Genomic DNA, 56,455 nt, shown 5'->3' on the forward strand with positions numbered 1-56,455 from the left:
TCCCCACTTAAACAGCTTTGTTAGAAAGCCAGAGTTAAATTCTACATCGAACACCAATGGAATATTTAGTCAGTGCAAGCAGAGCAGTCTCAGCAGTGCGGCAGTGTTTCTGATATCTATCAAAGTGATTTCCCAAAGGGTCAGGGTAAAAAAAAAAAAAAAAAAAACGCTCACTGCTCTCAGTTCTAAAAGAAGTAGAAATGTGTTGCTGGCAGTGATTTTCTGCTAGTTCATAAAGCCCCTGGCACAGTTGGAGGGCCTCTGGCCTCAGGTAATTTGGTGAAGAGTCTCAGATTGTCACCACACTCTCAGTGGGAGCCACTTAAAGGATCAGCGCCTGCGGCTCAATCTGAACCACTGTAAGCTCGGATGGTTTGTAGTGGGAAAGCAAGCACAGGGCATTTATGCTGTATGTAAGACTGACTAAACAGCTGATGGTAAAGCACTGAAAAACCCTGCTACCCTGACAAAGAAGCATTATAATTTTTAAGATTGTTTTGTTTTCTCCCAGCTCCCAGTTCTTGTTAAAAGAACTGGAAGGTTCATGAAGGACACTGAGTCAGACACACTCATAAACTCTCATAAACAACATATTATTCTAACCATAACGCATTGTATTGACGAACAGTTAAATGACTATTTTAAATCTTTGGTGGGAATAAGAAAAATCCTCCAAACAGCGTAAAGATGAAAGACTATATTTTCATAGTTAAATACTTGTAGAACACTTTAATAAACACACCAATGCTCCTCTGTATATCAGAGACAGATTTTTACTCTCTACTGCGTTAGTTTACCTGGAGGTTTAATTATCTTGGGATGGTTTGGTTCTCAAATATGAACATGTACACACTGGTCACATTGTTAGGGACAACTGTTCAACTGCTTGTGAACCCAAATTTCTAATCGACCCGCTGAAGTTCAAACTAAGCATCAGAATGAGAAAAAACACGATTAAAGTGACTTTGAACGAGATATAGTTGTTTCAAAAATTGCCGATCTACCATCTCCAGTGAGCAGTTGGAGATCAAGGGAGGATGGGCATTCTCCCTTGATCATATCTGAATGCACAACATGTTCAACCTCGAAGCAGACTGGCTACAGCTGCAGAAGGCACCACTCTTGTAAGGTAAGAACAGGAAGCTGATGGGATAATTTGCATAAACGCAATAATATTGGAAAACAGAAGATTGGAAAAGCACCAACTGAGCATTATTTAAACACCACAGCTATCTGAGTATTGTTTTCCGTCCACATCCAACCCTTTATCACCCCAGTGTACCCATCTTCTGATGTCTGCTTCAAGCAGGATAACACAAAATGTCACCAATCATTTTAAACTGGTTTCTTGAAGATGATGGTGAGTTTATTGAACTCAAATGGCCTCCACAGCCACCAGCTCCAACTCAGTACTAGCAAAGTATTTAACAAAGTGGTTGGTGAGTGCATGTGAGATACTTGTCGGATGCTTGATACATCCGCTTGAAGACGCTTGAACTCCTTGGTTGAGTATTTAATAAGCAGTTAATGTCATTGTATGTTGATATTAATAAGTGCTTGTCTTCAATGCTGAGATATTTATATCATAACACCTGTTTTTTGCGTTGAAAATTGGTACGTGTCTTTTGATATACCAACCTCAACATCTCGGGAGAAGTCACTTACAACAGAACAAGCTGCTGTTAACCAAAACGTTGATACACATTTATATGTGTTTACAACTACATTAGAGAGCACAATAAAGTGCTCACTAAATGTTTACACACTGCTAAATGGCGAGGGGTGGAAAACAAAGTGTTCCTGGCTCTAATCTAATCTCATCTAATCTAATTTAGAGAAAATGTGGGACAGCTAAGTCACAAAATTTAGTATTATTAATAACATGATGTTACACAAGTTCAGTCATTGTAGATGTTTTCTTGTATTAAATTAAAGGAATTGTACAATTTGATTTTCCACGTGATTACCACTTGTTATGTAGTTTATTTTAGTGACACTTTGAGGGTGTTACCAAAGCGTAGATGATTACAAATAAATTACAACAAATCCACCACAACCTTTTCTTTCTACACATTTTGTGACAATATTTCTGTATATTTTGTATTTGTATCATTGTATCTGAAAATGCAGGTGCATCAGTAAAAACACAACAAAGAAAAATAAAAAATAAGCAGCATATTAGCAGTAAATAATTAGTATCCCCTTCTATAAAAGCACGTCTTATTTGCACATTAGATTTGCATTTTCTGCTGCTGTATTTCAAGACATAAAATGATGAGTGCAAATGTTAAGTACACAGTTAAGTTAAGTAAACAAACATGCAGTAAGTTTGACAGCGCAAAATGAGTGGGAAGGAGCAGTCATTGAGTCTTTTCATGTCCGCTCATTGGCTGGGTGTCGTTACGTTTGTGTTTTGTTTTGCCCCCTCCGGCATCCACAGAGGAAACCCATCCCTCGTGAGCAAAGTGCACAACGGAGGGGGTGCTCACCACCGAGGCCCTGGTCTTCTGCCTTGTCATTGGTCACGGCAAAACCTACATCAGTTTAAAACCAGACACCACTTTCTTCACACAGCACAACCCCCTAAAAAGAGAGCTGAGGAGGGAGAGGCTGCACGAGAGATAAGCAGAGTTGGTCTCAGGATGCCTGCATATGCCACCAACATGAGGACAAAGTTCCCCATCATAGCCTTGATTTTGGAGATTATCACCATCATCCTATTTGCGGTATTTGTCATCTATGATGATGGGGAACATGGACACCATGACTCACACGACACCCACAATAACACTGACCATAAATTGGAGCCTATGGACCTCTACCCCAGTAAGTCTACCTGGAGCCGCATGTGTGTTGAGACTGCATCTAAAAAAAAATTTAGACTAAAAGCAGAAAATATTAGTGACACTGAAATTTTACAGAAAACAAGATGACAAACATTTTGCTTGTTTCTCATAAAAATAGCAAAGTAAACGAAATTTCCACATTTATTTTTACTTTCTTTTTCTTGAATAAAATAAATTCTATTTTAGGGGTCTAGTTAATCAATCAGTCGCTTGCAAACATAAATTGGAGGTTGTTTGCAGCGCAGGTCAACTAAATGCAATAAAAGGAGTCATGGGGTTGAATTCTCATCTGTCACAAGGTCTAATCAAACACATGCAGCTGAGAAGACAAGTGAATCCTGTTGGGAAAGGTGGAGGTCACATGTGATTTCATTACTGTGTCCAAAAAAGGCTCATAAAGGACAGTCAGGTTGAAGCTGGAGGTTTTGTGCTGCATTCAAATTGATATTTTTCAAGTTATCCTGCAGTAGCTTTAGCATTTTTTGTGAGCTCTGTGGAGCAGGGAAATTATTTTACTGCTATTGTTAAATAATTGTCATCATTACCATTGCATTAATAATATAATCTGGAGTTTATATTGCATTCAGGGGTTAAACAGTGTCTCTTTCAGAAAGACTGAGTTGCAGGCTGACAGGAAGTTGTATGCAGAAGTGAAAGCAGATAGTTATTTTGAGCCGCAGGCTAAGACGAGGCTTTAACAATGTAACAGATAGCTTTAAGAAGGCCTTAAGCAGCTATGACTATTTTATACACAATGCATATCTGTGCTTATTAAAGAGTTGGAGCTCGGTCAATTAATTGGGGGTCGGAAGCTTTGTTCGGCGCGATGTTCGGACAATCTATTGTGCAAGTGACTTGGAGCCATAGAAGGAATCGCAATACATGCTTACAAAACACTTATATCAGGTCATTTTATATTAAGGTTTAAGTAGAGGTTCTTGATTAAAACATTTATTTAGTAGAAGACATACACATAGTCTCAGTGAGCCTCTGGTCTGGTAAAAGGTCAGAAGTGCAACAGGTGAATTGAGAAAGAGCATTTGAGGACGAGACACAGACAGTAGGTGAAGAGGTGACACAAAGAGCATGTGAGGTCGTGACACAAAAGAGGAACCGTTCCTTGTTGTCTCGGCAAGAAAGAGGAACAAGACAAGAACGGAAAGTACCAGCCATGAAAATAGAAGATGATCTTCTGGGTGAAAAGCCATTGTTGGTGTTGATCTGATCTATGTATAAAATGTATCTGTGACGCATGAAGGGGCGTCAGTAAACAAACCCTGATGCTATAAAATATCTGTTCATGCTTTGATTAAGTCGAGGACTACTGGCTGTCTGCGTACAGAGTGTCTTCCCACACGTGAGCGGTTTCTACAGTTTAGCGGCTTCTTTGCAGCTTATGCACTTATCTGCATTCAGATAGCTGCTGTTTTACTGCGTGAGTGCCTGCTCACGATTGGGTGGGGCGGTTGTGACACCCAAGAGATTAGCTCAGCATTGAAGCTGACCATATCTTCTGCTTCACATGGGATGTTTAAGTCACATACGTTGACTATCAAGAAATAAATTCTGAAGTAAAGATCACATTTAAGGCTAGACTCTGCTGTGAACTCTGCTGTGTCTTTTCTGCACAAAACTTATGTTATCTTTGTAACACTCCATTAATTCCCAGTTAGTCATAAAGGAGTAAAAAATATGCAGTGATTTATCTTCAAAAGTTCAGAAGGGATACTTGTTTTTGGAATAACAGGCCCAGAGCTAAAACTTTTGCAAAATTTAAATTATGCTTGATAATCTAAAACCATTAGCATTTAAACTGGGACTGCACAATGTTAGAAAGCATGAGGCTTGGGGTTGCATGCTGAAAGAGATCCATTATCTCACACATCCCAGACTTCTGCAATTACAAGCTCAAAGGACAACAAATAAGCAGTTAAAACATGCAATTTGCAGAAGTAAAATTGTGGTCTAGTATGAAAAAATACCTCAAAAATGTTGTAATTGTGACTTTTTGTCTTTCATTTCTTCTTAAAGAGTGATTAATATGCTAAATTAAACATTAAAGTAAAGGAAGAGTTTGACTTAATACTTTGTAAAATGAAATAATTATTCATCTTTTTTTTGCATGGCTTGAAAAAAAAAGGCTGCACAGTTGCACCTGAGGTGTCTCTCGCTTGTCTTGATTCAGCCAGTTCTTCAGAGGATTCGCGTTACCTAACATCTAGGCGTGGTGCCAGTCACTGTGGCTGCTTTCCAGTTTTATCTCATCCCCGTCCCCCATCTACTGTTCTACAAAGAGAGCAATTCTGACTCACCCAGCTGAGAAACAGAGAGGGGTAAAAGTGCAAGTTCAGGGGCAAAAAGATTTTCTTCAAAACAGCTTCATGGAGATAAGCTTAGTCAGATGTCTACACATCAGCTTGCAGGTGCAGATGTCTTCAAAATGCTGATTGTTACTGCTAATTAAGACTGAAATGGAAAGATGTGACTCTCTTGTGGTGTTTGGTTTTGATGTTGAACTGTCAGAACTTGGAGCGTTTTTATTATAATAGAGCACACAGTAATCAGATGTTGAGCTATCAGGGCTTTTAAGCACATATACAGATTCCTGACTAAAGCAGATGTGAGTGGGTTTGTATGTTTCCCAAATACCCAAGGATGTGTTAGAAATTTGCTGACATTCTATATGCAGAAACAGTTTATGGAAATAGATGTGGATGAATTTAATCTCCCCCATTATCGCCATTTGAAAGCTGCTGCTTACAAAATAATGTACTCTGATGTAAATGGCGCATGGGAGCCTGACGCTTTAAACAGCTTTAACGCACCTACGTCTGAGTTTGGGCTTTTTAGTCTAGGGGATAAAATCAAAATGTTGAGATTGAGTTCACATTCAACCTCTATTTTTACTTTTCAAAATGCTAAATCATGATAAATAATACTTCAAACTTTTAACATAAATGTCTATCTACAAAATATGAAGCAGATGATACTTTTATAGTATAATACAAGGCCACAGCTAGGAAAGGCTGATCTTGCCTTAGCACAAAGACTGGAAACAACTAATCTGACTCTTTTACAAGTCAACAAAAATCTCCAAAGTTTAATGTTTAACACATTTTATGTAAGTGTAAAAACAACATGTTGTCAGACTGTTTCTTGGCAGCGTATAGTAACATCCTCCAGTCTTTGCCATTTGTCTGATAAACTACTGACAACTTTGTGGTAATAACACTTCAGCCATTAAACAGATGAGATGTAAAATAAAGAATTTTAGAGGCTTAAACTGGCAGATCTTTTTTGCTTTTCTTTAGAGAGTTCAAAGTTGGTCTTCTCCATTTTCAGTCTTTGTGCTAAGCTAAGCGAAAAGGCTGCTTTATATATTACACATGAACACAGCAGAACCACAGACTGTATATAAAAGATGGGCACACTCACATTGTTTCTGCTCTCATTATGTTGAAGCTGTAATTTTAGCATTTTGGCTAAATGCTAATAGAGACAACAACTAGAGAAAACTGTCTGTAGCTCTTTTTCTAGAGACAGACTAGACTATAGTTGGATGCAAAAATAGAGTCCTAAACTATCAGCTAAACTTCATAACCTTGGTTAGCAAGTTGCATTCATAATGTATACAGAAGCATAGTGCAGACATAGTAGACAGGTAGCTGCTAACTGGTGTTGAGAGACGAATGTGCAATACCACATAACAGGCTTTTCAAAGCTACCAACACCAAAAACATGGTCAAGAGGTCTAGTCCAGTGATGCTAATTAGCCTAGTGAAGCTTAGCAGACAGCCATTCACTGTCCAGCTGTTTATATCAGCACATCAGGCAGTTAGAATAGCCACACCCCTAAATAAACTCACCCACTCTCTTCTATCCATACACCAAAACCTTATTTGTACCATGCTGTAAGCATGTTTACTTTCACTGTGAAGTTCAACATTTTAAAACTAGCTTTCAGATTCTGCCACCAGTGGCCAGCAGAGGAACTGCAGGTGTTTTTTGCACTTGTTTTAAGTCATTTAAGTACTCATAACTAACTAAGAACAAACAAACTGAGAAACAGCTGTAAAAGTATTCTTTAAGGCTGCAACACAGTGTGTCCTGTCTAGATAATAACAGACACAATGTGTGCTCATTATGAACTAAGGAAATTAGTCTATTGTTTCCCAGCCTACACATACATACAGCTTGATATATTTTCCACATGTAAAGCTCATCATAGCACGCTTAAAACCTTAAGGGAAAAAGAAGTCTCCCTTCCTGCCATGATGATGACTCAAATCCCCCTAAAATGTATTTGGCCTTAATCCAGACTCATCTATCCTCACTTATCAAAAAATTATATATATATATATATATATATATATATATATGTGTGTGTGTGTGTGTGTGTGTGTGTGTGTGTGTGTGTGTGTGTGTGTAATCAAACAGGGGATATAAGATGAGCAAACTCCAAACCTTGCTGCCTTTTTCAGTCTAACGGCTGACAAAAAGAGATAAGAGTGCACAAAGCATCCCCTCCCTTTGAGACATCTTAAGTTTAGACTTATTAACATCATATGCACTTAATAGAAAAGCACAAGCCCATAACCCCAACAGGGACAGTGGGGGTATTTTCTCAGCATGCCATTCATAGTGTGATTGAATTGCTTTTCCACCTGACGACCTGTCAGGTGGAAAAGCAATTCAATCACACTATGAATGGCATGTGACCTACAGCTGACAATGAGGCCACTGTGGACAGAAATGAATCCTGAGAAGTCCAGCTACTTCTCAATAAGTCATTTAAACCACAAAGTTAAAAAAAAAAAAAAAAACATACCACTGTGAGCAGCAGGGTCGCAGCAAATACTTTACTTTGAACTGAATAAGTGTTTCATTCAATTCAATTATAAGACCACATTCAACTGAGGTTAAAGTGGGACTAGCTAACACAGCATTAACTGACCTCCCTTCTCATGTCCCCAGTGTTTCAGGACGTCCACGTGATGATCTTCATCGGCTTCGGGTTCCTGATGACATTTCTCAAGAGATACGGGTTCAGCAGCGTGGGCATCAACTTGCTCCTGGCTGCCTTCGGCCTGCAGTGGGGCCTCCTCATGCAGGGCATCTGGCACCTGGAAGGGGGCAAGATTAAAGTCAGCATTTTGAAGTATGGCTTTCTTCGCTGCACATATCGCTTTTCAAAAACAACTGCTATAAGAAAAATGCACATGGCTGGCTGTAGGTTTGGGGTTGCTGTCATGATGCAAGTCCCTAAGACTTGCACAGCCTTCTACATCATTACCAAGTACATGCTAAATAAAGCCAATTCCTGCACATGACAAGCTCTAATAGATCACAGATGATGTCTGTTGATGTTTTTTCTAATAACTTTTGTTCTCACTCCTGCAGAATAATCAATGCAGATTTCAGCACAGCTACGGTCCTGATTTCATTTGGCGCCGTTCTGGGTAAAACCAGCCCTGTGCAGCTCCTCATCATGACCATACTGGAGATCACCATCTTTTCCGTCAATGAGCATCTGGTGGTTGCTATCATGGAAGTGAGTTCATAGTAGCAAGTGCATGTGTGTCCATGAACTGAGCAAAAAAACATAAATCCCCACATAACAACCATGAATATTCACTGTTTTATCAAACACTACTGTGGGTCTATCATGCCTTTCTCTTCAACAGGCTAGTGATGTTGGAGCATCTATGATCATCCATGCTTACGGAGCCTACTTTGGCTTGGCAGTGGCTCGAGTACTTTACAGACCAGGTTTAAGAAATGGACATGAGAACGATGGATCTGTTTATCACTCTGATATGTTTGCTATGATCGGTAAGAGAGCACAGAAAATAATTCTGTGATCATATATTAAAATGTGTTTACAGAGATAGTTTTCCCTTCTTTCCCGTGACTTTCCCTCCCTGGTGCATCACTGGCCTCCAATGGAAGTCAGACTTATGCCATCTAGTGGACACAGACAGCTGTGCAGCATGGACCTTGACATTTCCGTTTTTAACATCCTCTTCTACAGGAACCATCTTCTTGTGGATGTTCTGGCCCAGCTTTAACTCAGCCATCGCTGAACCACCGTTGAGCTACACTCAGCTCACTGCAGTGATCAACACCTACCTCTCCCTGGCCGCCTGCGTGCTCTCTGCCTATGCCATCTCCAGCCTGGTGGAGCACAAAGGAAAACTGGACATGGTCCAGCAACTTTACTCTAATAGTTATGACAGTGACAGTTCACAGAGTTAAAAGCAGAAATTCAGTCATACACTTGTCTTTATGTCTTTCTACTGCACAGGTGCACATTCAGAACGCCACCTTGGCTGGTGGTGTTGCAGTGGGAACATGTGCTGACATGAGCATCGGGCCATTTGGAGCCATGCTGATTGGGCTCGTAGCTGGCATTATCTCCACCCTGGGATTCAAATACCTAAATGTGAGTCAAAGGAAAGACAACTGGTACAACCTGGTACAGGCTGAATCTGAATTAGCAATGTGTACTTTTGTTGGTGACTAAAAATCCCCTGTCATTCCTTCTCTGCAGCCTATACTGGCATCCAACCTGGGTATCCAGGATACCTGCGGTGTCCACAATCTGCATGGCTTGCCTGGCATCCTGGGTGGGCTGGCTGGAATTGTGGCTGCAGCTTTGGGGAAAAAAGACGGGTAATAGTCACCTCACGCACTAAAAATCTCACCACAGTATTATAATAACCCATATATACGCACACATAAAAGCAATATGGCTTTGACACGATTTACTTCATTTAAAAGTCACTTCTTCTCATCCTGTCTCCTTAGTGCTAGCGCTACCATGCAAGCTGCTGCCTTGGGTTCATCCCTCGGGTTCGCTTTGGTTGGGGGTACTATTACAGGTGGGAAGAGGAGATTAATAAAACTATAAATGTTACACCCAACGGCCAAATTGCTCAATGGAAAGACATTGAGGTTTAGAAAAGGGTGATCAAACATTCATTTTCTTCTTTAAGGTCTAATAATGAAGTTGCCTTTCTGGGGACAACCTCCAGACCAGAACTGCTTCGATGACTCTATTTACTGGGAGGTAAGAAATCCCATTCCTCATAAATATTATCTTCAGGTCTCTGACTGTCTGGTGCGAGTGGCAGAAGGCAGATTTGTTTATTCAAGTTATTAACTCAGATAGACTTGGTTCATATATCAGTATAAGTAGAGAAAAAGTGAGCACATCCAGGCACAAAAACTACACATACCTGACAAACACCGTGTTTTAATAATTAAAGTATTAAATTAGAGCCAAATAATAACCAGTCAATCAGTATATCATTAGATACAGATTTTAATTCACAGAAACACATTGTGCATATCATGCATGTCCATAAATGCATTGTGCATTTGTTTGAACTGTATTTTGCTTGCCTGGTGACCATTTATGCCACAGACAAATAATTTGCATTGCTCGTTTTCCAGGTTCCTAATGAGGAGGAAGAGAACGAGGAGAGCCTGGCTCACGGAGATCAATCAAAGCACAAAGCAGATGTTTAAACAATTGCCCACGATTTTGCCTTAGCTATAAATGAAGACGTTTTTTAAAAAGTCACAGTTCAGCTCCACCACAAGACCAAATATCAGTTTGTTGATGCAGGATTTGCTTAAACGTGGTGCTTATTCCATTTCTGAACAGCGAACCACGCACAGAGTTATTTTCATCATAGTAAAGTTTGAATTTGTATCGGAAAGAGCACTTAAACATTTCCGCATAAAAGCTAAAAAAAATATATATATATATATATATGCATGATAAAAAATTTAAATTTGGTTAAAACTTCAGGGATTTTTTTTTTTTTTTTACACTTTGATTTATATTCACGAACCGCTCCACATCTTCACTGCTGACACGCTTGTATAAGCTCTTTTTTTTTTTTTTCATTTTATATGATTAAAAAAACATAAAAGCATGTTTACTATATGATTACAGTGTGTATTTTTCTTATACATTATATTTTTCTGTAGAAGCTCGAGCAGAAAAACTGCGCTTTGACCTCACTGGAGCCCAGTCCTCATGTGAGAGGTTAAGTCAGGCATTGTAAAAACCAGCAGTGTGGCTCTGAAGTGTGCAGGGACAGCCGTATGATATTACTGCAACTAATAAACCTTCCTAGCATTTTCTATCTTTCTGAGCGCAGCTGTAGAAAAGTTGATTGGCTGTCACTGGGTGAGCTGGGGTTTGTTTTTCACTCTGTTTTCTGTTCAGAGCAAATGTATTCCTACATGTACATACAGTTTAGATCTTAGACATGGACATGGTCAGTTTTATCAAAGCTTTAAACATAGCAACTGGTACTGAATATTTTTCAGATATTATTCAAACAGTATAAAAGGAAGCTACCTACTGATATCCAGTGCCACGATGGCAACAAACAAACTGTCATACCATAGATAGTATCATAATATCCACCATTTTTCTTTCCTCTATTGCTGTGAAATTTGTGCACTGTGCACTCCCTCAATCTAGATTTTGAACAGCATGACGGCAAAGCACTGCAGGACAGGTTAAAACATGGGACTGAGCGCTAGATAAAACTGACTTAATGATTTTCTTGTTTTTTCTCAAATGATCTATGATGCTCACACTAAAATGCATCATGATTTTGTATTTTTATACAGCTAACATGAGCTCTTATTTGTATGGTATACTATTACTGTCATAATAAACATGTTTTTGTACAGTTTTTGTGGTTATTTTAAAGCATGTTTCAATTATTTCAAGTTCTCAGTTTAACTAAAGAAATGTTATGGGAGGATTTTTTTGTTTTGTTTTGTTTTTTGTCTTGGATTTTTGCCCTCCTCTGTATAAGCAATGAGAGACAGAGCATAATTTTAATTCTACACAATATGACCGAGTTAAATGATTACCAGAATGACATCAGTGCATAATCTGACTCTTCGATGGGTGCATGGCTCAATTATAACTGCAATTTCTCCGTTTCTTATTGATTTCTTTGATGGATCGCCATGAAATTTTGTTCAGACATCCATCACTCATCACTGGACCTGCAATACACACAATATACATGAGCTCTGCAGAGCCCACTACATGAGCTGAATTATTCGTATTAGAGACAACTAAACAAACAAACATCTGAAAATAAATGCATGGAAATTTTTATTAGGGGTCACCAAAGAAGATCATCTTCTTCAATCTCACCTTATCCATAGTACCTTCCTCTGTCACACAAAACCCTCTACGTGTGTTTTTGTTAGCGCCACCACCTCCAAACCAACTATCATAGCAGGTCTCACTTTTTATGAAACTTCCCCTTCACTCCTGCCACTATCCTTCTTTTGCAAATCACTACTAATACTCATCTCCACCTACTCCACAATGTCTGCGTGCTCTTCTTGCTTGGGATGGTTGACCCCAGGTATTTAAATTCATCCACCTTCGCTCTTACTCCTCCTTTCTTCTTCACCTTCCCATTCACGCACGCATTCTATCTCACTTCTTCTGACTTTCATTGCTCTTCTCTACAGAGCATAAGTCCACCTCTCCAGGCTTTCTTCCAACTACTTTGTACTCTCACTATAGATCACAGTGTCATCTCCTGCCTGACCTCATCTGTCACCCTGTCTATCACCACTGCAAACAAAAAGGGATTCAGAGCCGATTTTTGATGCAATCACACCTCCACCTTGAACCCATATGTTACTCCTACTGCACATCTCACCACTGCGTTGCTGTCCTCATGCAGTGTGGGATGAACACAGCGTTTGTGTGGGACAAAGAGAGACACGTTCACAATGCTGGGATGTTGTGAAATATATAATATAGAATGCAACTTTTTTAACATTCTTACTAAGGAAATATAATAATAATAATAATAATAATAATAATAATAATAATATGATAAAAGAAGGTCAAGTTTATTCTCATTTATCACTTGTGATAGTTGCTGTATTCGAATATAGCTGCTTTTCTCACTGGTAACAGTCTTGGTAGTTTGGCATACCTGTTTTAAACAAATTATGACTCAGACATATTATGTCAATTCACATTATATTTTCTCCTGTGCAAAATTGAAATACATGTCTAGCAGGAGAAAAAATGACCAAAGATTTTCAATGATATTCATCAAAATCTGCAAAGCTGTAGCTTGCAACCTTCTTTAGTGCACATAGCATTTTCTTGATTTTATTTTATTCATCTAATTAGAATAAAAAGCCTTCTTTTCACATACACTGCGTAAAAAGGCGAATTTTAGATGTATCTCCCACAGGACCTGTTAAAATGTGGAACACTCTCTCAAGATATGGGAGAGGAGGACAAGGAATAAAAATATACTTGTCTGCCATTCCTGTTTTCTAATGAAGCATCACAGTTCCTCTCTTGTTAACCTATCATAAGCTTTCTCTAGACCACTTATTGATTAAATTATATTCAAAACTCCTTCTCTTTATTTAAATATAATAGTATAGTAGTATGTTTTCATCGAGCAAACACAAGCAGTACGAATACTCTGCAATGAATAATATCTCTGTCGCCACTGGGGGGCGCTGTGATAGCTTTCGGTTCTTCTCGCGCCTTTGTTTTGAAAGTAGCTTGTACCGGTGCATCATGGGATACAAAATGTTTCCTAAGGTAGCTAACTAGTGCTAATTTACCGGAGATAACTGGTTATAAACTCACAGTTTACGCCTTCTTAAATTTTTTGTAGATAGAAAATATTAATATAATTTTAACTGCACCCAACTGTCGCTATGGTGAGTACAAAAGCTCAGGTTTAATAGCTTATAGCGGGGTTTTTTTTTAGCTGTAGCTCTGTAAACGTAGCACTGTGCAACGTTTTTGTATATCCATATCTCCGTATTTTTCCATTTATTTGGGGTTTTGTTATTCGTAGCTTTGCCAGCTTATCCAGGAGCTTTAAAGGGTGACCTGTTTCTTGTCACACACAAAACCCGCACATATACACACACGCAACACAAGCAATAATGATTTCTCTGCGTTTGCAGTCGGCAGAAGCGGACTGTAGAGTGTCCACCTCCTCCAGCTCCAGGAAGGATGAAAGGAAAAGATCCAGAAGCACAGGCAAGTTTCCCCCCAGTGCTTACCGGTTGCGCTTTCATTTTATTTATTTTTATTAGAGTTAACAGCCGAAGACACATGTGACGTTACGGCTGGACATAGATAAATAAATGAATAGATACTTAATTGATCTCAAGGGAAATTATAGCAGCCGACAGTGTAAAACAGTGTCTCATGTTGGTGACTGGGGATCAAAGAGTGGACTGATTGTTGCTGAGAAGAAGGAAAACTGACTGTTAAATTAGTGTTTACCTATTATGTTTACTAGTAGAATAGTAGATGCAACATATCTCTCCACATCTATTAAAAATTTGACTGAAAGTCTTCATTTTTTGTGAAGATATAGCAGCAAAAATACATAAAAAAGACTGAGTTCACATTAGCAGAAAAACAATAAAACAGGACACATTTCCTTTATGTTTCACTGCACCTAGAGCTATATAAATGCTTAAAAATAGTAAAAACCAGAGTACAAACTATGTTTGTGTATGTCATATTCAAAATTACACCTTAGTAACCAATTATACTACCTTACTGTGTCTCGCTTCCAGACACTGTCAGTCAAGGGAAATGATGAATGGCTGCATTTGTAATTTTGTAAATATGGCTTACGTTAGTTTATTGTGTAATTACATTTTTGTTTTGCCCCTTTTTTTTCAGGAAGAGAAAAAAGGAGGCGGAAACGCAGCCGTAGCAGATCTTCCTCATCATCCTCTTCCAGCTCATCATCATCGTCTTCGTCTGCATCGTCATCTTCATCGTCATCTTCGGGTTCTTCACGGTCATCCAGCCGAAGTCGCAGCAGCTCTAGCAGTAGTGGTAAGTGTGCACTAAATGTCTGAAATGTATCTAAAGAGTCTTTTTTTTCCTGAAGTTTCTCATCACAGTGCTGATATCTGTTTGGATTCAGCTTAGTGTGTTATTTCTGTTCCTGTTAGACTCTCGCAGTAAATCCAGAAAACAGTCCAAGAAAAGGAGAAAGGAGAAACATAAAAAAGTAATTTACTGTTCATTTGTTAGCTTATATTGCCAAAGAATTTTTAAGCCCCAAGAAAACTGAATTATGCTTTTTTCTTTTCTCTCCAGAAAGGGAAGAAAGAGAAACGGTCTAAACGTAAGAAAGAAAAGAAGTCAAAAGGAGAGGAGGACAGCTCAGGACCTGTGCAGATCTCCAAGGTAGGAAAACATTCAGCAAAAACCTTTACATGTTTCTGTTAGACGAGTGTGTTATATTGGTGCATTATATCATGTAAATATATTCATGCATTTGCAAACATTTCTTTCACAGGAAGAATAGAGTGATTCATTTTTAAGATTACGGACTAGCACTTTAATCATTAGGTGTTCTCACAATGGCCAAAGATGAATTATAGAATAAGTCTATTCATCTTTATTCTTAGAATAAAACATGCAACAATTTCTACTCATCCTCCTCATCTTTGAGGTGGGAATAACAAAGCACACAAGCACCTGTCCAAATGAAGCTCGCCTCACCATAAAGTCCCCTCCAAAATCCTATAGACCATAAAGGACTTCTAATATCAAAGCCATCCATAATAGGTGGTAATATTCTTCATTTTACAACTTTGTTTTTAAAGAGTTCTGACTCCAGCCTGGCTAATATGACAGGCATTTTAAAGTCAGAACACCCAAACGTTTTATTCTTTAATTGTTTTGATCCATATTTCTTCATACTGTTAATGCGGGTGTGCATCTTCGCGTTTTCCGACATTTTTATTCCATCCTTAACTTGGCTTTTATTTTGAAAATTGACCTCATTCTTTATTCTTTTCCTGTACCTGACTTCCTGCCATCCTCATACGCCATGTGCAGCTTCCATGCATAATAAACCCAGTGCTGTGTTAAGCATCACAGAACAAAGAGCTGTTTCTGGGGCATGCTGTGGTGCATTTCTTCAAATTGCAAGTGTTGTCTTGAGTACAGTCTGTGTTTGCATTGATATTGGAATGTGATAGTGCCTGTCTGGCATTTTCCTGGGATTAGTTAGAAGTTGAACTGATAAGATTCTTTAAAATTAAATGTGTTTTTCTTTCAGTATTTGAAGGACAGGAAAAAGGGCAAATACAGCATGATTTCAGGGAAGAAGATAAAGATGAAAGTAAAGAAATCAAAGAAAGACAAACAGGTAAGCAATCAGATGTGCCTTTTTGTAGTTTATAGATTGTTTGTTTGGTTTTTTTTTTCACTTGTCTTATGTGTGCTTTGTTTTCTTACAGCGAGACAAAAATCGAGCAGAGCTTCTGGAGTTCTTGAACTCTACCCTGTAATCCCGCTGTGAACACCGGTCCTGTTTGTCAGGCCCAGACACCTCAGCAGATCTCAGGAAAAAATAAAAGCAGAGTTTTCTGAGAAGGAAAAGATGACTGTAAATTGAGTTGCCACAGAGAGGCAGCAGCAACGTTGCCGGAGTGCAGGAGGAGATATTTCTGTGGGCAAAACAAGAAGCAGTCACACCGCAGGCTCATGATGTACGCGGTGTTATTATTAAGCAGTTGGGTAAGTTCATCTGTGGTCCACCAGATGGAAATAAAGTTGCTCACCTGCCTCTGACTTCTCAGATTTGCTCGCAGTTTGTCATCTCTTTCAAAAAAAGAACTCCCTAATTAGGTCGCAACATACCATTTCACAAAATACAGAATTCATTCAGTAATTGGTTCAGAAAAGATATGGGCTTAGATCTATATGTGTCTTCCATGTGTGAAGCTGGCTCCAACATTACCCACAGTGTATCTCAGCCACCGGCAGCCTGGTCGGAGTCTCACGTAGCAACAAAAAGAGGACTGATCAAGTCACACCCTCTGATTTTCTTTTTTAATAAACCTGATTTAAAGATTTGAAAACAGACTTTGCTGTTCTTCTTTCAGCTCTTAGTTACTTTCCCCATTCATAGCAGTCTTTCTACATTTAGAAAGGTTTCGTACGTTCATTTTCTGCTTGTAGCTGATGAGAATTGCGGTTGCAAAAGTGCAAGTCTGATTGTGTGTTGAAATAAGTTTTTAACATGTATATTATGTTAAAAATGCGAATCGACTCTGTATTGTTGAATTATTATAGTAAGTCTTATTCATAACCATTTATTCTCTCATGAACAATGTTTCAAAATCAGTTATTTTTATTGTATTGACATATAAAAACACAGACACTGTCAGTTCCTCTTGTATGGAGATAATGTCAAGATGTTTATGGATGATGGATGAAACCTTTTATGTATTGCTGAATAATGGTGGGTGACAAATGGAGCAGAAACAGCAATTAAAGTGTGTCAAAGCTTTTACTTTGATCTGACAGCCTTTGATGATTAATTCCTCTTCCCCCAACCCCTCCCCTCCAACATCCTCTTGCAAATAAAGAGCACAGGAAGAGAGCTTTCAGTTCACCGACCTTGGATGATGAATTATGTTCCTGGGTCCTTCTGTGCAGTTCAGGAGGGAACGTGTGACTCACCTTCTCATTGGATTAAGTCATTTGTTTTAAGACTGTTTTCCTTCTATACAAAAACTGTATGAACAAAATTTATAGCCCAGCCCTGCCTGTGTAGTCTGACCTAGCACCAAGTTTCTCCTCCCAATAAACAGCAGTTTAAATTAGATTAATTTCCCTATTAGGCTACATTAAAAAGCCCTCAGTGCTTAGATGCCAAATCTCTGCAAAATGAAAGAGGCATCACTTCAAGTAGTGATAATCTCATGAAAATTCTTTCAAGTACGGAAAAATATTTAAAATATGATAAACTAGAAAAAAGACACTTCAGATAAGAGAGTAAAGCAGGGTCAAATGCTGATTGGTACTGTACTGTAAAACCAGGCGGACAGATGGACTCATCCTCTCTCCTGGTGCAAAAGTGGACACTGCTACAAAGCATTAGTCCTACTGAAACGTCATTATCATCATCATCACCATCTCTGTCCCGTGAACTCCCGCATCAAACAATCTTACTGCTGCCGGTTCCTTTGTATCTAAAGTCAGGCATGCTCCACACTCTCTGCATCTTCTCGTCCTTGTCCATCCCTCTCTCCACGTCCTCTGACACGGTTTTGAGGTCGCTTAGACCCGCCCCTTCAGCTGCAGCAGTGGTCAGGCCCACTGTGCTTCCAAACGGGTTGATCTTGATCCGCGATCTAAAGTTCATGAGGGAAACGCTCATGGCACGTTTGTTGTTCCACTGGCGAGCAAGTCGCTCCGCCTCCTGCTCCTCCTTCAGGTGATCCAGAGCCTCCATGAGGACAGAGCGAAACAGACCAGAAACTTCATGCACTTCGGGCTCATTGGCCTGCATGGCCTCCCTGAACCTGTGCAAAGAAATGAAACAGTGATTGTGTGGTTGTCAGTGCGATGGTTTTGTAATTGGCTTTTTTCTTTTGGTTGTTTTGTGCACCCTTTCTACAAAAAGACGCCATTAAAAATGTTTTTCATTTAAAAAATATGAACATTATTAGCAATTAGCTTCTAACTAACTCATACAACAAGTTTGAATCATTTAGAGTCACATTTCCCACCTCTATATACTTGTTAGGTTCAGATGCTTGTAAACAAAAACATCAAATCAGCTAATCGCACGGAAGCAGCTCAGTGCATTTAGGAATGGAGACTTCATAGAGACGACCTGCTGAAGCTCAAACTGAACATCAAAAGGGGCAAAAGAAAGGAGATTTGCTACAAGACAGACTGGTCTAAGTATTTCAGAAACTGCTAATCTGCTGGGATTTTCCCGCACAACTATCTAACAAGCAGATTTATTAGATGAAATCTGGGCATTGTGAGATAACAAATGGTGGAACCTAGGTTCTTTGTCTTGTGTCCTTAATGAGTCCAGTGGAGTGACAGCAGATGCCTTTTAATACAAACGTGCTCACATTATAACACCTGCTTGCTCTTCTAGCTGTGAATCACTTGAGATCCTCAAAGCAGGACTGTCTATATATATGCTTTGCTTTTTTTTTCTTTTCTTTTTTAAGTAAAGTGCACGTGTGAAAGCGACTATGGTCAAATGATCTGATAAAAGGATGCTGGTCAGAACTAACGCTGGAACTGCAGTCAGTTAATGAGCATCATCATTTTCTAGCAAATTCTGTGTTTCTTTTGTCGGTACGTTCGATAAATGAAATCTTTCACACGTCCCATGACATGTAATGCTCAGAGCCATCTTAACCTGCCTGTAACAGATGAGGATCCACGTGATGGCAAATGTTCCTCCTCTGCCAACAAGTGCCTGAGGCCCTAACAAACCTTTAAATAGAAAACCTGGGAACCAGTTGCTCAGTAAGTACTTCAAACTGACTCATAATTGGCCTTTTGATCAACTCATGCTAGCTCAGATTTAGCATCTCTGATGTTGCTTTTATGATTCCAAAAATAGAATTTTAGAAATACAGTAAAATATTCCTATTAAGGATACAATTTAGTTTGGCAAGAAATTTTAAAAGAAACGGAAATCCATCCTTAGGGCTTCATATGTCATGATCCTGGGCTGACTTCTCAACCCTAGTAATCTCACTCAATTATAATAAATACTAATTAATTGTATTATCTAAGGTAAGATGTTCAAAAACGTGTTATTAATGTGTTTGGCTGGCACAAAACTTTTCTTTTCGGTTGTAAAACAGATTAAAAATTAACCAACTTTACCAATAGAGTCAATCAGTTTCATTTTATGTATGAAATTGAGTAAGTTTAATATAAATTTAAAGATGACACTTTTAACAATTCCACAGAAATCAGACTCACCAGACAGAATATCTAACCTAAAACTGCTTGTTTAAAAAAAAAAAAAAACAACACTTATTTTGGGGCGGGGGGATCTCCCAGTTGCCCTGTGGCAGCTGGAACAGGCCCCAGTCTCCCTTCTAACTTGAACTGGACAAAAATGGATGAATAAATGCAATTTTACTTTGTTAAATACACTTTATAGTAAGACAGCTGAGTACTTTGCCAACATGAGGCAAACTGAGATTGTAAAAACATGGTAATCTTGGTCCCTGCTGTGTTGGTGACTTCCACTTACCATTTAGCACCTCACCTCTTACTCACATTAACGCTGTTAAACTCTAACAAGGCACCTGGAGCCTCTGCAGCTTTCTACGAACAGACGCTAAGATGAGTTCAGGAAGTCTCTGTCGGAGATTAAATGGCTTTGAATGCACCAGAGCATTAAAGTCACGCGTCAAATGACGGAGAAGCTGGCCATCTTATCAGTTTGCCTCACAAAACCTTCCCCTGGTCTGTGCCAAAGAAGACGCTCAAGTGTGTCTCGTAAAAGTGTTAACACAAACAGAATTAGGGAGGGGTTATAGTTGGTTACAGACACAGACCAGTAGCCATTCCTGTTATAAGTTTTTGAAGACCACCAGAGTGCCTCGTGCCTAGTTGATGCAATGTAGTCTCAAACTGTCACAAAAGATTTTGTTGTCTTAAAAGGAATCAACACAGTCAGCGACAATACTCAGGTCAGTGTGGATTTTAAATGATACTCAGTTGGTACTAAAGGGTCTAAACTGTGCCAAAAAATAAGCCTCATGCATTACACCACCAGGAGTTTAAACACTGATACAAGGAAAGATGAAACTATGCTTTCTGACCCTACTATCTGAATAATGTACCAGAAATCAGGACAGGAGTGGCACTCAATGTGGTCTTCTGCTGCTGTAGCCCACCTGCTTCAAGGTTTAGCGTGATGAATAACAAGGTGTATTCAGCATGGTTGCATAACCATCAGCTTGAAGTCCAATCATTCTCCTCTGAACTGCCGTTCACTGGATATTTTGTCTATCCAGTTTAAATATCTCCACTCTGATGCTCAATTTGAACTTCAGCAGGTTGTCTTGAACATGTCTACCTTTCTAAATGCATGAAGTGTCCAGTGGGTGTGTCTATAAATACCTGAGCGGGAAAAATTAAAAAAAAGGCCAGATCCAACTTAGCCTCTAGTACTTAGGAAGCATGCTAACACAGCAGTCCCCAACCCCCCGGGCCATGTGAGTCGTTTGGTACCGGCAGAGAGTTGAGGCTCGGGTGTGAAATTTATGTTTTTTAGGGTTTTATCGGTTTTTATCGTTGCTGTTCCCCCACTGTCTGTTATGAATAAATCTTCTTTTTTTGGTACCGGTTCTGGTTTTATTTTGTTATTTATCCGCAGCACCTTACAGGCCAGTCCGTGAAAATATTGTCGGACATAAACTGGTCCGTGGTGCAAAAAAGGTTGAAGACCGCTGTGCTAACACACAAAACCAAAATAGCAGTAAACTTTGTACCACATTGGCTTGTTAGCATTGCCATGTTGGTTATGGGTATTGTTACAAAAAATAAATACAATTATATATTTAAATACATTCTTACAACATTGGTGATCTTATCTTTCAACTCGAAGCACAAATCTTTTTCTAATAAATAAAGCTAAGGTTAGCATGCTTGCTAGCTAAATAGCTTTATTTATTCATTGCACTGTGTGAATGTATGTGATTGTGCTGTCATTATTATCCAGTGTTAAATAATGTGTCAATAAATTTAATCTCTGAGTTCTTTTTTTCTTCTTCTTCTTCTTAGAGAATAGAAGCTAACTTGTAGCTATCCTCATTCATTTCATAAGTAGTCATGAGATAGTAGCTCTGAAGTCAAACTGTCTTCACATTTAACAAAATTAAAGTAGATTTTTGGCGACAAGGAAACAATATGGTATGCTGCTAAACTGCTATAGTGATTTTCATCTCACGCCTACTCACTATCACCTTACTTGAGTATGACCAGCCCACAACAGGATGGGGGCACCTTGGCACAGAGGTCCTCCAGGCCAAGCCTCTCGCCTGTACTGATGTTGTAGGTGGACCGGGGCGTGCTGGCTAGCCAGCTGTAGTCGACCCCAGTCTTTGTGCGTCGGTACTCGTTCTCCCTCTCTCGCTGCTGCTTCTCAGACTCCTTCAGCTGCCAGCTGAACTCGAGCATCAGGGTGTCGGTGACCACGTCGGCCGGGTCCCGGCGGGGAGTCCGGTAATACGGCTCGTTCCAGCTGAACCAGGAGGCCATGGCCATCCTTCACTGTTCACTGATGAGGGGAAATGACAACCAGACTTCAAGTTTATTTCTGAAAGGCTGTGTCTGTGAGAACAGAGCATTCATTCAAACAGGCAACAAAGTCAAAATCAGCCTAATCCCAGATTAGCTGAACTGAGCCCACATCAGCTGACGACTCATCTGACGCTCTTTTATGCATCCAATTGGCAATACAGGTTGCGCTATTTAATCTGCATTAACCTGCCAGTTCCTGGACATCTGCAAGCCACTTTGCAACCCACCTCTGTTGCCTGCTCTGCTCTGTGAACATTTTCGCTTCTGCTGTCCCAGAGCCACACTGCCAAACTTGAATTATAGCAGATGGAAATAACATTCTTATTCTCAATCGAGTGATAAATAAATAAATAAATAATGTGTTTAGAAAGAGACACGCTTGAAATGTTTAATTAGAATCTGTGGATGTTTGAAAATGGTACCAATAAAACATAACAGACAGCACAGAGTTGACCTGCAACGAGTTTTAATGAACATTCATTTTGTAAAACAAAGCATCCTCTGAAGTGTGTTCGATATCTGCATATTTTTCAAAAAGACAACATCCACCATGCTGCGTCGGCTCTTTGTTCTGCAGGTGTCATATCCGCTCCAAAGGATCTCTATTCAAGCCCATCAATAGTGGGCCTTTTGTTAGCTTGTATTAAAAAGCACAGCTGTGCAGGCCACTGATTCATGTGTCGTGAGTCATTATTCAGGATTTTAAAGCATTGATTTTACATGATGGGACTTTGGCACCTTTTTTTTCTAAATGAAAAACACTGTTTCCGATTCACAGCTTTAAAGCTTACAAATCTAAGTCCCATTTTTAGTGGTTTTTCTAGTATAGCTGTTGTTTTCAGCATGACCAGCCCCTTTAATGCTTGACCACAGTGTTTTTATGGTAGGTTAATCTATTTACATGCTGGAGGTATCTTCTGGGCCACATCAGTTGTACATGCGCCTCCAGGTGCTGTGGCTACAATAAAACATGCGCTGAGAAAAGGTTTCACAACAGAGCGATGGAGTGAGATTACAGCCATACCTCGACCCCAAGTGTCCAGCACTTTAACCCCTAAAAATGGAGCAAGTAAAATAGTCACTGCATCAGTATGTTTTACATCAGGAAGGATAAAGGCTGCATTTTTCAATCTATCAAGTAATCTGAACACAAAACAATCTGATAGCATCTTCTTTTTAATCAGAAGTCCAAAATATTAAACTTGCTAGGAAGTAAAGTCAGAAAAAATAAAAATAAAAATAGGTGAGTCTTTTAAAGAGAAATGACATAAATTAAAACCACAAAATAACCAAGCATTGAAAGACCTGTAATCTCAGGTTGTTTTTGTAATATTTGTTAATAAATGACCTAAAAGATCACTGGATTTCCAGCCATTGTCAATTAATTTCTCTGTCAATAGCAACCATTTAAACTGACCACTCCTTTCAGCCCTGAATTGGAGACTGGTCTGCTGCTCTCTTTCAGGACTCCAAATCTGAGTGATTTCTTATTTATAAGTGGCGTGAATACCAGAAAAAAAATACATGCTTTCTTGAAGTCAGTTTTTTCAGCCTTTATTTTGAACCAGCTTGTTGCTTCAAAGAATGCCTTACCTCTTCCTTGTTTCTGAAGTTTTCTTTGGTCTCCACAAGATATAAAATCACCGTAGAGCCGGACAGTAAAAGTCCTCAGAAAGCAGAAGAGCTGGGTGGATGTCGAAGAGACTGGCTGAATGAAACGCAGAGAGAAGAGAGAGGAGAAATGGTTTTTCTCTCGCCTCCTCTTCCATCCTCTCTCAGCATTATCGCCACCTCTCGCTCTCCCCTCCTCCTCCCAGGAGCCTCTCTGGCCTGCCTTTACTTGTTGCAGGAGGTTGGGGGCACCATCTCCAATGGGAGCCGTTGGATCATGGCCCCTGATGAAGTGCTTATGTAGCTCTTTACGATCCGCCGTTGCCATAGAGACACTTGTAAGCCTATTTGTCCACAATAAGCTCCATCAGCTGAAAAGGGAGCCTGAGAGCGATGAAGAGGCAGATAAACAGGACAGAGTGGGTTGAGCAGCGAGAAGGAAAGAGGAAGACAAATCAAAGAATGTTGTTCGGAGGACAGTGTTAGTGGCGTGGGAGCTCGGCGGTGCACGGACAACACATGCGGGAGGTCATCCTGTGTAAATGAACAAATTAACTTCCCACAGATAATGGGAGTCACTGGGTTACAGTGGATGGTCCTGAATTTTTGGAGGGGAGGAAATGTGCTAATTACAGGAGGAAATGTTTGTCAGTGTGTGTGATGCACAGGATAGAGTCCAGACTTAATGTGCAGTTGTTGTGTAGGAGGAAATCAAGGTTTGTTGGCTTATTCTGTGTGTAGGTGTGAGTAGCAGCAGCAGCAGCAGCAGCAACAGCAACAGCAGCTAACCTCTGACAGTTTCCTTCTGTGCATTCTCACTCCAACCTTAAAATCCTCATCACCCTTCCATTACAGCACAACACCATCCTCCTCTTTAGCGATACACCGCTAAATAAAATGCTGGATGAACCGCGACCTCTGTTTAGTCACTGCAGAAGAATCCATTACTGAGAATGCTCACTAAGTAAAACAAGAGAAACATTTATATTCACTGCTGCATCTTCTAATGATAACATGGTGACACCAATATAAAAAGAAATAAAATAAAAGCTCTAAATGTGTCACAATATTTATGGTTCATAAAAATATTGCAGCAAACAATTCAAGCAGGTCTGAAAAGTACTCTTTTTTCACAGTGACATGACAGTAAGTTGGCGTAAACAATACTCACTGTGAATACATGCATTACTACATCTATTATTTCTTGCTATTACAACAGAAACAGGGGATTGAATTTAGAAAGTGTTGTGTCCTAAGTGCCTGGCTAAATGTAAAAAAAAAATTGTAATCATGTTGAGGAACTATTGAGGAAGTCAAAAATCAAAAAATCCAAAGATTATGTAGTTAACATTTCCCATTTACTTACCTGTCATTGTATACACTTTATCTATCTCATATCCAGAATCATCAGTTAGCCCAGCATGGATGTCTTTGAACTATGGGAGGACACGAGAGCATCTGGAGGAAACATGCAGGCACAAGGATAACGTACAGGCTGCACACAGAAAGGGCCCTCGAGTTGGTAGTGCTAACCACTATACAGCTGCTGTAGTGATGCCAGCCATGAAAACTCAAAATGTATTCATAAGAATCCTGTGGGCAACACTTGGCAATGGTGGGGAGGAAGAACTCCCTTTGAACAGGCTTCAGGCAGAACACAGATTATAGAGAGACTGTTAACAATAAATCACAGCTTAAGCTAATATCGTATCAAGGGATAGCATTTCCCATCATGCCATGAGGCTTAAAGATAAAGATGAGATGGTTTAGCAAGCTGCACCCAAAGACCATATGGGTGCATTACACAGTCCCAGGGGCCTGCTAATGAGCAAGATCCAAATAAAATCCTAGAATTTTACACACAGTCAGTCAGTATAATTATATGGCAAACAATATGGCATAGAAAACGGTATTATTTGTAAGATAAAGGCATTATAAATACTCCAAAAGGAATCAAAAGCACAACCCAGTTACTCCAGTTAGCAGAAGTGAAGCAAAGCAGAGAGCTAGTAGCTACAGCCACTTGTATCGGCATCCACCAGTCATCCAATAATAAGACTTAGTACAATTTCACCAGGAGATTTCAGAAACTGTTTTTGTTTTTTGTAGAAAACTGAGCATTTTAACATGAGCTGAGCTCAGAAAGAAGGCTCAAAACTCACGAAACTGTTCTTTCTTATATGCATGCCACAATGTGCCCCAAAAGTATGTAACAATCTATATAATGACACAGTGTTAAATTAAGAAAGTAAATCTGTCATGTGAATAAGTATGCAGTCACTGCGTTAAGAGTATGAATATAAAACACAAAGAGCTTTTTCAGTCGCCCAGGCAGCTGAAGACATTTATCCTCCGTGCAGATAGAGTGAAAGTGTGTAGGGGGAGGGTGCATTGTCTGGATTGGAACTCAGCCACAGTCTCCTCAGCCCTGCCTGATCGGGTGTGGTGCATCTCTAACCAGGTCAGCTCCACTCACCTGTTTCCTGGAAGAGAGATAAAGACAGTGCGAACAAGGAGAACAAGAGTTCACATAATTCAAGTCTGTCTGCAGTCAGCACACACATCATATGAAAGAAGTATGACATGCTGCAGCACTTCCTTGTGTTTCTGTAGCGTTTTTACGAAGGCGCTGTAAAATGAAGAGGAAGTATTTTTCTGTAAATAAGTTACAAAGTGATTTTTTTAAACAGGACAGATTATTACACCAAGCAAAACTATGGTTAAAGTGCATAGACTCTACACTTTTAGAAAGTATACGGCTCCTTTACTGGAATGATGAACAATAATTGTCGGTAACACTTTATAATACAGCCTGTCACTTAATTCTCCTGTAATTAAATTGAATATCAGGGTATTATATTTGAAATTACAATGCAATTATATTTATCTGCAAATACTTAAAGGTAGGTGCACTAGAAATAGGGGTAATAGATCAGATTATTACAGGAAACAAAAACTATTAATCCATCCATCCATTCGCTTCCACTTATCCTTTTCAGGGTCGCAGGGGGCGCTGGAGCCTATCCCAGCTGTCATAGGGCGAAAGGCGGGGTACACCCTGGACAGGTCGCCAGTTTGTCGCAGGGTTAACACATAGACACAGACAGCCATTCGCACTCACATTCACAACTATGAGCAATTAAGAGTTTCCAATTACCTAAAAGTGTTTTTAATGTAGCTCTTAAGTCAAGTGGGCACTCTGACCATTTTCTTTTTGTACATGGTCTAATCTGTTTAATAATAGTAAACTACAACCTAAAGATCCTGTGTCACCTACAGCTCATGATTAAGTGATATTGATCAGTCAAAGTCTCTATACTGCCTAATTTCCCTTGAGTTTTTATTAAAACATGAATCTAAGGTGGGTTTTCAATCAAAAGCTGCACATGCACTGAGTTTTCGGGCACTTCTTTACAAATAGAAGATGTAATATAACACAGGATGAAGGCACTGAATACTTCCAAACATCCAACACAATTGTGTCATGGTTTCAGTCTGTCTGGCTGGATTGAGGCCTCCACTATCCAAAGGTAGTCTCTCTGCCACAGTTTGAAGGTGACAGATGGGCAGGTAAGCTCTCGCTGTAATCCAACCAGATGACAGTTTTAATCCTCTAAAGTGATTCCCTCCATCCGCCCCATGTTAAACTCAGAGTGAGCGGCGGCAGGGTTCGGACAGTGCGTCACCGGCACGGAGTTCATTTGGACGGTTTGGCAGATTTGATGTGTGATCTGACGCATCTCACTTCTGGGTAGCAAACTGGTTAGACTCACACTGTCTGCATTTGCACCTAGTCGCAAACAATTACCAGGCGGGTGAAAATTGCTTCAGTGGGACAGCGTGGTGTTTTTCTGGGAAAATAGGCTCTTGAATGGGTTTCCGTGACTGCCCGAGCATGTTTTGCACTAAATGATCAGAAAGATTCCATCAAAACCAGTCAGGATGTGCATTTAAAAAGAAACCATTCCACATTTTGCACAATTCATTCATCATGCTTATTTTAGCATGAAGACTGGTACTGTGCTGGTAGCTATGAGGTCCTAATGAGAGCTTTGCAGGCTTATTTTAATGTGTTGTTTTATCTAAACTGTGAAGCACTTTGTAACTGAGTGTTTTTTTAAAGTGCTACACAAATTATATTGTTGTTGTTTTAAATATATGCCCTAAATATGTGGGCTACTCTTGTTTACTGTGCTGCTACTGGTCACAATAATATAAGGAAGCTCTTTGGTAAAGTGAAACAGTGAAAAAACAGTGAAAAACATCAAATGCAGAGGGTTGTTTGTTAGTCTTTATTTTAGCTGTCATAGGGCCAGAAGTAGGTTATACCCTTGACAGGTTGCCAGTCCATTTCAGGGCCAAGAAACACAACCATTCACACTCATAGTCTATTTGGAATCAACAGCTAACTTAACCGACATGCTTTTGAACTGTGGGAGGAAGTCCAGTTTGAACCCGCACAGACATGGGGAAAATATGTAAACTTCACTCAGATTCAAATCCGGGGCCTAACGATGCTAACCCCTTCATCCATCCTAAAAAACAGACAAACCAAAAAGCCTTTTCTTGGTGTTTCCCGTTTTTACACAGATCATTTTTCAGGCCTAAACTGTTCCTTGTAAATTTCCTGTTCATGCTCTGTTATGTTATTATTTCAACAGGTGGCAATTCACTGCAAACAGCTCGGCATCAAGCATCAAAAATCTTTTTGCCATTCTAGTAAATTTGCTTTGATTACTAAGAGTGAACAAGGTGGTTTCATTCTACAGCTGACCGTGATAAATAAACCTCTTAAGCTCCGTGAGGTGAACAGGACACGGCAAATGTAGACAGTGAGTCAGAGTGACTCAAGCAGGGGATTGATTGCAGGAAGCCTGGAAAACAATACTGAGAAGGACATCATGCTCCAGTGAGGCAGCTGGTCGCACTCTGGTCATTTTCATGTATATACTGGGATTTGCATAAATCCACTCAAGTTCTCACTCAGTTTTATCCATGTTAAAATCTGCATTTAAATACTTTGTAATGCTTTGAACTTCCTTTGTGCTAAAGTGGCCTGCATCTAAAGTGATTTTATACTGAAGCATTTTAGCAGTCTACTTATAATCACAATGAAACCAGATGATTAAGTTCCTCTTAGAGCCTCATGCTTTTGCAATACCCAAACCCACCACAAGGGGGAAGAAGCTGACCACGTTAGCTGCCGAGAGGCTTCATATACACCCCGCATAAGCTCGTTTATTTCTTTATCTTTGCAAGAACGTCGGGTTTGCTTGTAAAATAGTCACCACAGGTTTTGGGTGGAGAAAAACGGGAGCAGATGGAGCAAGCTGTTTTGTTTTGAGAACTCATGCTTGACATTCTTGAGATGAAAAGCCTGAAAAGTTGGACCAAACAAACAACAGGCAGCCTCACCTGCTGAACAAACATTATTCCACATGCATGAAAGCATTCCTGAACTATCAACACAAATGAAAGGGGCGAGGAGGACTTGTTATCTGTTAACGGAGGGACGTGTGCAGAAATGTCACACTAACCTTCAGAGCTCGTTGCGCATTAAAGTGAAGTGTCATGGTCAGACACGGTGCTGTCAGCCTCTTTTCCACACGCGTCGGGCTTTGTGCGCTCCACACTGAAGTAAACTGAGTAAGAGTCACATGATGAGCCGAGCACAAAACACTGGCATTGACGTCAGAGGTCCGTTCCTCTGACACTGACTTTTTGTCCTTTTTTTTTCAGATATTTTCTCTGTTCCGTGATAAATATCCAGCTTGTGATTTCCCAAAACGGTTTGATCTCGCCACAGTCTTGTATTATCTCCCAAGTGACAATCTAAACTCTGGTCTCATAATCTGACCTTGAGCCCTGACTTTTATTTACTGGTGTGAAAATGCCCCCAAACTCTAACTTCAGCAAAGGTTTAGTGGATAACCTTTAGTTGTTGCTTAAGTCTACAGAGGGTCTTAAGCTTTGTGAAGCGCGAGTCTTCACAATCTATTGTGTTAAAGACTAGAGCATAGAAAGATAACTGCAATACATGCTTACAATACACATATAATCTAGAAATATGCCAGGCCTGAGGCCTTAACTCATTTAGCTTCTAACTGCATTTTAGTCTACTTGGTAACAGATGACCGGAGTCAATAACCAGCCCTCAGACACCTTGAAGGCTTGAAGTTATTACCTTGTTTGGAAGGTGTTATAGAAATGAGAAGTTCTATGTCTGTTTATAGCCATCTAAGATGTACCATTTACTGTAACTAACGTCTTTAACCTATTTTTGCCTTGGAGGGGCGGATACCTCACTGCTTTTAAAGTGTTCACAACATGTATTTTTGTCAGAAGACATATGCTGATGTTTTCTCCTGTGTGTTAATAAACTCATCGTTTGATTGCACTTTTCTGGGGCCTCCGTGGTTTGTTTCACTGCTCGGCATTGATTGATTTCGCGACACTCACTTAAAGTAAACAAGGCATCTCATTAAAGAAGACATCATCAGGATGGCAGCATCTGTTGTTCCCTTTTTTGATATTTTGAGGCATATTTTTGTTGCAAATTTTAAAAGCAGGTTCTTCACTGTGAAAAGATTTTTAAATGAATGGAGGACTTGGTAAGGGTTTCTGTAAACCAAAGGCAAGAAAAGTAATGAAGAACTGCGATGCAGAAAAATCCACTTATCAGAGGGCCTTGGTCCTGCTATCATGGCATTTCATTGTTTCTTTTATTCAATCCACCTTCTTCATTGTATGACGCAAACTTTTGATTATTTTGTAACCCTACAGCCCTGGAAGAAAGGACATGTTATCAGACTTCTGCCTGGAAGTGAAATTGGCCTGACAGCAATGTCCCAAACTGCCCTCTGCTGTGACAATGGGGAAGGAAATGCAGGGCAGATCACATGAGAGCGGAGACTTAGGGAAAAAAAAACTCCAAAATGCTGACATCCCCATTTTCATTGGCCTTTGTCCAGCGGCCCATTTTACTAGAAAAGCCTCTGTGGGGTGTGTGGATTGTGGAGTGTGTACTAAGGTCAGTGAATCTGTGCTGCGACGTGAATGCTCTCATAGATCATCGCAGTCAGAGGAGGTGGAAAAGAAGCCATAAAGAAACTTTAAAATCAAGTAAAAATAATAATAATTAAACCGTTTACAGGTACAAGATACATCACACAAGTATTTAATGAAATATTTTTTTATTCATATTCCAGTGCAAAATTACACGTTTAGGGGATTACTTGAACTGATGGTATAACACCAGTCCTTTGCATTTATGGTAACCTTCATGAAACATTTCTTAACTTTAACTGTACAGCTCTTTAACACCATTGTGCAAAAGTCTTCTGCCTAAAAAACGGTTTTAAAAAAGGCATCTAACTTAAGGGATGAACCACTGTGGTGTCTATACATGATTGATTGCTTAGCAAAAGAACGAATATTAAATATTATCGTTATGCACTTTGTTACTAAGCATCTCTGTGTCGCATCATTTGTTACCATTTCTTAGAATCTATGAAAAGTGTCAAGTTTTACAGGCATAAAACTATATTTTTGTACAACAAGGTGATTCTCAGTGAGCTTTTGGACAGATATTTGGGATCTCCACATTATGTGCAGTGTCTCAAAATAAATAAATTAAAAAAATAAGAAACCTGGACAAGGAAAAAAATGGGAATCAGTCATGGATCGGCCTCCTCAGAGCAGAGTCAGATCATCTTGACAAAAATGGAACAAAAGGCAGCCGACATCCAAAGAAGAGAATTATTCCTGAAGACTGCTGAAAAAAAGACAAGACTGATTGTGTTGAAGGAGGTAATATCAAATTTTGACTTTCATTTCAAGCTCTTTCTGTTTTGTACCTTAATTACTTGAATTTTGGGTGCATGTTTGCGTGTTTCAATAAATCGTTCCCATTTTCTTAGCAAAATATAAATAATTGAGGGATGGCTCATGATTTTGCACAGTACTGTATATAAAAGATGGAAATACCTACAATGAAATCACCTGTAGGTTTGTGAAACTTGGCTTTGAAACCTTAATTTTAGTACTACGGCCACCGCCATGCTGTTTTGTTTTGTCTTTTGTTTTGTTCATGTGTCTGTGACATTACTGTCACAGACACATGAACCTGCTAACTAGTGCCAAGTAAGAAAAAATAAAATTTCACTTACTTAAACTTGAGGACTGATGTTTTAGGTGGTCTGTTAGGACAAGTAACCACACAGGAAGCAACGCTTGTCAGGTAACTTTATTAAAAATACTACAAAGGTACAAACACAGCTTCTTGCCAGACCCACTGATACCTGTAAGTGCTAAACTACTTAAACCTGTATTGACTGACAAGACAGTACAAAGTTTAACATGGTAAAACATACACTAGACACCTATACATCACACATCACTTTTCCATCCAAATTCAATCAAAATAATCATGTTTCTTTCCTCATTTTTCTTTTCCTCATCATCTCTTTAGAGAAACATCTGGCTCCATTATCCTTTTTTTGCGCACCAGGGACTTGTAGACTGTCAAACTGCTGTTTGAATCTGTGACGTTAAAAAAAAAAAAGCTGTGCATGAAAAGCACTAAAGTGGGCTGAAAAACAAAGTGTCAAAACATTTGGTTACAGCTGAGGGGAACCGCAGAGGTGTGGGTGTGCTGAAAGCGACACCTTTAACCATCTACATCTAGCTCTCAAAACAGCTCTGTCAACAACATGTCCGAAAAAACACGAGCAAGACTAGTGATGAATTACTTTACAAAAACATGTTATGTAAAACAAATCCCAGCGTTCCCTGTTCACCGGTCTGCACTGAGATCGGCCTGCCAGCTTACAGTCGGCTAGTCAGCTTGGCATGGCCACCCTGAGGCGTGATTTGCTGGCTGTCACGGCCATATTGCAATGGCAGATGGGTAGAAATGTAATGAAACGAAAGAATAAAATCCTCCATGAAAACTGGAGTTCACCTTCTGTGCAGAATGATCTCTCTTAAGCCTGGGTGTTGGCAAATTACTGGCTAATTGATTTAGTCTATATTCAAAGTCTAGGGGAAAGCATTTGTTTTCAGAAAAGCAATAGTGCACAATAAATGTATCTACATTTGATTGACAATAACATCCATAAATTAAATTATTATTATATAGCTTTTACCCTTTGTCACTTTCCTCTGTTGTGGTTTATTTACTTTCACAACTGAGCGAACATTGTTGCACAAAATGTGGAAAATGAGAGGGAACATTTCTGTTACTATAACTACTACAATTCACTATAACTCTGATCAACGAATAATACCAGCTAATTCCAGCTTAGCACTGAAAAACACAAAGAACTTGTACCTGGTGCTTTGAATAAATACTGTTTCTAGTCTGAAAGTACTGATGGTTATTTTCTAAGCAGTCAAAGATACACTGCAGGTTTGTTGGAAATAATGTCTTTAGCATCAATGTTCAGTGAACTGACTTTGGTGTCTTTATTGTGCAGTCAAAAAGAAACAAGCTCCCTCAGGCTGGATGGAGAGCGCTGGTGAACTTCAGTTTTTAGGCCTCCTCAGGGATCTGTTGGGATCAGATTCAGACTCTGACTAGACTACTCCCAGATTTCCTGATAGAAAAACTTGTTCTAAACCTTCAGCCCAACCAAAGGTCCTCGGCACCTTTTGGCTAACTCCCCATTGGCTGTCAGGTACCTTTAGAAGTCAGACTGGTGGAGTATGTCACGTCCAATCAGTCACAGCAGACGGCTGCCCCTCCATCTGATAGAGGGTTCTTCCTGTTAAAATGGGAGATTTTCCTTCCCCCTGTCACCAAGTGCTTGCTTAAAGGAGGTCGGCTGATTGGTGGGATTTTTTTTCTAATATTGTAGGCTCTTTATCTCACAATATAAAGCACCTTGAGGTGACTGTTCTGATGTTACTCATAGAGACCACTGGGTCTGACCCCAGCCACACTGAGCTAGACTGTGGTTGGTTCTAATCTTCTTCTGTGTAACCAAATCCAATAAATTTGGTTATTACTGATTAAATGATTGAATAATTTAACAATAATTGGTTATCATTGCTCACAGCTAACCCAGCATACATGAAAATACCAACAAAGAGAACAACCCTTCAATACAAATTCGAGGGTAAAAGGGTGTACTCTGTTGTCATTGGTAGTTCAGCTTTTAATTTATCCTTACCATAAAAGTGTTCAAGTCCAGATCTGCAGTAACTTCTCCAAATGGAGGACACTGCAGTCGTTTTCCCTCCAGAATGCCTTTCATCATAAATAATTTAAAAGACTTAATGTCCTTCAAGAATAAATGAGATGTACAAGACTATAATATGCCGGAGCGCTGGTACATGGAGAGGTTTTTATCCATGTACCAGGTCTCATCTTTGATTGTTTTTCTGTGTTGCTGTCGAATATTGAGCAAAGTCAATTTTAAACTGGGTTTGAAATATAGCAAAATGTGGAATTCACTGAATCTGTGTGTGTGTGTGTGTGTGTGTGTGTGTGTGTGTGTGTGTGTGTGTGTGTGTGTGTAGGAGGGGAGCATATTAAAGCCTCTTCAGTCAGGGATAGTCCTTCCAGTCGTGAGCTTGCTGGTTCTCACACACGGTGATGATAGCTTGCGCGTGTGTCAGTCGGGGGAGGAGGGAGGTACGCAGTGTCCAACAGCAGCTCATACCTGTGTGTTTGTTTCCAAAGATAATGTTTGTGAATCATCACAAATCTGTGAGCTGGAGGCGGAGAACGTCAGGAGAAAAGGAAGCGCGGCTAAGATTGCGTAACAGCAAAAGTCTGTTTGCAGCTTCATCGTGACGTGCGACAAAATGCAGAGGAGTAAATGTTCTAGCCTGATTTAATTATCACCAAACAGTTACATGATTCAAAACAACTTTATTGATCAGTGACAGGCAAGCTGGGGAAACTAGCTGGTCATTGCTTCTGCAGTCATAGCTTGGGGCCTCCCCACTGAATAGGTCAGGTTTCTCTGACGTGACTGATTAACTCACATAAAAAGGAAGTGCCGGAGTGGAGGGGGGGTTACAAAGCAGCTTGCAGAGTCAAGCTGAAGCAATTTAAACAGCACAGCCCATATGAGATTTGCCAACAACACATGTAGAAGAGTGCTGAGCAGTCAGCTGATGTGGGCGGACACTGAGATCAGCTGATCTTGACTAGATTGCTGGCTGAGAATGACTTTCCATGTTCAGTTTATATGCCGTTTATAAATGGAAATAGCCTATTAATAACATTTTATTGTCTTTTATGTCACTGACTTTATGATATATTCAATACAATATAAAGGAGTTGACTTTCAATCAAATTAAATTAGTTTAGGTTAAAAAAAAATCCATGTAACCGTATTAAAGTTTGGATTTTGCTGTTGTTAATAGTGTGTATAGTCTATTAATTCTTTTTACAAAATCAAACTGGGACACGATTACATTTAATCTATCCATTCTTGCTCAGTTTTTGAGATTTTCTGGTCCTTGGGAACTTCACACTTAAAGCCTAGCTGAATAAAGCTGCATAATAGGTGACGGTTCATGAGGCTGACAACAGTTTAGTAAAAAGAGATGGTAATAAAACTAACACAAATATAGAAACAGAGAACCACCTTTATTAAAACACGACTGTAACTTCAATCAGGTCAACTTAGTGCAGTAGTAGGATAACAGGATTTTGCATTAAAATGATGGGATTATGATTTTAACTCAAATAAAAGTAGCTAATATTTAACTGTCCTGTGTCCTCAGATCTTATAGAGATGATAAGCTGTTGCAGTGTCCGCATGCTGAAATGCTGAGCAGCCGTTACATGAGTCTATGAGCATAAGACATTAAAAGAGGAATCTTCCCTTTATGCAGATTGCATGATAGAGGACGGGGAGAGTGAGTGTTTGCTCTCTTCTCTTCCTATCATGCTGTTTATCAGTGAGGAATTATTTAACGCTGGGTTGAACCCGATCAACTCTGCGATCAAAGTCTGAGAGGCTGGCCAGTGAGGCCGTACAGTGCGAGCGTCAGTGAAACATTAACCGAGTGTTTTCCCTACATCTTTCTTCAACAGCTGTGAGAACAATCCAAGATTCAATTTGCTACTTTCTCCACTTTCAGTTTTTCAATTGTTTCACAAGATCTGAAACTGGGTACACAATCCAAAATCGATAGAATAAAAACACAGTAAAAAAGTATAAATGCATCTGTGCTTTGATGAAACAGCATGTCTTGACCTTTTTTCTGTTGTCCACATCTCCACAACATCAGCATTTCAGCAGCGCTGATAAAACTTTTCAGAGAAATCGATTTTTGACCTTTGAATTTGCTGCTTGACCAAAAAGAAGAAAATCAAAGCACTCCTCTTGTTAGATTCTTCCTGCAGACTAATACAGTCACATGATTTTAAAACTATATCACTGCTGTTAACACACAGCTGCAACAGCTGTATTTCATATGTCCTATTTTCAGACATGAGGATACGGTTTCAATTTCGTCATTATAACTTCCTTGTCTCCTCCCTGTAGTTGTGACATTACTTTCAACCTGTGCACTGCACTGCAGGCATGCACTCCTGCTGTGGTGCAGACCTGTTTATGATGTTATATAACTGAGTGCTTTGTCCCTGTTTCTCACCTTTATATTAATGTCAGAGTCCATGCTTAACTTCTGATGTCACTGGGAAAAGACACACATAGAGGGATTCCTTCTTTTAGTAGTTAGCTGTCATTATGGTCTCATTATGTGTTTTATTCTACTTTTGCTTCAACTTTTTTAAAACGGGGAAGATTTGTTTTTAAATGCCACTAAAAATCTGCACTTTGTCTTACTTTGTTATTTGTGAAAGTGTCTTTCGTGAGGTTTAAATGAAGTGCAAGTTCCACTTTAGGTTGACAAGGAAAATGTTACCTCTTTTACACAAATGCCTCTTTTGATGAATGACTTAGCACTTCTTTAAAGAGAGGAAACAAGAAAAGAAGAAATGATTTTAAAAAGCTGAAAGCTATTTTAACTTTGATCAGTAAATATGTGTAGGTAAATATGATTACATTGTAATTTCAGATGTAATCAACAAAAATTCTGTTTAATTCAAGGGGTATTAAACCCTTCATCACCCTTGTGTATCTCCTCTTTGTAATTTTTGGCTTTGCCTCTGTGGTGTCAAGATCCAGCAGTTCTTCGGCTTATCCCTCACAGTTGTTTGTCAGCAACATATCAGCTGATTTCATTAAACTTGTGTGATCTTTGTGTGTTGAAAACTCCTTTTATGCCCTGTTTATACCCCACACTTGTTCCTGGACCACTCTGAGTGGCTTGTTGCCGACAGAAGTTGGGTTTTTTTTTTCTTTCTTCTTCATTAGAGTCATTTTCCACTCATTTGAGAGTTGCCCTGAAGGAGCAGAATATGCCTCTCGTGTCTCTTCGGTGCATGTTGACTGAGGACAGATATTTTCTAGAGCACAGATTTGCTGGCTGCAGGCGGTAACCTGACAGCACACAGCCACAGTTAGATTGTGGTGCCTTACTTTGAGGCCACAGGCGTGTAAATGGTTACATTGTAGATGTTATTTGTTGTCTTTTAACAGTATATTCCAATTTATATAATATTTATTCAATTTCTTTTTACCTTTTAATGGGAAATTGGACCATTGTGGTGGTTCCATTTTACTCACAAAGATCAGTTTGGGGTTTTCTTCGTCTCAGGATCATCATCTGAGTAACATTCCTGCACTGTTAATCTCTCTAAGATGGACAGGCCCTTTGTGGCTACAGGCCTGCCATGTGATTAAAGAGAGAAGCGTGAGAGAGGACATTCTAGTGGTGAAATCCAGGGAGATTTCTAAGTGATTCCCTTGCTTTCACTGCCTGAGCAATAGGTTTGGATCTCATGTCATGTTCATTTTCTACCTGGGAGGTCTCTGACTCACTCTGATGAATCCCCGGAAGCGTGGGCACTGATGAACTGGTTTGTTCGGTATGCACTGCATTGCTTTCCTTTCTTTGCTTTCGTTTTTTTTTTAACATTGTATAGATAGAAATGTCAAAATCAGCAATTCAAATAAGGGCATAAACTTGTGCTATGCACAAGCACAGCTGGGAAATGGTCTCGGGTTCAGTTTAGTTTACATTATCTGAACCCACTGGTAGATTTGGTCTGCAGTTCATAAGTCATATATCATGTGTGCATTTTCAAACCTAATAAGCATAGATACAATATAATGCACATATTGTATAATTTGCACATAATTCACATTCAAAGAGTGAAGTAAAATTCATCTACAACAATATGAGAGGCAGAAAAATTATTTCAAGTTATTTATGCTAAAGGTGGCTGTACAAGCTGCTGAATCATGGTATGTAGTTTTTTTTCTCACCAGGCTGCACATACTCCTGCAGAGATTTTCTTTATCACAGAACTGTAAATCAATTTCTTTTTAAGTCATCATCTCATATTTACAGCCTAGCAACACACCCAAAACCACCCTGATCTGTCACATTTACTCAAAACAGACTCCCTCAGTAATCAAAGTTCTGCTTTTTTCACCAAAAATCCAGGTTTCAGTTCATAATATCTGAAAGGAACCCATGCCACAAGTGTGCTGTTACTCTGGCAGTCTGTTGTATCAGTCTGCTGAATGACTTGAACCAAAATAATGCATTGCTGCTGTTCGGGTTTCAGTTTAAAAACACCCCAAAGAGGCTCAAAACATCAGCAGGCCCGGAGGGGAATCGTTTCTGACCTGAGCTTGGACAACAGGTGGAGTCTCTGTGGTTTTGGCCTCCTGTCGAAGTCGCTTTCCCATTCTTCTGCTTACAAAGCATCAACTGCAGGACCTGACTGATGACTTGCTGGCTAATAGACATCCAGCCTTGAACAGGTGCTGCTGTAACCTGATGTTATTCAACTCACCTGTCACTGGTTTTACTGATACGGCTGACTGAGCAGGGTCATTTATCAGCTCAGCTGTATGTGCAGCAATAGTTTTAAAGTTAAAAATGTTTCCTAACATGAATTTATTTGCCCGATTTATTTGCCCACTGGCTTCTAATCACTACATTGTTTTGTTTTGTAGTGAACCACGGCTAACGGACCTAGAATAGTAAGATTTACTAGTGAAGAAGCCTCGAGGTTAACATTTAAACCTTTAACACTTTAGTCACCAAAATAATTTGGTAGCTGCAGGCCTAAGCTATACTTAAGTTATACTTAAGCCTCAAGCCTTAAATAATAGCTCCTTTCATTTTGATTAAAAAAAAAAAGGACAGGACATTTATGTAGCAATAACCAGTCACTGGATAGAGCCAGGCTGCTTGTTTTCTTCCCTAGTTTCCTGCCGTTATGCTAAGCTAAATTAACCAACTGCTATGTGGGTTAATAACAACCAGCCTTCATTATTGAAATAAGTGCATTTAAAAATGCAGAAATGCTTCTTTTGCATCTTTAGATCCTGAGATTTTGTTTTTCATTTCTGACCCTTATAATTACTGTTTTTGAGAAACTATGACTGTATTGTTTTTTGTTGTAAACTTATTGTCCTTATATGGTGTCACAATTTAAATGGAAATTAGCAGAAAGATGCTTAGTTTTTATTTGAGATAATAACTCAGGCGAGAAATATATTTCTCCGTGGCTGAAACAAGCTTCCATAGAGTCACAACATTAACTGCTTGTGCTGGATTTAAGCTCTATGTTACATTGTTAGCTGCTATTCCAGTGTATATACTGATATTACTACACACATAGTAATAACCTTCCCTAAATTATTCCATAATTTACTCTGACATCTTAGTACTCTGCACCATTACACAAATGAATATCATATAGCACGTGTTGCTATTGTCTGTAAAGAAAAATCAATTGCTTCATCAGCTGATTGCAGTGACTTTGTGTCAGTGACCTCTGTGGGTGGCTGATATATATACTTTGCACTTTGCTTTCTAGTGTTAGGTGATAATATTTTGAGACAAACCTTTCTTTTAGTAAAAGGATTTTTGCATCACAGAACCAAAGTAGTAAACAGAATATTTCTTTAAATCCAGATGTTCTTATATTCTTAAGCAGCCTTAAGAAAAAAACATCACAACACAACAGCTTTAAACTGCTGTTAAATGAGCCTCTGTGTTTTTCACAGATTTCCGTTGCTTATCTCAGTGATACGGATGAGATGGAAACACACACAAGCCACAGAGTAGAGGATTGTTGTATTCAGGGGGCTGCAGGAGAACACCTGACTTAAACCCAAGAGTACATAATGAGAGACAACCACAGCACGAGCCCCTTTCTGTCCATGTGAAAGGATCCAGTGAGAGCCTCATGCTTGTTGCCCTTGGAATGCCCCTGGGTCTCTTACATAAGGCCTCTCGGGCCAGCGGCAGCCACATATTCAGTCAGCAGCCTCTCCAGACTTCCATAGAAACCCAGTTGCAGACGGAGGCCAGGATTCCCTGCTGCGAACCGTGGAGAAGAGTTGTGAAACACTGCAATTATGGACTTATGTAACTGCACAAGTCACTCAGAGAGATTTACGGCTAACCGTTATCACTGTTTAGGTAGTTGAGGTTTCTGGAGCTGGATAGAGGACATAAGCCACAAATATCCGCTTGGCCTTACAAGCTACATGAACGTGCACGGGTCTTTACACACAGCGGGCTTGTAAATGTCTCTTTCTGTGTTAATTTGACTTTAACTGATGGCTGTGACACAGAAAGATTTAGATTTCAAAGCACAAGTTTAGAAAATACTTAATTGTTGCTTAAAACTCTTTTCTATATCCTCACTGAGATTCTTTTTGAGTGACAGCTTTTTACCTTTTTTTTCCCCTTAACCTCTGCAGCAAACCCACATGCACCACTTGTTTCACCTTGTGCTTCTTTGTGGGTGTTTTGTGCATTTGAAAGTTCTCACAAGTCTTTTTCTGTGGTCATTTCAGTCTTCTTTCGCAGGTTTGCTTCACTTCGTGCTTGTTTTCCGTTTGTGTTTGTTTGATTGACATGTTAAGTTAACTTGGAGCTGATCCAGGGTTACTGGACAATTTCCTGACTGAGGTAGGATTATCTAGGGCAGCAAAGGCACCCCTGGGCACTCCTTTGGTCCTTCTCTGCAGCAGGGAAAAGCTGAAAGGTGCTCTGGCTTTTGCCATTACCACCTTCCACCTTCTGTAATTTACTAACTTTTTAAAAAGTGGTGCTCTATGTAAAAATGTACATTTGAAAAGCTGGAGAAAGTAAGAATGAGACTAACTCGGGTTCTTCAGCTTTAACGAACATGTTTTGCTTTAATTTCACAATAACACACTAGACAGGTACTTTAGGTATATATGTCAATACAGTGGCATGCAGAAGTGTGGATAATTTGCAAAATAGTTTAGGTTACTGTGAACAGCTAAGCAAACAGAGGATGGATTGATCTCCAGAAGGCAGAAAATTATAGATTTTTAACATTTTACGCAAGATTTGACCTCACAAATAATTTTTACTAAAGTCTCAGACCTTAATTTGCTTTTAGGTCTATGGCTTATTCGCGATAACTGGGAAAAGTTGTGAGTTTCATATTTTAAAGCTTCATACACTCTGATATTGCTCCTCTAAGGCGCTCCATAGCAGTCTGGAGATTAAAACAAGTGGTGCCCACTCAGGAGGAGAGAGCAAAGCATTTTCAGATAGTTGATCCTGAAGTCTGCAAAGAATTTAAGGTATACTGGAAATGCAGCTCAGGTGCGAAAGACAAGGAAAACTTTGACCTTTGGGAAGATTTATCAGAGGCTGGAGACGTTGTGCACCGACCTCCTGCGCCGTGAAACGTGCAAATATGACTCATTGGAGAGTCAGCAGACGAAACTCATCAGGCCAAATAAGCAAAGGTATGCTTGGGGGAAAAAAATGGATAAGGACTTTCATTAGAAGAATACTTGTTCAACTGTTAAGCATGGGGATGGCTTTGACCATGCTGTGCTGCAGCCAGTCCTGCAATCACTGGTGAAAAGAAGAGTGGATTGATTTAAATACCGGCAAACACTGGACAAAAAGATCTGAAGATGAAGTGCAGACTTCTGACAGTTTTCCAAGACCCTCACAGTCAACCAACAGAAAAAAGTGACCATGCAGAGGGTAAACCTATTATTTACACACTTTAAAAATAAGTCCATTAACCATTATTTGCCTTTTGGAAATAAGGTAATTGTTTATTAACTAGTCACAGGAAGTCATGTTGACCAGCAGTGGACAAACTTTTGCATGCCACCATACAGTTCAAAAACACATCAGCTGATTCATCATAACTAAAATAAAAAAATAAAAATAAAAAAAAACACCACACGCACGCACACACACTTGTTTTCGATTTGCACATAGAGCTCAAGTCATAAAAGAGTAAAAGTGACCAAACATTACAAATGGAAAAAAAATACATATCCCAGAACACATTTCTATAATGCAAAATAAATCAAAGAGTGGAAATCCAAAACTCATCAACAGGTCAACTTCACACGGTATCTGTGCTGATGAGGGGAAAAGTCGAAACAAATTCAAAGGCCACTGTATGGACTTCAGTTCAGCAAACAACCAGCTCGGCTCAGCTGTCCACAGCAGAGGACACACAGAGCTATATGATGAGTCATTCCCCCACACACTGTCATGAGTAATATAGTAGGATACCAGCAGACGCTGGTAAGCAGCAACTAGAGCTCTTAGTGGAGCTGTTAAAAAGTCGAACACCAGGTCTCAGTTTGGTCATGCAGACAACACAGAAGGTCCTGGATATATAGATATTTAAAATTAAAAAAAAAAAAAAACTCCCTCAGCATGGATTGTGACAAGGTGCCGAACACATTCATGAGGGTTTTTAAAACCCAACAGGCCAACAGAAAGCTTTCCGGTACAAATTCAGACGGAGGTTTCACTAAATGGCGAACAGTGCTCGTTTCTTTGCAACTCTCTGGCTTGCGAGGCATCGAAATTTAAGAATAAACGTTTATTTAATTAATTAGGTGACTGTGCCACTGCGAGAAGTCCTGTTACACCGAGTCGACTATGCTTAGTGCCATATTGCAACAGTTTTCTTTAATTAAAAGGCAAGGTGAGAGAGGTGTTGGTACGGCTTTTGTATCCAGCTAACGACTGCAATTAAATCCGAGTCAAGGCCAGACGAAAACGTCTGAGAAACAAAATCATTATAAAAACATCACACCTGGAAAAAAAACTGAATTCAGCATAGATGGTCTGTCAAAAGATTTCAAGAAGAGAGAAAAGAGAAAAAATAAATGTTTATCATCCAAACTAAACATTACAAACAGCATCTACAGAGAATAGATCATTTCTAATAACTTAGGTACATAAATTATTATGCAATACAATACTATTCCATCTGGAGGCCAGAGGGTAAAGAAAATAGGTGTGCTTGAAGCCTACACAAAAAAACAGGAAGGTAGACTCTTTTCCAGCAGGTCCATAGGCTAAATAAATAACCTAGTGATGTGTGTGCTGTGTGTCCATTTGGAGGAGGGAATGTCCCTCTGATCCCTTCGGTCCACTGAGAAGCTTTGGCACAGAAACACCATGAGACGAGATGAGACATCACAACACGGTGCTAATGACGCTCATGCAGGCCTTGATCCAGTCCTAGTGGAGATGAGGTCAGTGCAACCCAACATGCATCGCAACCATACCCTCATACTGCCAGAGCCACAGACAACAAGGGAGGGACTGAGTGGCGGAGGAGAGGCTTGGGGGGGTTGAACTAATGCTCAATGTATGAACATGGGAGGGAGTGAAAGGGGTTCAGGCGTGTAGATGGGCAATAATCGAAAATAAAAGGACCTATCGGGGGAAATGATTAAGCCACAAAAAGTACAGCTTCCTGCAAATGATGATGATGTTTTTGCTCAAAGTGGAGGTTTTCTTGCTTCTCCTCTGCTCTTCTCCACACCCTTCATCTCACAGAGATGACTCCACTTCTCTGGCAATCCTGACCTCAGCCTCAGACCCAGGGCACACCTGAACTACGACCCCCGCCGCCTCTGAAGTCTCACTGATCACCTCCAGGTTTGAAGCGACTGCAGCCTTCTTGTCAGAGCCAGTGTTCTGTTTGTCCGCAGCGCCGCAGCATAGCTTGGGAGCGCACTGAGTCCGACAGGAGAGCTCGCACAGGGAGTCTCGAGACTCTGAGCTGAACGTGACAAACTCGGGCTGGATGGTGGTGGCGTGGATGCCCTCGTTGTGGAAGAAGTCCTTGATGCGTTTGGCCACCTCCATGTAAGATGTGGGGTCGTGGCATTTGATGTGCGCCGTGGCGATGATGCGGCTTCCGGCCAGCTGCCAGATGTGCAGCTCGTGGATGGCCAGGACGCCGTCCAGGCTCAGCAGACGCTCGTTGAGCCGGTGCATGTTGATCTGCTTGGGCACGGTCTGCAGCAGGATGAGGGCCGACTCTTTGAGGAGAGGGTAGGTAGTGTACAGCAGGATGCTCACCATGATGATGCACAGCGTGGGATCAAGGTAAAGAACCCAGCAGGGGCCGGCGAACTTCATGGTCGGCACAGTTGGACCCACGTGCAGATCGACAACGGTGTTGTTGTCATGGTAATGGTCAGCGGAGTGGCTGTTGATGCACGGATTCACGCACTTCTCACCTTTGATGCAGGGCTGCCACACAAAGGTGAATATTACAGCGTTGACCACTACGATGACGGAGCCCAGGGCGTCGCCCAGCACATGCAGGAAGACCCCGCGCATGTTGAGCTGCGACGACGAGTCGTGGTCGGGATCCATCTCCTCATAGTGGGTGTTTCCATTCATCTGCACCTCTGTGCTGCCTTTACAGCTGATTTCTAAAGATTAAAAAGGGAAAACAGAGATTAGTTTGGAACAGTTAAATAATCAAATGGACTTTGACACACAGGTTTCACACAAATTATATAGACCAGGGTTTATCCTACATAAAGAAGCATGTGTTTCCCACACACCCTGAAAGAAGATTTTATCTGGGGCTAACAGGTTTGTTAGTATTTAATATACTAAACCATAATAACACAGTTTAGGTTATCAAATTGTAAGAAATTGCAAGGACTAAGGTAACACAGTCCCTTTGTCTAGACTGACTGTACCCCCCACCCCACCCCACGGGCCCATTCTGAGCATGGGGACTATGCACACTGAACGATTGTTAATCATATAGTTAAGATGGGGGGGGGGGAATCATGTCACCTGACAACAGAATTCTGTGCATTGTCCTGTTGTTTTTGGTCATGTGATAAGAAAACATGTATTCAGTTTTGAATAAAATTAAACCCCACTTTCCAACACCGTCAAAAACTCCCAGTGAACCCTACTCGGTTTTGTTTTTCTCCTGGTAAAAACTCTGGATGCCATCAAATGGCAGCCAGCTGTTAAATACAATGCCATTATTAAGAGCGAAAGGGGAAAAGTTCATGTGAAACTACATACAATGTTGCAGATTTCACTGCTGAAGACTTCATCTTGTGACTGAATCTGTGCTATATAACTGCCCAAGGCCACACTCAGGAAAACAACATGCCAGATGACCAAAGAAAAAAACCTAAACGCAGCAAAATGCTACTCAGTAATTCACATTAGGCAAATTCAGTTAGTAATGGCAGGCAACACACTCTAAGCTGGGGCAACGGCACCTGAGCAACGATGGCTCGCTTCCATCCCAGGGACCAAGCTGGTCTATTCATCAGTGGCTAATGGTGTGTCTGGGGCTGTCGACTCCACAGCTACACTGATGTATGGCCCAGTAACAGCAATCAGTGCATGGAGGGGCGGGGGATATAACCCCCATTTATTGAAACTGGCAGGGTCTAACAGTGCGGGGGGAAGAATAAATGAGTTTCTGTATGTTTAACCCTTCAGTTAGACTGACCAGCAGAAAGGGCCACGGAAGCTCTCCAGTGCTGCTGTGAAACTTTTTAACTGACATGCAGACACCAACATGAGGTTATCAGTACAATCAACTTGTCTGGTAAGAAGCGTTTAATGTAACAAAAATGTATGGTGGACAAGCTGATTGTCCAGCTGCTGCCCCACTTTGGCCTTTGACCGGTTTTTCTTCCACTCAATACCTTGTAGAAGCACAATTAAATTAAGAAGAAGCTAAAATAAAAGCTGCCTGTATGCAGATGAGTTTGTTTTGCTTCTGATTCCTTGCTGATAGCTGACAGCCAGGTGAGTGTAAAGGGGGGGCACCTACTTCACTGCATTTATTTTTAAGCTTTAGTTACTAATTATTTAGCAGATAAGGTAACTCACTAAGCCAGGGGTGCCCAATCCCGGTCCTCGAGAGCTACCGTCCTGCAGCTTTTAGATGCATCCTTGTTCCCACACACCCGAATCAAATGAATGGCTTGTTATCAGGCCTTTGCCAAACATGATGGCATGCTGAAGAGGTAATCAAACCATTTGATTCAGCTGTGTTGGAGTAGGGATGCATCTAAAAGCTGCAGGATAGTAGCTCTTGAGGACTGGGATTGGGCAGCCCTGCACTAAGCTCTTCAGGGGGTCAGGAGACTTTACAAGGATCCCACTATAAGTTTTAAATACCGGCCCAAGCTACAGTCAGTGTGGAAATTCAGGTAAAAACTTAAAATCGAGTTCAGTTTGACTCAGCTGTGTCAGTCAGAAACTTCTCGTTATCATTATTTAGAAGCCAGAGTGAAACCTGAGGCTTTACCCAGGAATGTCACCAACACGGAGACCATGTTTCCAAGGATAGAATAACCCAACAAATATGAGACGCCAAACACATATGTCAAGAAAAAACCCCAATACGGATTAGTCACTTGGGCAGTTCTCAGGGCAGGCTGATGCACTGTTACACAATCTGGAGTGCTAACAGTGAAGATAAAGACTGGCACATGTATCCAGATTAATGGTGAGATAGTGAGGGTGGACTGTCCATTTCAAAACTAAAGCACCAACAACTCATTGCTCACCATTTCTTGGTCTCCCATCGCCTGGGCTGTTGTGATTTCCCACCAAGTTGTTGGTCTCCTCTCCCGAAGACCCGTTTCCAGCCTTCGAGTTCTTGCTCGTTTTGCCCCGCTTATTCTTACTCCCATGAGAGTGCCCTCCGTGAGAGTGTCCGTGGCCTCCGCCCGCGTGGCCGTGGAACAAGCAGAGCCCCAGCAGGTTAACCAGAAGCCCCGCGGCACCGACCCCGGCCACCACCACTGGAGACTCGATCTCGTGGGGCTCGGTGAAACGCTCGACCGCCTCCAGGACGATGGTGAAGCACAGCGCCGTGAGAAAGACGGCATTGACCAGAGCCCCCATCACCTCCGCTCGGATCCAGCCGAAGGTGTTCTTGTTGGTCGCCTGGGTTTTTTCCGCGAACCGAACCGCCACTAGAGCCACGACGAGTGCGATGACATCCGACAGCATATGGAAGGAGTCCGACAGCATTGACAGGGACGAGGTCATCCGACTGACCACCACTTCCACGATGAAAAACCCAAAAGTCAATGATAGCATGCACAGCAGCCGGGCACGATTGGGTTCGCAAGCCATTTTTCCTTCCTCACAGTCGATTCAAGTTTAAGTTAGCGTTGAAGAAATCAGCAGGTTTGAGAAAGCCCAAGAAATCCCCACGACATCCGCTGGTTGGCTTTCCCGTTTAACTCCGGGCTACGTTAAGCTAGCTTGGCTCCCTGAGACAATACGATCGCTGGTAATATCATCCGCGTAAAACACTCTTATTCGGCGACGGCAGCAACACTCGGCTATATCTGAGGACAAACACACACCGAATCAATTGGCGATTAAAAAATGATTCAGCAACCGTATAAATACCAGCACCTTCCTCGCTCGTTTTGCCGACGAGCTCCGCTTTGCAGACGGCTGAAACTTTGCACCCGAGCCGGTAAACTTTCCACACGGAACACGGCACATAGCGGGACACGCCTACTACGATTTCCGTTGGTCGACGAGCTACAGGGAGGAACGTAATTGGTCACGTTCTGCAACTCTTGCAAGTAGGCGGCGCAAAGAAGCCAAACAACGGTGGTTGCTACGCACGCTAATGGCAATTGTAATATCGCGATGAGGTCCGTAACTGATTCGTAAATCTTGGCGTTTCAGCTGAAACCAGGTGACTGCGAAGAATCACAGAAACTGAGCCCTTATCAGTAAAAACACTTTTTTATACAATCAGTGGTCTTTACTCAGCTTTTAATCACGGAAAAATCCCTAAATAAATTTACTGATGTTCCAACTACACACTATAATTGCTTCCTTTATTTTATATTTTATTTTCCAAATGTCCGTATACTTACGCTGTAAAATGATTAAATTTTACATTAAGTTAAATACAAGTTGCCCCCCCCCCCCCTCCAAGAAAAAACCAACCAAACAAGCAAACACAAAAAAACTCAGTAATCAAGCCAGTAAGCTACCAGCTTCAATGGAAATAAAGACAGATGTAACAATAAATTACATCTAATCTGCTACTTACTCAAAGCAAAGGCTTGTTTGCAAATTGCATTTTAATATCTTTTCATGGAAAAGTGATGACCCCTTGTGGGAGCTAGTGTTATATAAAAACAATTCCATTACTATGAAAATGATCAGCCCAGCCTGTAACTTCTCTTTTTCATATACATCTATTGCTACGCTAGTGTGAAAAACCACAGGAGAAACTAGTTTTGGCCCAACTTAGACCCACTACAGTCTGTATACATATGAAATATAGCATATTGCATAACAGCCCTGTGATAGACCCCAGGGCAGATTCTTTTTTTGTGGCCGGGCAAACAGATTTATCCCTGTTAAAGTAACAGACAGCTGTAATGTCTCTAGGCAACAAACAAGAGAAGCACACATTTCCCCACAAACTGAGTGGAGTAAGAATTCCTAATTTATCAGTCATGTTTGCTTGTTGATATATCAAGTATACACATATTAGAGCAGGGGTGGGGAACTCCAGGCCTCAAGAGCTGGTGTCCTGCAGGTTTCTCACCCTGGGTCATCACACCTGAATCAAATGATTAATTCATTACCAGGCCTCTGGGGAACTTCGAGACATGTTAAGGAAGTAATTTGGCCACTTAAATCAGCTGTGTTGGATTAAGGACATATCTAACACCTACAGGACACCGGCCCTCGAGGCCTAGAGTTCAACACCTGTGATCTAGACCCTCTACACCACTTACTGTACAGGCAGCAGAACATCTTCTCTAACTGAAGGATTCAGCTCCACTGCCACCAGAACACCTCTCAGACCACATCCTCTTTCCTTCTATAATACAGCATATCTGTTTGGCAGATACTAAAATTATTACATCATTTCAACTGCTATATAAAAAAAAACAAAAAAAAAAAACAAAAAAACCCAAATGGTATAGAACAAGTATTTATCATCACATCATGCCTACTTTAATGTAGTAATGAATATAATCACTTTGTTTATTGACATCACAGGATCATGTCATTCCACATAGTCTCCCTTCTTCTAGAGATGTCTCTAAAGAAGGTCTACAGCCATAAATACAGCAAAAAACTATACACAGTACATTGATAATCGCATTAGCTGCCCAAGATAACACACTCACTCATCAGGCTACATAAAAATAAGACCGTAACACACACACACACACACATTCACTGCACTTCCACAGCTACACATGAACATTTTCATCCAGTTGTTATGACTCCAGGCCTTCAGAAGCTTTCATGGTCACACCTGTGCGATCAGCGCAGGCCGAGGATTTGCCTGCTCTTGAGCTGGCACATCTTCTCCATTTCACTCAGAGCTTGGCTCCGCTGGGCCGCTGCCTGCAGCCTCTTCAGCAGCACCAGCTCCTGGGACGGCGCGCTCTGCAGAGCATCGGGCCGCTGGTTCTCTTTGCTCTCGCCAGCAAAGTGGACCTTCTTCTTACCCGGAGAGAGGTTCTCCACATCTAGACCAAAACAGTCACGTAAACTTGTTAACAAATCACAATCTCAACAGCTGTGATTCTGAGGTGTGTCGTGTGAGCTTTTAGAACTGCAACTTTTTAAAAATAATTTCTTTATTGTTGTATAAAAAAAAATAAAATACATTTGATCCAAAGTCATTCACATTGTCGACACATGCGTTAAAACACACGTTAAAAGTAAACTGCTCAGCTCTGGTCTTGGTTCAGTAAGTTCAGAAGTCTTTGCTGGATTCCCATACCTATGTCTTTGTCATAGATCGGTGTCGTGTCCCTGTGGTGCTGTAGGCGGCTGTAATTCTTCAGCAAACTCTCCGCTCTGAAGCGGTTGATTCAAAATAAAGGGAAAAAAATTAAAATCAGCTGGAAAGACTGCCAAAGAATGGTTAGAATGAAAAAAAATGAATTGCTTAAATCATTTCTATCTTAAAAGTTTTTTTTACCGCACGAGCTTCTCATTTGCAAGTCGTTCACGAACACACAGCTCCTGCTCTCTTCCTGTAATTAAAAGACAAAAATGGACAGTTTCAGTTTGGGAATTTATCCCTCACTTTTCAAGAAAGTACACCCTCTTTCAAGTCTAAACACCAGGACATCCCTCAGAGGGTCTTAAAAATCAGGTAATATTTAAAAGGTTTCATTATGTCTGCACATGTAAAATCTTAGAATGAAAAGAGGAGGCATTTTATTTTATCATAGCTGTGTGTGACTAACAATCTCTTATTTCCACATATTTCTGGACACACACACACACACACACACACACACACACACAGAGCTAGGAGCTGTAGGTGTAGAAGTAGGTCATCGTTTGGTTGCGACACCCCAAGCAACATGAACAAACCTGTTCCATCCACACAGGTTTCTTCAACTACACTTCCACCCTCTTAGCAAGATGTACCTAGTACTTTCTATGGTATTACTCAACTTTACTTATTGCTGCCAATGTGAAAACAAGTCCATAAACATGAGATAATACTGATGAGTCCTCTTTGCAGAAGAGGATGTTCCTGTTAGAAGTAGCCTCTTCAAACTGATGTAAATCAAATATTTCTCTACTAAAAATACAATACACAGTTTTTCTAATTTCTCCCAAAATCTAGGCCAGACTACAGCAACACTGACAGACATATGCTTGAGGTATGTGCGGCTCAAAGCAGGGCTTAAAAAGGTCTTACTCTCCAGCTGCTCCTCACGTTCTTTCAGTGCTTGTTCTCGGTCCCGCAGCGCCTGCTCCTTCAGTCTGATCTCCGTGGCCGAGGCGTGCGCCGTCTCTGCCGGTTTGTGGAGAGGAACATCAGAATCAGCTGATCTCCTTTGGAGTCGCGACTGTGCCTTCCTCTGCTCCTCAGCAACCGCCTCGCTCAGCAGGCTGCTCTGGAGAATAGATTCTACAGAAGGTCTCAAATAGTCCTGCCAAGAGAAGGGGCCCATAAATGAAACATAAATAGCCTTTTTTGTTCCTGCCAATGTGGTGCTAGTGTCGCTGCCACTGCCAGTGGTTTCATTTTGAGAACTAGTTCCCATTTCCACAAGTTTGAGGTCCAGTTATTATGTAATGCTGCTAGCAGAGGCTAGGGTAATATCTGTTGGCACTTTAAGGGTGGAAATGCCCCGAACCCATTCCAGATCAGACGCCAGCATCACGTCGGTGCAAAACCTTAGACCGCATAAAAGATGGATGTAGCCACCATGACATCCCAATCCACATGTCAAGTGTCCTTGGACAAGATACTGAACAACAAATTGGCCCAGTTCAGGATCTACCGAAGAGTGAGCAAGCGTGAGAAAGTTAGAAAAAGCACCTAAAGGCACCGTATGAATGTGTGTGAGAATGGGTGAATGTGGGTGGTGGTAAAAAGTGCTTAGAGTGCTCATTTAACTAGAATTTACAAAATTAACTTCACGTTTTATTCAGTGACCTAAAACTAGCACTTGAGTCCATAAAGTCATGGGAAAGTAGTTACTGAGGGCCAGTTTGCCATGGAAGGCACTAAAACTAGAGCAGTTGCCCCCTGCAGGCTGTTAGAAAGAATGCAAGGTTTGAAGTATTTCTGCACAGACTTCCCCTCTTCCAGATGTGGACACATGGTCCATCTTTTATACCATCTAAAATAATCAGATAGCTCAGGCACCATATCATGTAAATTTTAAAAATAAATTCAATTCCAACCTTTAAGTTGAGCATTTTGCCGAGCAGAGTGTTCAGCTCCTCAGAGTACCGGTACGGGATCCTTCTGAATTTGCCCTCTCTGATCTTTTCTGCCAGCTCTTTTTGGTTGTAAGCAGTAAAAGGAGGCCTGGAGAGGAAAAAGAAAAATGCAGGAAAAACTGCAAGATCTGCTGCCTAACAGTTTGCAGTGGGGAAATCAGCTAAAGTGGAACAGCTGGAAAACTTACGATAAGGCACAGAGTTCGTAGAGCAGACATCCCAGAGACCAAATATCAGACTTCTCGTTGTATGACATCCGGTTTATTTGTTCCTGACAGAAAAAAAAAAGAGATTATATTTGTCCCCATTTTTTTTTAATCATGAAGTAAAACAAAGATTAACAAACAAGAATAAAATCAAAAGTTCAGGCAAGGAAAGTTGTAAGCTCAGATTAAACACTTCAAACTCCAGCAGCATGAAGCCACTCACTGGAGACATGTAGTACGGCGTCCCGACAAACGTCTTTGCAAAGCTGGTGTCATGGTTCAGGATCCTCGCCAGGCCAAAGTCGCCCAGTTTGACATTCTGCTTGATGTCGAGGAAGATGTTGGCTGGTTTCAGGTCCCGATGAAGGACTGTGGCCCTGCCGTCACTCCGCCTGTGACACTCCTTCAGGGCCAACGTGAGCTGGGCCATGACTCGCAGGATGAACTGCTCCTCCAAATAGCGCCTGTCAAGGTAAAAAAAACACATGCACACACCGATGAAGGGAAAGGATTCACCAGCATGCAACAGTCAGTATCATTTAGCATTCAACCCCACCTCTCCTTGATGCAGCGGCTGATGAGACTGGACAGGTCGCCGCCTTCGCAGTACTCCATGACAATGTACAGAGTGGTGTTTGTCCGGTCTATGATGCGGTCGTAGTACCTCACTATATTTGGGTGTTTGAGCTCCCTCAGCAGGTTCACCTCTGACACCAGCATCTGCTTCTCACCCTCTGCCATGGTGCCATAATCCAGCTCCTTCCACACCAGGATCTACAATACAAACCAGCTTTGAATTAACCAGAATTACAGAGATAAAAGTCAAAGAACCGTGGTTATCTGAATCAGAGATCAGAGAATGTCCTTCCATAAAGGCCAGTGTCGTAAGAAGACAAGTGGAAGCTATGGAAAAGTAAAGCTAACTCGGGCAACTTGTCTTTATTCTAGAACACGGGTGGGGGAACGCTAGGCCTCAAGGGCTGGTGTCCTGCAGGTTTTAGATGTGTCCTTGATCCAACACAGCTGATTCAAATGGCTAAATGACCTCATCAACATGTCTCCAAGTTCTCCAGAGGCCTGGTAATGAACTAATCATTTGATTCAGGTGTGTTGATCCAGGGTGATATCTAAAACCTGCAGAACACCAGCCCTTGAGGCTTGAGTTCCCAACTCCTGCCCTAGAAGAATAGAATAGAATTCAACTTTATTGTCATTGCACATGCACAGGGCAACGAAATGCAGTTTGCATCCATCCAGAAGTGCTTTAGTGATATAGATATATTACAATATATATTAGCAATAATATAGATGTGAGTATATTACAGAAATGGGTCTATTATGGTATGTTATAATGTACACGGTATGAAGTATGTTGTGAATATTGTATAACTATAAGTATGTACAGGCTGTAGTGAGTACAAGCTATGTACAGGCTATGAACAGGATATAAATATGAAAAACTATACAGAATATGAAATAAATAACTTTACAGAAATCTGAGATATACAGCTATACAGAAATGGGAACTATGCAAGTTGTAAACAGTTGTAGGATTAAAGATTATCGAATGTACAGAATGATTATTTACACAGAGCTATACAGTAGTGCAGTTAAGATAAGTGAGGGTGTAGATAGTTTCTAGAGAGGCTATATAAAGTGCTAGTGGTTGTGAGTGGTGGTTCAGTCCATGTTATTATTGTGTGTTTGAGGGTACAGTTGTCCATTGTGGGTAGGGATGGGTATCGTTTAGGTTTTATCCGATACCGGTGCCAAATCGGTACTTTTGAAACGGTGCCGGTGCTTAAACGGTGCTCGAACCGGTGCTTAAAGAATGGAGAACACAAACTTTGTCCAAAAACCTCTCATGTTCAGCTGTTTGTTTGTTTTTTGTAAAAAGATAGCAATGTTAGCCTTTTCTGCAGCTATGGGGCATATATGGTATCACTCTTGGCTGGAAGCAGTGCTTAAACAATGGAAAAAAAACACAAACTTTGTCCAAAAACCTCTCATGTTCAGCTGTTTCCCACTTTTTCTTTGGTCATTTTAGCCTTTTTGTCCAGGGTGAAGGGAGTATCTGCCATCAAACAAGAGGACAGCCGCATGTAGCTATGATGATGTTTGCTAGTTCACCTTACATGCATTAATTTAATGTAATAACGTGGTTAGCCTACTCAACGTAAATTACACTCGAACAACATTAAGCGACTCACGCAGAGAAGAACGGCTGCTGCTGCCATCATCATCCTCATCATTTCTGCTACACTGGCAGGGCTAGGGGCCAGGACTCTCCTCTTCGTGTTTTTGGGGGATGTTGCTCCGGGTCCGATAACTGGCAACCCACCCAATGTGCACAGTGTGAGGTCTTGCAGTAAGCTATCAAATACGGCGCATTTCTCGGCTTTTAAAAAAACCGCTATGCGTCGCCAGGTGTTTCATCGGATTCGAGGTGTTACCTCCTTTGACAGTATCACAGTATCAGCTTGAAGCACTTGTTGCTGCTGAGTTTGCATATTTTGCTGTGAAGTACAGCCAGACTTTTGACCGCTTCGCCTTGGGCATTTTTAATCTGTAGCTCTGCTCTAACTGAACGTACGTACCTGGCCCCGCCTACTATCCTGGGAAACGTAAAATGATTGGCTAGAAGTGTATCACAGCTCAGGAAAAAAAAAAGCACCGAAATAAAGCACCGAAATGTGCGCTGCTTTTCGGTCTGGTTACTACCGTTTATGTCAGAACCGGTGCCATCATGGCACCGGACACCGGTACCCATTCCTAATTGTGGGTGTGTGTATGTTCAGTCCATGAGTTTAATGTGGGTCAGATGTCAGGAGGCAGAGAAGGATAAACTGCATACAATGTCTTAATGTACAATCAAATGTATTATGTTATGAATTGAGTTATGAAATGCTCCTTAAAATAGGGACGGCATTTAAACACGTCACTGTTGCCAATGGCTATAAAACCAGAAAAACAGGCTTTACTGTCAGACACAAACGTAAATAATAACTGATTACAGCACAGCAGGAAGAGTATTAGGTAAATACAGGAATTTACACAATACAGACCTTAAAAAGGGCCTCTGGGGGGGGTGACTATATAGCAAGGCCAATCACAATCAAGGATTTCGGCACCAGTATACTCTTGTGGGATATTGATCTGGGCCCTGTGCTCACTGTCTGAGAAGCCTTGGAGAACTTGTGCTGTCTGTAACATCATTCAGCATGACCAGTGTGGTGCTGGGTGAGTAAGGGTCTGTGGAGGTATATCCATGAAGGGACTGCCATTAGGTATTGGGATGAAATCCTGGGTTCCTCCTGCCATTCAAACTACTGGGTACATTTTGGCAAAATCTACACATTATTTTTTACTTTGAGTTTCAGGGTCTTTAAATTAAGCCCTCCAAAGGTAAATCATTTAATAATTTTCACTTTTGTCAAGGGATCTGGCATCATTTTATTGCTAATGCATTACCCAGTCTATATGAGTGTAAATATCCAACATGTTTATCTCCCCATTGAGAGCTGATGTATTTTCAAAGTAACCCTTGACCCAAAGAAAGGAATTTCCTTCATTGGAATAATTAAGTTACCAACAACAACAAACGTTTAAAAAAAAAAAAAAAGATGAAGTCAGTAAAATAAAATAGTAAAACATAAATATCTAATATCAATATAAAAATTAACATAAAATATTAAGTCATTAATAACTGACCTTTTTAATCTAACGCTGCTCATTTTTAAGGTCCACATTATAAGCTAACAGCTTACATTTTCAAAATTTCTGTAACGCTACAGGCAGGTAGCTACTTGTTAGCGGTTTGAAATAAAGTTTATTGAGGTGGGGGGAGGAAAAAAAAACATGACTGCGACAATATTGCCTCGCGGACTCACGGACAGCAGGTGAGTTTAACCCACAGGTATGCGGGAAGTGTGTTTTACTCACCTTTCTGTCAGCTTTTCTCTTTATTTTCTGGCACCTTCCATATGAACCGGAGCCTATAGTGTGCAGCACCTCGTAGTCCTCCACCCGGGACGGCATGCTGATTTGTAACCGATTCTAACGTTCAAAACTTACCGGACTGGCGTCACCGTCAGCTAACGGCAACGTAAATATAAACCGGAAGTAGTGTCCTTCAACACAGGCTCTCAGTTTAATCCTAAACCGCCTTTTATGTCTATGTATATGTTTAAATGGTTATTTCCTTATATTTCTTTCCTCTATCGTGTACTCGTGTGTTAACTACCAAAACAGGAAGTGATTACTCTCTGTTTAAATTGGTGCCGAAATCCTTGATTGTGATTGGCCTTGCTCGCGCAGCTGATTGGCAGCCGATTGGTCAGCGCAGAGACGCAACTTGTGAGGTTGCTAAGCGCCGGAGTACCGCGAGAGTTGAGCGGGTAGACGACGCACAGGAGTTGTGCTCCACGAGGTGGCGCCAGAATCGCATGGTCCGGGTGAGCGCAACCGCGGGTTTGGGAGCCGGCATCTGCGCAGCGTGAAGGTAAACGGGGTCAGGAAATTCATTT

At 40.7% G+C, this 56,455-nt stretch overlaps 5 protein-coding genes across 6 annotated transcripts; 2 read left to right on the plus strand and 3 right to left on the minus strand.

Annotated features, from left to right (window-relative positions):
• The first annotated feature begins 2,582 nt into the window (after positions 1-2,582).
• Positions 2,583-10,592, plus strand: rhag (Rh associated glycoprotein). Its single transcript, XM_085373597.1, has 10 exons — positions 2,583-2,826; positions 7,821-8,004; positions 8,247-8,397; positions 8,531-8,678; positions 8,878-9,050; positions 9,151-9,288; positions 9,397-9,518; positions 9,654-9,727; positions 9,842-9,915; positions 10,302-10,592. Exons 1-10 carry the CDS (start codon positions 2,643-2,645, stop codon positions 10,374-10,376), a joined length of 1,323 nt encoding a protein of 440 aa, XP_085229723.1. The 5' UTR covers positions 2,583-2,642; the 3' UTR covers positions 10,377-10,592.
• Positions 10,593-13,454: 2,862 nt separating this feature from the next.
• LOC146617270 (uncharacterized) lies at positions 13,455-16,814 on the plus strand. The gene is made up of 7 exons (XM_085373333.1): positions 13,455-13,592; positions 13,845-13,924; positions 14,582-14,736; positions 14,856-14,914; positions 15,004-15,093; positions 15,974-16,063; positions 16,155-16,814. Exons 1-7 carry the CDS (start codon positions 13,590-13,592, stop codon positions 16,203-16,205), a joined length of 528 nt encoding a protein of 175 aa, XP_085229459.1. The 5' UTR covers positions 13,455-13,589; the 3' UTR covers positions 16,206-16,814.
• Positions 16,815-17,325: 511 nt separating this feature from the next.
• On the minus strand, positions 17,326-23,620 carry rd3 (retinal degeneration 3, GUCY2D regulator). Its single transcript, XM_085372602.1, has 3 exons — positions 23,590-23,620; positions 21,665-21,973; positions 17,326-18,227 (listed from the first exon to the last, which is right to left on the minus strand). The coding sequence occupies exons 2-3, from the start codon at positions 21,958-21,960 to the stop codon at positions 17,861-17,863; spliced, it is 663 nt and encodes a 220-aa protein (XP_085228728.1). The 5' UTR covers positions 21,961-21,973; positions 23,590-23,620; the 3' UTR covers positions 17,326-17,860.
• Positions 23,621-42,383: 18,763 nt separating this feature from the next.
• Positions 42,384-47,436, minus strand: slc30a1a (solute carrier family 30 member 1a). The gene is made up of 2 exons (XM_085372245.1): positions 46,536-47,436; positions 42,384-44,411 (listed from the first exon to the last, which is right to left on the minus strand). The coding sequence occupies exons 1-2, from the start codon at positions 47,107-47,109 to the stop codon at positions 43,519-43,521; spliced, it is 1,467 nt and encodes a 488-aa protein (XP_085228371.1). The 5' UTR covers positions 47,110-47,436; the 3' UTR covers positions 42,384-43,518.
• A 1,851-nt stretch (positions 47,437-49,287) lies between these two features.
• On the minus strand, positions 49,288-55,967 carry nek2 (NIMA-related kinase 2). Of its 2 annotated transcripts, XM_085372583.1 has the most exons (10): positions 55,872-55,967; positions 52,486-52,703; positions 52,153-52,393; positions 51,912-51,994; positions 51,685-51,811; positions 50,690-50,924; positions 49,955-50,009; positions 49,769-49,830; positions 49,698-49,715; positions 49,288-49,496 (listed from the first exon to the last, which is right to left on the minus strand). In XM_085372583.1, exons 1-10 carry the CDS (start codon positions 55,965-55,967, stop codon positions 49,288-49,290), a joined length of 1,344 nt encoding a protein of 447 aa, XP_085228709.1. The 2 variants fall into 2 exon arrangements, with proteins under 2 accessions (XP_085228709.1, XP_085228710.1); XM_085372584.1 differs by lacking the exon at positions 49,698-49,715 and having other exon boundaries at positions 49,754-49,830.
• Positions 55,968-56,455: the final 488 nt, after the last annotated feature.

This window comes from Diplotaxodon limnothrissa, linkage group LG15 (genome assembly GCF_057381915.1).
Source record: "Diplotaxodon limnothrissa isolate DT_005_m linkage group LG15, D_limnothrissa_male_GT1.1, whole genome shotgun sequence".
NCBI classification, from domain to species: Eukaryota; Metazoa; Chordata; class Actinopteri; order Cichliformes; family Cichlidae; genus Diplotaxodon; species Diplotaxodon limnothrissa.

Bases quoted from the DNA above. Each gene is read 5' to 3' on its own strand.
- rhag (XM_085373597.1), top strand. From the start codon at position 2,643: ATGCCTGCATATGCCACCAACATGAGGACAAAGTTCCCCATCATAGCC. The intron at 2,827-7,820 runs GTAAGTCTACCT...TCATGTCCCCAG, and splicing joins GCCTATGGACCTCTACCCCA to TGTTTCAGGACGTCCACGTG. The intron at 8,679-8,877 runs GTAAGAGAGCAC...CCTCTTCTACAG, and splicing joins TGATATGTTTGCTATGATCG to GAACCATCTTCTTGTGGATG.
- slc30a1a (XM_085372245.1), bottom strand. From the start codon at position 47,109: ATGGCTTGCGAACCCAATCGTGCCCGGCTGCTGTGCATGCTATCATTG. The intron at 44,412-46,535 runs GTGAGCAATGAG...TTTAATCTTTAG, and splicing joins CGATGGGAGACCAAGAAATG to AAATCAGCTGTAAAGGCAGC.
- LOC146617270 (XM_085373333.1), top strand. The intron at 14,737-14,855 runs GTAAGTGTGCAC...TGTTCCTGTTAG, and splicing joins CAGCAGCTCTAGCAGTAGTG to ACTCTCGCAGTAAATCCAGA. The intron at 16,064-16,154 runs GTAAGCAATCAG...GTTTTCTTACAG, and splicing joins AATCAAAGAAAGACAAACAG to CGAGACAAAAATCGAGCAGA.
- rd3 (XM_085372602.1), bottom strand. From the start codon at position 21,960: ATGGCCATGGCCTCCTGGTTCAGCTGGAACGAGCCGTATTACCGGACT. The intron at 18,228-21,664 runs GTAAGGTGATAG...TTCTTTGCACAG, and splicing joins TGTGGGCTGGTCATACTCAA to GTTCAGGGAGGCCATGCAGG.
- nek2 (XM_085372583.1), bottom strand. From the start codon at position 55,967: ATGCCGTCCCGGGTGGAGGACTACGAGGTGCTGCACACTATAGGCTCC. The intron at 52,704-55,871 runs GTGAGTAAAACA...TTTGTATTGTAG, and splicing joins AGAGAAAAGCTGACAGAAAG to ATCCTGGTGTGGAAGGAGCT. The intron at 50,925-51,684 runs GTTGGAATTGAA...TTCTCTTGGCAG, and splicing joins GCAAAATGCTCAACTTAAAG to GACTATTTGAGACCTTCTGT.